Source organism: Terrapene carolina, unplaced genomic scaffold (genome assembly GCF_002925995.2).
Source record: "Terrapene carolina triunguis isolate 2854851 unplaced genomic scaffold, T_m_triunguis-2.0 Scaffold141, whole genome shotgun sequence".
NCBI classification, from domain to species: domain Eukaryota; kingdom Metazoa; phylum Chordata; order Testudines; family Emydidae; genus Terrapene; species Terrapene triunguis.
Window position 1 is genome coordinate 8,212,987 of NW_020664492.1, and position 72,089 is coordinate 8,285,075.

A 72,089-nucleotide genomic window follows, 5' to 3' on the forward strand; every position below is an offset into this window, starting at 1 on the left:
GAAATCCCCCATTATTATTGGGTTTTCTGTTTTTATAGCCTCTCTAATCTCCCTGAGCATTTCACAATCACTGTTATCCTCCTGGTCAGGTGGTCAGTAGTATATTCCTACAGCTATATTCATTATTCAAGCATGGAGTTTCTATCCATAGAGATTATATGGTCTTTTCCTATGTCTTCCTGATCATAGCAGCCCATATCAGATATGACAGCTTCACCAGCTTTTATCAATTCGATGAGTAGCTTCTCATTGTCAAGACACATCAAGAAGCCTATAAGTCAATTTCATTAGTGCTTCATCTCCTCTCTTCCCTAAGGATCATCGTAAACTTTGAAAAGTCTCACTCCAACTTCATCAGAGCAACCCTAAATTTAGTCACAGCAAGAGTTTTTCTACTGATGGAAAGATCCAAGCAATGGACAATAATAGATCAGTTCATGTACAACCCTAGAACACCAATCAGAACTTGTTTTCTTTCCTGGGATATATGGCCTCATGCACTTATGTTACACAATTTGCCAGACTCCACCTTCATTGCCAGCAGGCATGGCTTCAAACAGTGTACTCACCAACAAATGGTTCTTGAATATCATAGTAACAGTTCCCACCAAGGTAACATCATCTCTACTGTGGTGGAAAGATCCCCATCAAGTCTGTGTGGGCATTCCCTTCCTTTTCCCCTTACCAGACAGGACAATCATTACGGATGTCTCCCGCTCTGGCTGGGGAGCCCACATGGACAGGCACTTGCCACAGGGCACTTGGATACCCCAAGAGACCTGGATGCACATCAATATTTTGGAATTATGGGCAGTCTATTCATCTATGCGTACCCACAGTGGAATACAAATAGGGGCCACACATCTCGAAGAACCTCCAGTTATGTACTCTTCTGTGGCTTTTTCTTGTTTGGAGGACCTTCAAACATCAAGGCTACTTTTAGTTTACTTTAAAGAAAGAATATTTGGGGCAACGGAAAAGCATGATAATCTCAAATTCTGGAAAATGTGTTAGACGCACAGGTACTATGATGATGGGCATAGAAAGTAGAAGGGTATGCTAAACATGTAAAAATGTTTAATAAGTTGATCAGCTTTTTATTATTTCTGTTTTCAATTCTCCTTCAAACTTATATTTCATTAAGGATTTAAAAAGACACATGGCCAAGTTCCTCAGATAGGGTAAATGGGTGCACCTCTATTGACGTCAATGTACCTATGCTGATTTACACCAGTTGACGATCTGGCCAAGTTAATCATAAAAGACAAAATTAACTTTGCTGGGTATCTGTTACCAGGCCACAAAGTTAATACTGAAAAGAGTAATATCAACCAATCATTTTGTATGGCCAGGAATTGCACCTGTGAAAATTCATTTTAAGGGCATGTTCTATAGATGCTTAGTTAAGTCAATAAAAAAATCTCTTGTATTTCTTGGTACATAAAAGAGAGAAAAATCTTCTAGAAAAATCTTGATTCTTCGTTACCTCGACAGTAAGTGTGGCAATGATGAATCCAGGGCCGATGCAACACATTAGGCGACCTAGGCGGTCACCTAGGGCACTACAATTTGGGGGGCGGTGACCGCGGCAGTATTTCGGCGGCGGGACCTTCCGCTGCCTCTGTGGGGGGCGGCATTTTGGGGTGGGACCTTCCGCCGCCTAGGGCGGCAGAAAAGCTGGCGGCGCTCCTGAATGAATCCTTTCCCTATGTTCATCAAATGTATGAGTTTCTCTACACTGAGTAAATGCAATAAACTTCTTAAATTCAATAGACATCTTGATCTTGTATCCTATAATGCGAGTTTCATAAGGTCTGCTTTTCATCATGGTCCATCTTTCCTCTGTGGGTGTATTGTATCTATGTGAAAGTCTTTGTCCTCCAAGAGAAATATAACTTTTATTTTTTTCATTTAGGCTCAGATGAGCAATATCTACACTATAACTGTTAAAGGGTACCTTCTTCCATAAATCTGTGCAAATATAAAACTTAGTCATACAGAATGCAGTGCATTTTTCAAGCTAAATTTGTGCACAGATTATATTTTGGGCATATATAAAAGAGCATTATAAATCAAAGTTTGATACCTAGTAGGTGTTAGATTTAGGTGGTTTAGCCCAATGGTAGATGTGTTTACTGTAAGTCTGGAAATCTTGGAAAAATTTTAGAAAGTTTGTCTTGTCAAATATTAAACTGAGTATCTTAAATCTAGTACATGCATCCTTCTATTTTATCTCATTTTGAATGAAAGGTTTATTTATTTTTGTGGAAGTGTCCTCTTCTACCATGCTGCAGGATTTAAACAGCATCTTTGTCCAGTGTTGGCGAATATGTGTTGACAAGGAAATAAAACTGTTGCCCAAATCCCTCTCCCTGCTGATTTTAGCACCACAGTTGAACCTGCCCAGGACTGCAAGACACCTAATCCTCTGCTTGTGTTTTGAGACTAAGGGTGTACCAAATATGCCTCTACCAAAGACTTGTCATCACTTCCTTCAACCAAGATTTGGGTCTTCTCTCCCACCTATGGCAGAGGCAGACCAAATACACTGGTTTGCTCACAGGCATATGGATACCAAAGATTTCTAGACTTCACTGCTGAGTAAAGGGGACTAGTCAGATACGGGCAGGATGTTCATGAATTGTTAGAACATTACAGCCACCTGCTATCTACAGCCTTTGATGTAGTGATCCTCCACAGCCTCTCCCTGTCATCCCCACAATTCTCTATACTTCACAGACTTGCAACAGATGAAAGAAGAGGACAGATAATTGTAGCAATGATGGTGGAATATCAGATCTGAATGGGACTGATAGCAACAGAATGCATGAGGAGGACAGTCTTGCTAAGAGGTTCCTCTTCTGTTCTACCCTTGCTTTTGCAAGGTCTTGATCTACAGAATTATGCTGGATAGTAGCTACTTCATTCTGTTTCAGACTCAAATATAGTTTTTGATAATCAATCAAAATGGTTTAAAATATTTTGTGTAATACAAGAATTATATTTATTAGAAGGCACCATATGCGTACAGGCAATTGAATGCCTGACAAGATATAACGGAATATAATGATTTTATGTTTGTATGTGTAGCCATACAAATTCTCTGTACACGTATTAAGGTGCAGTGCATTATAGTTTGAAATGACATGCTTATGAAGTTTCAGCCCAATTGAATTTAAAATTATATAATTCCCTGAATGTAGTTGTTTCATTCAGAAGGAAAACGTGGATGGAACATTTACTGCAGCAATACACACAATGCTACTATACTTTAAAACCATACTTATTCCTGCTTAACCAAATCTTCCTTTCATAGTAAAAATGGACGAATATTTGCATGAGCTGTACTCAGCAAGAAACAAATACTTGACCTATGTTATCATTCAGCTAGCAGTTACTTGTCCTGCTGTGAAACTTCAGCAAGCGCAGTTCTCATCAATCTCCCTGCAGAAAGTGATCTGTAGACTGTTTGTTTGGACAGAATTTTACAGATATAAATTATATTGAAAACTCTACATTGCATTCATTTTAATAGTAACTAAAGTAAGACAACATTATCTATTCATTTAAGCCTTTGTGGATCTTACTCATCATAGTAGACATAGCATCTGGCCAGCAGTTTTGAAAGATTAGGACTGTCAACAGTGAATTGAAGTGTTTCAGGTATACCTGAACTAAGGATGCTGTTCTTATATGAAAGGTCACCTTAGGTACTTTTAGTGTGTTGTCACTTCTAAACTGAGCCAGCGGCACACAATCAAGCTTTTGTAGTATCATTTGAGAACCAAACCTAATTGGTTTCAAAATGCTGGTTTGCACACAACCTGAAATTAAAGGGGAGAATGGCAGAGTACAGTTTTCTCTGCTCTATTAAAAGCAGACTGAGAGCTCATTTCATTCTTCCTCTTACTGGGACTGTGTCCCACAGAATTTCCCATCCTCTTTGGTGAACTGAGGACTCTGAAGGAATATGAACTAGTAGTATCAGGAGGCGCTAGAACCTGGTGGAGAGCTTCTGAGGTCCTCAGCCTTCCTGCCAATAGATGGAATAGTAGCTGAACCTGACAGGAGAAGACAAGATGTCCGAGTCAGGAGTTCTCTACCAATCTTCTGTTCTCTAGAGGAAGATCTGTTCCTCTATTGACTTTCTCACCCATTCTGGGACAGAGCACAGGAAGGGGACACATCTTGATACTACCTTACCTTCTTCTCTGGAAGAAAAGAGAGACCTAGCTAGATCCTAGAGGCAATAAAACAGACCTGTCAGTTCTTTCATCCTATGTGGAGATGGAATCAAGGAGGAGTGACTGGGGGAAAATGTAAGAGATTGGAGCAAGAGACTTGAAGATGGAATTAGGATGTGGCCTGACAGAAGATAGGAACAGGGGGTGAGAGGAGAAGATGGGAAGCTAAGAATGGGAGGGTGATTGAGAGAACTATGTTCACTCAGAATATTCCATTCTCATACCCTGGTTGTAAGTGAGTCATGGGAAGGGGATGAGATGAACTGTGTGTGTGTGTGTGTGAATTGAGAGCATGGTGGGGAGGGGGAAATGAAAGAAATTAAGGTAAAAGAGGTGGAGGAAGAGAACTAGGGCACTAGAAAAAGTATGGGGGAAATAATAGTTAATCACAGAGAAAACTAAAGATTAATGAAAAGAGAAAGGCAGACAGGAGTAAGTGGGGGGCGGGGAATGAATGAATTAAAGGAAGGAAAAGAAAAGAGAAAATCTGGGAGACAATGTAAGATTTTTAAAAAGACACTGTTATATAGAAAGTCTTGTGTCAAAATATTACAATGAAATATGTAACCGTTAACTTAGTTTTTAGGGGACATGACCGAGAAGGAGGAAGGGGGGGGGTTAAGAGATCTAGTTGTGGATGGGAATGAGCCCAGTATTGTATGCACAGAATAGCAGGATAACCTTCCCTGTTTTTTTGTCTTTCTTCTTCATTTCTACTAACACCGGTCATGGTTTTAATTTTTAAGTGTGTATGACTGACAGGAGCCTTGATGTTAATGGTGCAAACTCACTGGTGTTTTTTTTACAGAATATATAGTTGTCATTGGCATAAAAGTGCTCTTGTGATACATCTTCAAAAATGTTGCATCAGATATTTAAAAATTCTCCAAGGGAAACACCTCCCCTCCCCCATTTGTATTTGTTTCTACATCAGTTCAGAGTCTCCTTCCTGGTTAAATTTATACAATGGGATTTATTGGAAAGGGAGTGGGGAGCTTCAGAGATCCACTATTGCACAGCTCCACACACTGCCCACACCTTTACCTAGATGGCTTTGGGCTTGTTTGGGCAAAGGAACTTACGGATACATTTCTTCTCTTCTCCGCATTCTCTTCTTCTTGCTGCATCCCATACCTCAAGATGGTCTGGTGTCATGACCAGAGACAACCACCACCAAAACACGTGAGTTCCCTTTCCTATTTTGATTTACTTTTACCACGGAGCACAGTTTAGTTATAAAGATGACTTACAAATCTTCTATTTAAGAAATGCAAAACTGTTTAAGTGGTAACACAGTGATGATGTGAGGATAAATAAATTAAAAACATTGTGAGGTGCTCAGATATCATGGTATGGGGTAAACTAGATAGATTTAAGAACCCAGATCAGTAGCAGAATGACCTTCATTCTACACTCATTACACAGTGAAGTCCATGGCAGTTCTGAGGTGCAAGTTCTTCAGAATAGGAACTGTTTCTTACCATGTGTTTGTACAGCACCCAGCACAAAGGGCCCAAGTATGACTGGAGCCTCTGGTCACTACCTTTAATATTAATAATAGTTATCATATGTTCCTCTTCCTTAACCAGTAAACTCATAGGAAAAAAAAAAAAAACAGAGAACAGCAACATGGCATGTTACACAAAAGAGCATGTTTAAAAGCAATGCAAAACTCACAGACCACCCAACAAACAAGGTATTTTCACTGTACAGTACCAGAAAAATTAAACCGCTCTTTGCACTGAAATGTTTTATTGGTGTCCAGTCCTAATTTACTGCTGGGGCAACTGATTAAACCTTTTAGGTGCTACTCAGCACAAACTCAGAAGTGTTTTGTATTGCCCCGTTTGAAACAAATTGTTATTTAATTGGACTGGAATAGAATGTATCCAGCTGATCAGATTGTATTGCTACTGTCTGGTTATCAGCCTGGAAATACACTCCTTGCAGCTGATTAACCACCATCACAGTATCAACCCCTACCTACACTCTTATTTGCTTCCATTTCATAAATTTCCTGCGCACAGCATTAATGGGTACAGTCTGCCCCTGTACAGCCATCAACTTAAAGCTCTAGCCATCTGACAGAAGAATCTCCATTCATTCTGATTAATTTAAAGTGGTATGATCCAGTATGGCAAATTTGGGTTCCTATATTTAAAAAACAAAGCAAACAAACCCTTTCAAGTCTAATCAGTGCCAAAAGGGAAAAAGATGGAACACTATGAAAAGCCAAGTAAAATGGTCTGTCGTGCTTGTGAAAGGTTAGAATCAACCTCAAAAATAGGTAAAACCTCCAGCTTCACTAGCAATTGCTGCTTGAGATACAATGAATTATAAGCAATTACCTGCCTTTTCCCCTCTGCAGACAATTATTTTTCTAAAAATAGTTAAATTATCATAATACTTTCATTCTTTGGTTAAATAATAACTTTATCTCCTGGGAACATCTATCTGTAGTTATCAGCCTCTCTAGCAGATGCATATTGCTTTTAGATGCCCCAACTGTTAGAGTTCAAATATTTGAATTTTAAATACTGGCCTTTTCAACTTTTTTTATTTGACTGCTCTAGTCGGATTTTTTTGGTTTAAATGAGATAAGAAGAGTAGCCATTTGAAACCTGACCTTTAGAAACAGTCCACATATCACATTCACACAAGCAATTAAAGGGAGTGACTAAAATCATTAAACTTAAATACACTGCTTGATGGATTTTGCCCTCTAAAGATCTGTGAGGCATTTCTAATTTCATGCAGCAAACAATCATATACCATACTCTTCACCTCCAGAAAGGAAAATAGGATTTTGCCTGTGCGTGGCTACCCAGAAACTAGTATATGCGTGGGTGAGAGAGTATAGAGTTCTTGGTCAATTAATTTTTTATTGCATAAATGGAATGATCGCAGCTGCGGTGACTTTTGATATTGTATCATGAAATAGATGCTGGATTGAAAAACATCGGATACATTTATTTTTAAAGTAATTTTCTATAGGATGTGGTTGGAGCCTCAGTGCCTCTGACATTTAAAACTGCTAGACAAAGTGCTGTATGTAACTGTACTGCAAGGGGGTTGTGACTCCAGGGCGTTATAAGTCCGTTCCATTTCTGTTGTCTGTGATTGTCGGTGTGATACTCACTTTGACTCGTTGCGATCACAAGTACAGCCTTCCAGTTAGCAGCATAAACCTAGTCTACTGAGCGCTTGAAAGCGCTAGTGTAGACAGGCTCGGAGCTAATCCCCTCGTGGAGGTGGATTACCAGGAGCACTGGGAGAGCTCTCTCCCAGCACTCGCGCGCGACCACACTCGCACTTCAAAGCGCTGCCCCGGGAGCGCTTTGAAGTTTCCAGTGTAGACATACATTTAGTTCCTCTGAGTCCTCACAGCCAGTTTTTCCACTGTTGGAGCTAAGATTACAGGACGGTTTTGTACTTTCCCCCTTTCTTTCCTAATTATCCATGAGCACAGGTGGAGAAATGACCGGGAAAGGCAATTTAATCATAAATTTGTCTCAAGAGCTCTGGAAGAGTTGACATTTAGACGCCTGTTAAAACGTTTCTTGAAGACTGTTTTATGTTGACTTTGGTACAGTTGCTGAAACGCTTACTCGTCACTTCTGTCCAATAAATCCATTCCGCACCAGTGCTTTGCACTTAAAAGTGTGGTCACCGTCACAGCCCAAGCCTGGGGCTGGCAATAAGTGTCTCCCCAGTCAGATTTGGGCTGCTGCACGGGGGTGCTGAGAGATTCCTTCCCCCATACAGTATGGCGGACTGCTCCTTAGGAGCCTCAGGTTATTTCTCACCTGCCTTTGTGCTCCATCAATCATTGATTTAATCGGTTCAAAGAAAACATCCCAAAGTGGTTTTAAATGGCTCCCTCCAGAGAAGGAAGCAGAGCAAGGCGGCAGCAGCAAAGGGCTCGTGTTCAAAGGCGTGTGCTTAAAGTTAGGCACCGCGGGCGTTTTAGGTACCCAGGCATCCCAGTGCCCCATTTCAATAACCACCTGCCGCCCTTTGCAATGGGTCCCGCAGGGTTTGTCTCTGGAGCGCTCATGTGTCTTTGCTCCAGGTGCAGGGGAGGGAAAGAGACAAACCGACGTGCTGCGTCTCGGGGACAAGAGTTGGAGCCTACAGGGCAGCTGCTCCCCGTTCCCTTCCCTATCCTGGCAGCGCGGGCCGTGCACCCCTAGGACCTTCCCCCCCCCCAGTCACGGCTAAGCCCGGCGCGCCCCTGGAGGACGCCCCGAGGATCCAGCTCGCCCCCTCCCCGGCCGAGGCTGCCGAAGGGCGCTGAGCACCTAGGTAATGATTAATGGCCGTGCCCACCCGGGGGGGCGGGGAGGGGATAAAGGGGGCTGCGGGGCGGGAGCCAGGCGCTCACACGCGTCCCCTCTCCGCCCTCCCAGCAGCATGACACCTGCGGCCCCGCTCCACCTGCTGCTGCTCTGCCTGCTGAGCTGCCGCCGGCTGCGCGGGGAGCCCGGGCAAGGCGCGGGCACCTGGGCTCGCTTCGCCCGCCTGCCCTACCCGGAGGACGAGCTCTTCCTCTACGACACCTTCCCCGCGGGCTTCCTGTGGGGGGCGGGCAGCGCCGCGTACCAGGCCGAGGGGGGCTGGCGCCAGGGCGGCAAGGGCGCCTCGGTGTGGGACACCTTCGCGCACCGGGCGGCGCCGGCCGGCGCCCGCCAGCCCCAGCCGCTGCCCTCGGCGCCCGCCGGCGGGGACGTGGCCAGCGACAGCTACAACAACCTCTTCCGCGACACGGAGGGGCTGCGGCGCCTGGGCGTCTCCCACTACCGCTTCTCGCTCTCCTGGGCGCGCCTGCTGCCCAACGGCACCGCGCCCCCCAGCCCCGCCGGCCTGGCGCACTACGGCCGCCTGCTGGCCCGCCTGCGGCAGCTGGGCGTGGAGCCCGTGGTGACCCTCTACCACTGGGACCTGCCGCAGCGCCTGCAGGACGCCTACGGGGGCTGGGCCAGCCGGACCCTGGCCGAGCTGTTCCGGGACTACGCCGGGCTCTGCTTCAAGCACTTCGGCGGCCAGGTCCGCTACTGGCTCACCATCGACAACCCCTACGTGGTGGCCTGGCACGGCTACGCCACCGGCAGGCTGCCCCCGGGCGTCAAGGGCGGCCCGCCGCTGGGCTACAGGGCGGCGCACAACCTCCTCCAGGTAAGGGCTGGGCGCCCCGCGGGCAGGGGATGGAGGGGAGGAAACGCCTAGGGATGGATGGATGGATGGGGGGTGATGCCCACTCCCAGCCGAGCTGGATGGCAGGCAGGCCGGCCAAGGAGTTTGCCCCACATGGAGGGAGAAGGCGAAAGCGCCTCAGTCTCCTCTCCCAGCCCGTCTCTGAGTTGGAGAGGAGATAAAATCCCTCCCCCAGCTGGGAAGGAGCGGTGGCTGGACAGGGGAGAGGAGATTGGCTTGGCTAGTGGAGGAGAGGGCAAGAGAGGAAAAGGGCTTTCTCGTTCACACGCCGAGGAAGCGGCTGAGGAGCTGGGATTTACAAAGTCAGTTTTGTTAGCGCAGATTTCCACTGGCAGTGATACGGGACTTGGCCAAGTTGGGAAATGCCTGGCAGGAGTTGCCGATCGTGGAAGGAAGGAGGTTCCCAGGAAGAGCATTGCAAACGATGTACGCCTACTCTAAGAACAGTTGGGGGAATCTGAAAATATGTCACACTGGGATTTACTGAGACAGACAGAGGATATTTTCTAGAGTAGATGAATGGGATTCAGAGGCAGGCAAAGGAGATGAAGTGGAGTTCTACATGTTTGTAGATTTCTTGCAGATAATATCCATCTCCCTAACGTCTATCCAACTTTTGTGTGGTGCGCAGACTTTGTGAATTCATTGCCATCCACCGGAGAAGATAAAATACATTTGGTATCCCTGCTAAAATTGCCACTATATTAAATCTGCAACTTCCGACTATGCCATCTGCAATATAAAAAAAAGTTTCAGCGCTGTACGTTTGCGTGGTGGAATGATGTAGTGTCTTCTCCACAAAAATAATGTTTAGGAAATGTGTAGCACCTGTTTACACTACAGGTGCTACAGCAGCATAGCTATGGTACCGTAGGGTAGACACAGGCTACGTCTACACTACCCGCCTGAATTGGCGGGTAGAAATCGATCTCTCAGGGATTGAATTATCATGTCTTGTCGGGACGCGACATTCAATCCCCGAATTGACGCTTGTACTCCACCAGCAGAGGTAGGAGTAAGCGCCGTCGACGGGGGAGCCGCGGAGGTCAATTTGCCGCCGTCCTCACAGTGGGGTAAGTTGGCTCCGATACGTCGAATTCAGCTATGCTATTTGCATAGCTGAATTTGCATATCTTAAATCGACCCCCACACCCCCGTAGTGAGGACGTAGCCACAGACTACAACGACAGAAGTGGTTTTTCCATCACCGAAGGAACTCCACCTCCCCGTGTTATAGTAGCTAGCGCGATGTCTACACTACAGCCTATACAAGCATAATTTATGTTGCTTAGGGTTGTGAATAAACCACCCCCCTGTTGCAATAGTTGGAAGGTGTGTGGTAGCACCATCCCATTCAGTGCACTGAATGAGGCAAAAGTCCTGTAGAAAATTATAGTATGTGATCTTTAAAAACGGTATCATAATGTTTATGCATAAGGGGACTGAATTAAAGTTGCACAGGCATTTCAAAACTTTTGAGTGCTTTATTTTGCAACCTTAATAGTGTTCTTTTAACACAGTTTGTGTGTGTGTAAAATTCTAGATTTTTTTTAAGCAAACTGAAACACTCCTGCTGCCCCCCAAACTCCATCGTGTGGCATCACATTGACACCCACATGTATCATCAAGCAGGGAATTTTTAGATCCACACACAGACCACTGCCACTCGAGCTAACAGAGTAACTGATTAACTGAGTAACATTGATAGGCTGTCATTCTCATTGTGGAACAGCACTAGATGAGGATGAGACATGCACTTCTTCAGCAGTTTTCATGGATATTTGCTGACAGCAGAGCAGTGGTGAGATTCAGGAATCTTGGGTTTCATTCCAGGCTTTGACTAGTGGCCAGTACTTAATTTGTAATGTAATTTGTGTCAGGGCTCAAGCAATTTTTTTTTACTTTCATAACTGATGCGGCAAGCCCAGAGTTGCTGAGGCTATGAAGTGCCAAGTTTAGAGGTGCCGTACCTCAGCCCTAGCAAGCCTCAGCATAAATTAATCACTGCTAATGGCACAGATTCTTTTGTCTGTTACCTTGAAATTTGACCCCTTCTGCCCCATCCAGTCCAATTTATCCCTGTGTCAGTCTTGTCTCTTCCCCTAACCCAGCTCCTCGTCCTAGTCCCAGTCTCCACTCCTCAGGCTTCTCATCCCAATCCAAGTCTCCTTGCCCAGCCCACGCTAGCCTCCCCTTTTGGTCTTCCTGTCCGAGTGCCAGGCTCCCCGCCTGCTTCCATTCCCAGTTACCCTGCTCCCAGTCCAATTCTTCTTGCCCAGCCATTCCCAGCTCTCTTCCTTGTTCCCAGTCTCTCTCCCCAACCAGTCCCAGTTCCTCTGATCCCACCTCATCATCTGATCTGTCTCCACCAACTGACCTTCTGAGTCTCTCCACTACACCTCTCCTTCGTTACTTGTCCCAGTGAAATCAAGCTTGCTGAATATCTTCAGAAAAACTCCTTTGTTCTCAACTGTTTGGCTATCAACAGATTAACACCCTATCTCTCTAATATACATGTCCTTTCACATTTATCCCCTAATTTACAATATGTACAGAGTTTCTAGCATCTTTTTTGCTTTTATTAAAACAAAGACCTTTATGTGCAAAAAGAAGCTCGTGCAAGTCTTTTTACTGATGCATTTTACAGAATGTTGATTACCATAAAGTATTAATTCATGTCCCTCGAATCCTTTAAATCTCACAGATACTAATGTGGATATTGGACTCTTTCTGAGGATAAGTTATTTATTATCTGAATAAGTAATCAGATAAGAATTAGAATGCGAGTCAAATTCAGGGTTGGTGTAAACAAGTTAGTGGAATTTCATGCATTTACCTGGGTCTGAATTTGGCTGGTTATGTGTTCATTTTACACTGTTATATGTACTACCTTTTCATTTTTTGAACTTTTTAATTTACATAGTCACTGTTTGTTCTGCTTTGTGGTTAACATTTTTCAATTTGTGAACTTTAGGGCAAAGGTGATAGTTTAAAAAAAAAACATTTTATAATGTTGAAAATCCAGTATATGGTTCCATACTTCAACATATAGGAATTGTGGAATGAAACATTATAAATAGAGAACTTCTAAAATACATCATGAATACTTGCAAGCATAAATACGTTGATTAAATTTAGGTGCCTAAATATGTGCCTAATCATGTTGCATAGTCACTTGAATGCTTATGGTCATAACCCCTGGCCAACCTACCACTTCTTGTGCTCTTTTAGGTGCACAGTAGCTCTCATGATTTAGACCCCAATCCTGCAAAATGCTGTGAGCTTCCTGTGAAGTGCTGAGTCAACTTCATCTCCTATAGAAGTCACCTTTGTAGGATTTGTCCAATAGCACCACCTGTTGAAAATGTTGAAGTGCTTGCTAGTGAAACTGCATGCCCAATTACTGCATGTGCACAGTGCTAATTTTGGAGAGAAATATAAGCATGCATGACCCAGGGACTTCTCAGTGCTAACTGCCAGAGGGCATAGGGGTTGCAAAGATTTTTACAGGGATTCCCTGAGTCAAATAGCTGCATAACCAAAGGGTTGGTATGTGAGGTCTCTACTGAGAGTCCGTAACCCACTGGTCATCTTTATCATTGTGAAATGTATGTATGGATAATATTTCAGAAATTATGTAGCTATACTAAAAAAGTATGTTCTTAATGTCTGGGAGTTAAGGCAGGTCACCGGGCAGTGACATACCTTGGACATGTTCCTTTCAGGCAGGAGGAAACAGATGCTTATCTCTCTGTCTGGCCACGTGTGTATTGTGCATTGTATGTCTCACAGCGGAGGCTTATTTGCACACTAAGCTAAAAGTCAGTCAAAAAAAATTGCAAAATCTACAAGAGAGAAAATCTACAGGAAGAAATAAAATAGCAGGGGGGTATCCTGTTTATGACAAAGATAAAAGGATTAGTCTGGTATGTCAGGGAAGGCACAAAAAACACAGGATCCTTCACTGAGGAGACAAGCTAACAGCGTGTTTGTCGTATGAAAGGAGGGTCCCAGCCAGACTGTCTGTAAAACACTGAAAAGACTTCGGGTGAACATTACTCTACAAGACATGAAAGTATCTAGTTAATTAAGTCTAGGTTCTAGAATGCATGTTAGGATTTTATTTTATATGTAACCATTTGTTTCCAATACTTCTTCTTGTTATTACTTCAGTCTCTGTGCTTTGTTAAATAAACTTATACTTAATTTCACTATTAACAAATCTAAGTGCGGTGAGTTGAGTGGAGCGGTGATCCTGAGGTGAATCTGGTAAGCAGGGGTGTACTGCTCCTTTCGGAACAGTGGATCTTGGGAATTCTGTGAGTGTCCGTCCAGTGGATCAGGGGCTGGGCCCTCCAGGGATATGCTCAGAAGGCTTGGGGGTTGCAGTGTACCTACTGCTAACATGTAGAGAGGCAGTGAGGCCTGCCTAGGCCTAGAGGGGCATGCTTGTGTTGCCTTTGCACATAGAGTTGGGGAGCTGACCAGCAGAAGGCACAGATAAGGCTTCCTCATGCGAAGGGAAGGTATTAGCAAGGTGCCTCACAACCCTGGGTACCACTTGAAAGCGTCACATGTTCTATAAATGTCCACTCACTAGTTATAAAGCTCTTTGCAGTAGTCTCATTTCAAATTCTGAATTGATAAAATAAGGCACATTTTATCTAACTAATAAATAATAAGGAAGATGTATAATGTAGGTGAGTATACTTTAGATTATTTTTGTTCTCCCAGAGTATGTAGGAAACAAACCACTGGATAGTTCTTCTGAAGTCAATGCAGCTATGCTGATTTACACCAGCTGAAGATCTGGCTCTTAGTTTTAGGGTACTGGGGAAAATGAATATTTTTCTTAAGCTAACGCTTTGTTTTTGACTTGTCTAAGACTCCAAAACTGGGTAAGAAATGGGTGCAATTATGTGCTTTTATTAACAAAAGAAGTTGAATAGAACAGGTTGACTCCATAGAGGTTGACACCCTCTCAAGTCTACAGCCAGAAAACAGAATGGTAGAAAGCTGACACATATAGGATCCATCCTATTTTTATGAGCTGGGTTAAACCTTGTTATGGGCCGAGTTAGAACCTTGTTAAAACTGATGTGTGAATGCACCCTTCACTTAAGATAGTTGTAAGAGACAGTTAAGGGGCCACACCTCACAAACCAGCACCATGTAGCTGGAAGTTTCCACTGTGTGTGTGTGAGAGAGAGAGAGATTAGAGGGAGAAACTGGGGTGCAGATACAGAAACTTAGACAGAACAGAGACAGACTCAGAGGTAAGAAGCAAGAAATCCAAGCAACAGCCTGTGAGCATGGTGTATGACCCTGGAAAAAAACTGGAGAGGGGTTTTGGGTCTAGTGTTGACTCAGGAGGCTTGGGACTGTAAGCTAAGGGCATATTTATACTTAAAATGCCACAGTGGCACAGCTGTGCCATTGTAGTGCTTCAGTGTAAACACTACCTAAGCTGACAGGCGAGATTATCCTGTCAGCGTAGGTAATCCACTTGCCCAAGAGGCATTAGCTAGGTTCATAGAAGAATTCTTCTGTTGATTTAGTGCTGTCTACATGAGGACTTAGGTCAGCTTAACAATGCCACTGAGGGGTGTGGATTTTTCACATCTCTGATCAGAGGTGGTGCTAGCCCATTGGAGGCCATAAGTGGGAAAACTCTGGGGGGGCTCCACACACAACACATAATAAAAAGCGAATAGGGGTCCCTTTGAGCTGCTTGCAGCCCTAAGCAATTACTTAGTCTGCTTATGCCTAGTGCCGGCTCTGTCTCTGGCTACGTCTTCACTACCCGCCGATCCGGCGGGTAGCAATCGGTTTATCGGGGATCGACTTACCGCGTCTCGTGAGGACGCGGTAAAATCGATCCCTGATGGCTCTACCGTCGACTCCGGAACTCCACCTCGACAAGAGGCGGTAGTGGAGTCGGCGGCAGCGCGGCAGCGGTCGACTTTCCCGCGTCCTCACCGCCAGGTAAGCCGACCTAAAATACGCAACTTCAGCTACGGTATTCACGTAGCTGAAGTTGCGTATCTTAGGTCGGAAGTCCGCTGTAGTGTAGACCTAGCCTCTGACTGCCATAGCTAAACCGACCTAATTTTCTAGTGTAGACTAGGCCTAAGAAGCTATTGTTTTGATTCTAGTTCCTCCTGCATTTGGAGAAGCAGGACCTTGTACATTCCTTGTAAATAAACAAGATTGCATCAAAGAAAACATGAGATTCCATAGTCAGTTTATACTTCCATTTGGAACACCTCCAAGGGCCCAAAGTTTGACTAGCCCCTCGGATTGAAAAGGGGCAACACTATCCTTCAGATAAGGAAGAGAAGAGTCAGTGTCCCCTTACCGAGTGACTAGAGTATTGGTGGCCAGTCCCCTTTCTCCTCAAAGAATCAGAGAAATGTTCTGTTTCTGCAAATACATTTTTTCTGTTTCTTGATCTAAGTGAATTGTTTGTGTATTGAACTTGGGCCAGTTTTCACAATGTAAACTGCATTTTCAGAAACCGAACAACACATTTATTTCTTCAAGAAGTGGAGAGGAGCTGCTGCCTAGAAACCAGTCACATTGCAGACAGGATGCTGACTCTCCTCTCCTTTTCCTGGATAAATACTGTTCTTAGGTGTTGACCTTTTGGGGTTTGACCATTGAACACTAAACCCTAAAAAGTGTGAACAATTATAAATCTAGGAACTTTCTCCTCAATGCATGCACACCACTTCCTTTATATTAAATAAGAATAATGCATAGTCAGTGCACCAAATTCTGTTCACTTGGAAATGCAGAGTAGGTCCATTGAAGTAAATTGATCTATTTATTCTGAAATAACTGAGAGCAGAACTTGGCCAGTTAGAGGTGAATACACCTGATAGTTATTGTAGAAATATATCTAACAGATTTTTTTTTTAACGAGGAGCAACGGTAAATAATCCTGTTTTGCCACATCATGCAGATTTTCCCCATTTTTTTTAATATTACCAGTTACAATGGAAATGGAAACAAATAAGAAAATATCTAATTTCTAGCTTTTAGTATCTGTCCTTTCCTCTTCTTTGATAGTATTTGTTTGCAAATATTTTATTTCAATAGAAATTAATCACTCATCTTTTGAGTCATGTGGCTTTAAAGCGTCAGAGATGACGAACAAGTATAATTAACCAGTAGAGAGGATTCAGACTAGACATCATGATTTCCTATAATGTAATCTTGATGTAGGTGGTTCTGATATAGTCACAATTCTACCATTTGTGAGGTGAGAGACTCTTTGAAGCTTTCATCACGAATGAAAAAAATTAAAAACAAAAAGTAAGAGTTCAGTTGTAAAGTATGCTACAACAGAAGGCAGGAATTCTTGGGTTGGCTGTACTTTTATAAAAATCAACTGTTAATACCTGTCAAGTATCAGAGGGGTAGCCGTGTTAGTCTGAATCTGTGAAAAGCAACAGAGGGTCCTGTGGCACCTTTAAGACTAACAGAAGTATTGGGAGCATAAGCTTTCGTGGGTAAGAACCTCACTTCTTCAGATGCAAGTCTGAAGAAGTGAGGTTCTTACCCACGAAAGCTTATGCTCCCAATACTTCTGTTAGTCTTAAAGGTGCCACAGGACCCTCTGTTGTTGTTAATACCTGGTGAAGAAAGGATGAAAGTAACCCCATTTTGTCCTCCAAGCATATGATTGCACACTACATTCACAGAATGAATTGTTTTCAAATAGTCTAAGTAAATAAAGTCCCAGTTGTACCACATTCCTAACATTGAGTGATATCTTACTCTGCAATTGGCTACTTAGGGCTACTTGTGAAGTAAGAGAGGGCTACTTGTGAAGTAAGATGCTATTCAAGGTGTGTAAGAGTGATAAGGTTAGGCTCTAAATGGATGTCCTTCAACGGTAGGCAGATTATGTCTTAATTAGAAGAGATAAAAGGAAAAGCTGAAGTTGATGTACTTAGATCTACTTACTGTGATGCCTTCACTACGGTGAGTTGACTGCTGCCGCTCCCCAGTCGACTCTGCCTGTGCCTCTCACCGAGCTGGAGTACAGGAACCGACTTGAGAGCGCTCAGGGATCGATTTATCGCATCTAGACTAGACACAATAAATCGATCCCCGCTGGATCGATCACTCCCTGCCGATCCAGCTGGTAGTGAAGACATGCCCTTTATGTGTAAGTTCTCTGTTGTTGCTTTCCTGTGTAAGCAGTGCCAATATTTTTATTTAAGATCAAAGTTCTAGTTTGACATTGGTACGTATTGGATAGGATATTTTCTGCTTGTTGCCAGGAAGATAGTGAGCTATTGGTTAACTGCAGTTTAATAAAGATAAAGGGCATTTGGATAGGCACCAAAATAATCCTTCCTAAAACTTTACTAGGCACTGAAGGACTGAAAGTCAAAAGGTTTTTGCTCTTTGTTGATACCCTTTTCTGTGTTAATCTAATAAAAGATGATAGAGTGGAAGGGACCTCTTGATACTTACACTTCAATCAAGCAGCTCAAAACCTTTGCTTCTTTATAATTGTACTTTTGAGGGCCTGATTCAAAACCCACTGGAGTCAATGGAAAGACTCCCACTAATTTCAGTGGGCTTTGATCAAGATCCAGTGCCCAATCCCACAGCCCTTATTCACAGGAATAGTCCCATTGGAAATAGTGGGGCTGTGGGCCCACTCTTATGATTAAGGGCTGCAGGAATGGCTGCTTTCTTGACTTGAATGCTTCTACAGAGCACTCCTTAAATACTTCATGAGGTGCACAGTTCTACTCTGTATTTGTACAAATTTTTATTTTTACATTTCTCCTTATTTTTACAAATTTTCCCTAGTATTCCAGGTAAAGGGTGGGAATAATCCCTACCCGTACTTAAACATTTTGTCTGGACATTTGGAATAAAAACCAACTTCAGTTTTTAAAGGGTGAAATTGTTAGCTTAATTTGAGATAGCATTTATAATTTTGTAATTCCTGCCTTTCCTTCTTGACTGAAGACAGCAAAGCTGTGTGAGCTATGACAAAGAGAAGAGCAATCTCTATTCAGAACGTCTTAGCAGAAAGCTATACGGGAACTCTGGGGTAAAAGACATTTGGTGTCCTTATCTCCTACTCAGGATTTGAACCTCTGGGGGCCTGATTCTGATCTCTTTTGCTTTGGTGGAAATGAAATCAGAATTGGGCCCAGAGACACTGATAGGTTCATAGGAATCATTCTGGATTTATATTGGTGTAACTTGCAGAATCTGGCCCTCAGTGTTCTTTACGACACTAACTCCTTCCGTAAAGTTATAAAGTTTTCACTTAGTTATAAAAGCTTCCTTCCACGGATCTACCTACAATAAGAAACAAAAGATGAATTTCCCCTGTCTTCAACTATTGCTTCACGCTAACCTGAAATATGACCAAAATAATACATGTGTGCAGGTAACCAGTGCTGAGATAGATTCTTGCAGGGATAGGGTTGGCTGGTGAGAGTTAGGGTACAATCAGTAGGAGTTGGATTCAATGAGCAAATTCAAAGATGATGTACATTAGTCATTGATTTAATTTGGCCATAAAACTGGATATGGGGACCAGATTTATGGGCATGCTCGAGGCATCTCACACTGCTTCAGCGGGGAAAGACAGTCGTAAGAATGGCTTAACTTGCTGTTTAAACCAGATTTATGGCTGCTTTGTGTTGCCTGAGCAGCTCAAAGCAGCCAGACTGTGCTGGTGAATCTCACCCATAATTGGTAATGTAGTATAACTTGCACTGATTCAGCATTCTGTGGGTGGGCAAAAGAATTGTAAATTAAATACTGTGGGTCAGATTCTGGAACTGATTCTCTTCCCACTTAACACCAGTTTTACACAGTATATCTGCATTGATGTCAATGGAGGTATTTTGAATTTTAACTGGTGTAACTTGGTCCAGCATCTGCCAGGTAACTAACTTCCAGAGTTTCTGAATTAGCCCAAATTAAAGTACATTGCCTCTCTGACATGCAAAACCCATGACTCTTCATTTCTGTGTGTATTACAGCTGAGCAGAGAATGGCAATTCAGTGTAATGGAAGATTTCAAAATCTGTTTTTGTTTCGATTCAGACAAAACCAAAAATTTAGAAATTCTCATTGCAAGAAAGATTATTAAAAAAATTTATTTGAAAAACCAAAATATGTTGTTTGATAATTTCAAAACAGGCAGGCAAATGGTGAGTTGGGAGCCTAGAAGCCATGGGAGCTGTGGACTGAGCCAGGAGTCCTGGAGGTTGGGAGCCTGGAAACCTCAGATCTGCAGCATGCCACCTGGCTGGGGCTCCTACAGCTTCCCACCTCCCATGCCAGCTGGGTCTGACTATCAGAGAGCTAGCTGGCTTGCGAGCTGGGGAGCCTGGGGGTTCTAGCTCTGTGGCAGCCTGCTAGGTGGGCTGCAGGGGAGGCCCACAAGCTGGCAGGTTTCTGATGGAGATTTGTCAAAATCAACAGGTTTCCTGAGTGTTTGTTTTGGTTTCAGTGAATTATGTTTTTCTGACGGAACGGTGTTGTGTTGGAAAAATTTCCACTCAGCTCTAGTGAACATAAATTAATTTTGAGACTCCCAGCAGTCCCTGAAATTGAGACAATCATTCCTCCAATTTTAAGGCTGTAATAGCCATTGATCTTGGACTTATGTTTTACTCCAGTTTACCACCATAACACAGAGCAATAGGACAGTTTAAAATCAGCCAGGCGAGATTATTTTATGATAATGCCTTGCTATTTTGTAAGTCCAAAAGTCAACCTAGAAATCTATTTACAGCTTAATGTCCTTAGCAAAGGTTAGGAAACTTTGGCACTACTAGAATCATTACATGTCCATCCCAATATAGAATGTTTGCTTTTACAGTTGGATAGATAAGAATATTCATTTGCTTCTAAAGAAAACAGCAAAAGGTAATCTGGTTTTTGTAGCTAGTAAATGGTACTATCTGATAAAAGTCCACGGTAATTATCAGAGCTATTTTTAATCAGCTCTTTTTTTCAGTTATTGCTCTGTGTATTTAGCAGCTCCATTAGATCAGTTGTTGTCCAGAGCTAAGGGCAAAGTTTACTTAATTTGTTTATTTAACTTTTAGCATTTTAAAAAATTCTCATTTTAAAAGCAGCCCCAGTAACTCTTGAACCTGATCACTGATTCATTATCCTGATTGTGTTGCCTTAAGCCACAAGTATTTGCAAACACTAGTCCCATGCCAATTATTGGTTCTCTTTTGAGAAAGTTAGTTTGAAATACATTGTGTAGTCAGATGAAGTGGTGTTAATTCACTTTATGGACTATAATTAATTATGTCCTCTTACTTAGATTTCAATTTAATTTTCTTTACAAAAAGGTCAATGCTAGAAACTCATTAACTTAAATGGACGTTGGATTGGGCGCTTTATTATGATAATGTACTTTACTGTATTGTTGGCATCATATTTTATATCTTATTCAACTATAAACATAGCCACAGGCTGCCCTCAGCAAAATGGTCCCCCTATCCATTTAACCTTTTGTAGGTGACAGTGAGACTGCCCTGAGCTAAAATGGCCAGCATCTCCCATTATTTCCAAAATGGTGGCCTCTTAGTGGCCATGTGAAAGCCAGGCAGGGGACAGAAGAATGCAGAGGTGCTGGTAGTGAGACTGTGAGGAAAATGGCATGAGTAATGTGTTAGGAAACAGGACCTGATCCTATGAGGAGTCAGGAGAAAGTGGGGAGCAGGAGGCAGACTTAGGGGTATGTGTTGGTAAGTGGACTCCCCTCTGAGTCGCAAACAAGGAGGCCTGCATTTGTGTGATGTGTTTTTAAAGCTTGACATTTGAACCTAAAATGGAATTCGGGGCAATTGGCCTTCCCCAAAGGCAAGAAAATATATGAGCACATAGATATTTGACCTTTGGGATTTTTCAAAGGAGCCTAAGGGCTTGTCTCTACTTCAAAGGCTGCAGTGGCACAGCTGCAGTGCTTCAGTGAAGATGCTACCTACACCAATGGGAGGGCTTCTACCACTGGAGATAATCCACCTTCCCCAGAGGTCCCTGCTCTTCTTCTGCTGTGTTGAGTGTGAAGGGAACTTTCTCTGGGGGTAAGTAGTGGGCCATGGGTGCCCTTTAGCACCACCTTCTGGTGGAACATGGCACTGCAGGCACTTCCTACTTCAAATTCTCCTCACGCAGGTGTTTTCTCTGAGATTCATATGGCTCAGTCCTCTTGTCTGGGTCACTCTCAGTCCCATTTCAGGGTAACAGTAGTCCCAAACAGACAAAAGGTTCTTTCCACCTTGCTTTGGACTCCACTGGAGTCCCTCTCACAGTCCAGGCTACCTTCCTGGCTCTGGGATAGAGCCCAGACTCCCATACTCTTTCAAGACCCTACTCTAAGGCCTTCTACAGAAATCCAGCTTGCTCCCTGAGGTTTCTCACTGCTCTGCCATAGAGCACTGGTTTCCCTGGGGTACCCACCTGACTGATAATGGCTCAGGGCCTTCCACAGAAGCCTGCTTACTCCTCAGACAGATCTCTCGCTGCTCTTCTGTAAGGCCCAGCTTTTCATTAAACTATCACTTGACCCCCCAGTTAGTCCTGGCCCCACAGACAGAGAAACAATTAATTAATTAAGGCACAGGTGAGGCTGGCTCCATCTCCTGGTCTGCTGGTCCCAATGCATCTGGAATGTTGCTGTTGGCCTCCCTGATGTTAATTAGTCTGGCAGGACCAATGACCTCTGTCCAATTAGCTGTGTTAACTGGATCCATGAGGGCTCAGTGTGCCCTCTATCAGATCAGCTACCCCTTGCTCAGATTCCTGACACTTTCTCTCCTTCCCAAATGACATACGAATTAGAGCTGGTTGAAAAAATTTTGATTGAATTTTTTATCAAAATTTGCTGATTCATTGAAATCAGAACATTTCACAGAGACATTTCAATTTTGACAAAAATTTGGAATAAAATGAAATTAAAAAACTGAGTTGTTTTGACTTTACCACTTCATTTTATTCCAAATTTAGAATTTCATTCTGAGTTTCCTGTTTCATTTCATCTTGTTGTTGAAAAATTCCATTACAATGTAGTGTGTCAGTCACTCTTGTCACATGTTGCCCTGTGTGTTCCTTCATTGGGTGAGTGCACATTGTTTAACATTTGTTCAGCTTACCCATGAGAAGTTTCAGTGTGAGTTGTTGCAGCAGGACTGTTTACTTTGTTTGCTTGAAGTTGCAGACTGATGCATCTGATTCTTTAGTGAAAGAAATGTAGAAGACTGAGGACTGTCAGGATAGAATTCCTCTGGCATAGTAGGTACTGTCTGACTTGCCCCTGTAGCTGCTGGCATGACTGTTGTGTGAGACAGTAATTATTCAATGATTTATTTCACCTCAGGAAGCCTGCCTGCCTTCATTCCTCCATCATCCTTTCCCCCGATCCTGCAAGATAAAAAGAGGAATTCATTCTATGAATCTATGAATAAAAAGCAGCAATAGTTTGAGGGACAAAAACATTTTCAGAAGCTGCTCGTAGGACAAGCAGTGGTGAACTTGTGCCATCCCTCTCAGAATGCCTGTCTCAAAACTTTTTCAGTGGAATTAATAGATTGTAGTGTGAGGCTGCTCAGAAGCAGCGTTCTTCCATGGAGCAGTTCAGGGTTAGGAAAAAGAAAGATGACTTCTGGCTTGCTCAGTGGAGAAAGGGTTGTGGAAGCTCTGCAGCATGAACCACAGGGAGTGAAGGGAGGGAAACTAGAATCTCATAAGGAACAGGAATTGGCAGAATCCACTTTGCCCCAGCCAGACAGCTTCTCTGAAAAGGAATATTTCCCTGAGGCACAATTGACCAGGGTGCTGGATGTGGCAATACTAGGAGGTGGAGGAGGTTAGTGTATCTCCAGTTAGTTTGGCCTGAGGTTGCAGGTTCTGATCTAGAGGCTGACCCCCAGCAAGCTATGATCAGAGACCCATTAGCTTCCTCTTAAGCTTAGCTCCACTGCTCCCATTCATTAATTTCTGGAAAGGATGTGGGTTTTAGTCACAGCTCCCAGATGAGAGGACAATCACTGACTCCATCTCTGCCGGCCGTGGTTTTTGGTGGGAACAGTAGAGGGGAAGGCACTGCGCCCACTCAGCATGTAACTTAGCAGCAACTGTCACCAGCTACAATCCCCCAAATCTCTCCTGAACAGACATCCTAAACAGACATCCTCTGCACTAAACAGACATCCTCCTGGGTTTGCAAACACTTCAAAGTTGATACTGGAGAAAGTATCAGTGCCATTTGCCAATTATGTAGACATAGGGTCAGGCGGGGCTGTCACCACAAAGGCTGGGCACATCAGGCATGCTGGCACACATGGAACTCAATCACAGAGCGCACATACTGAAACAGGTTGGCTTCAGAGAAAAACAGCCAGGCACTGGGTCTTCTACGGAGCAGAGGCTGGCACAGCCAGTGAATGCCGCGATTTTGACAGCTTAGCAGAGAGTGTTCAGAAGGGGCAAAAATATGATTGCAGCCACCCTAGGGTTGTGACACTGGCTACAGATGCGTGAGGATGTTGGCTGTGGACATATTTCCTTTCTCCCATGTGGAGGATGAGGGCTGCAGACACCTTATGGCTGCAGCTGTCTGCAGATGGCAGAACCTCAGGGCTGGCACAACCCATTAGGCAACCTAGGCAGTCGCCTAGGGCGCTGCGATTTGGGGGGCAGCGACCGCGGCGGTATTTCCGCGGTGGGACCTTCTGCCGCCTCTGTGGGGGAGCGGCATTTCGGGGCAGAACCTTCCGCCACCTAGGGCGGCGGAAAAGCTGGCGGCACTCCTGCAGAACCTTAGACACTCCTCTTTTCCTAAAAATGCAGTTCCAGGACTGTGTATTGCTGTGAGAAGTGCAGTAGGGCTGACTGGGTAACTGAAGGTAGAAGGGCGCATCTGTCCATGGACATGTGCACCAGTGGTCAGAGAATGACTGCATGACTGTTTATGATCATCTGGGTGAGCAGCAGCAGAGAGATTAGCAACAGCACTTGCAATATGTATACCCTCAGTCGACAGCCCACCATGCTTTGCATGTGGGGCTTGAAAAACAGCACACCTCTGGAAACATCTTAAATAAGCTGTGCTGTCACCAAGTGGCTAAAGCCCCTGGACCTGTCTGCTGGGTTTCTGGCAATGGACAATGCAGTAGACATCACAAAGGCAGAGTGTGATGGTTGCTTCCAGCTTGTCCCTTGTCTTGCTCACTGCCTCAGTCTCTCTGTGAGGAAATTCCTAGGAGGGGTGGGATACAGGGTTGCAGATGCTGCTGTCAATGGCCAGGAAGCTCTGTGGCCATTTCAGCTAGACCTGTGCAGTGCACCACAAACTTAGAGAGCTACAGGAGTCACTCAAACTGCCACTCCCAGGCCAGGAGCTCGGGGGCCGGGCAGGACGGTCCCACGGGCCGGATGTGGCCCGCGGGCCGTAGTTTGCCCACCCCTGTTTTACAGGATGGAAAGTCTGTATGAGCAGAGAAAAGCAATGATAGAATTCCACATCTGTGGGCCCAGGAAAGTACAGATGAACACCAGCCTCCAAACTTCACCCACCCACTGGCTCCTCATGAAGAAGTTAACCAACCTCCTTTGACATTTTGAGACCACAGGGATGCAGTGATCAACCAAGTAATTCCCTTGCTGTGCCTGCTGGAGAGAGAACTGAGACATATTCCAGAAACAGAGTAGGGAAACCCTGGTGGGAGTCATGCGGTCTTTTCTTCTGGGAAATCACCATCTCTTAGACATCTGGGAGAAGGAGCATAACTGGATAGCAACATATCTAGACTACTGATTCAAAGGACTATGGCTTCCTTCCTCTCATCAGAGAACAGGGAGGCAGGCATGCTTCAGGTGGAAAAACAGCTTCTGCTGCCACCTGTGCTGCCGTGGCATCACTGATAATTGTTGTGTTAGTTACCCAATGTAGCTTTTAACTATTCTACATGTGCTGCAGTCACACCTCTGACTGTAATGTAGTCACACCCTGAAAGACATGGTGGTTAATGTCATTGATGGGGTGATTCAAGACACTGTCACAACCAGGAGGCAACACTAGCAGTGGGCAGTACGACATGGATTCTGCCAAGGGAGAGAGCAAAAGGTCGTCGTCCTCCTTTTGGCAGAGGTTGGGGGACTTTGGAATGATCACATTGCTTCTTCCCACCTTAAGGAGCAGGAGCCCGATGCTGCTGCAGCAGAGATGATGGTGGAGGAATATTTACAAGATATGATGCTGGTACCCCTGACTCAGACTCTCTTCATTATTGGCAGCTAAGGAAGGATGTATGGCCAGCATTGCATTAGCTGGCTGTTGCCCACTTCTCCTGCCTACCATCAAATCTGTACTTGGAGCACCGCTTTAGTGCAGCAGGCCCTACAGTCTCCAACAGGTGCATGTGTCTCTTGATAGGGAATGTCATAGGCCTACTCAGAGTCATCGAGATTAAGGCCAGAAGGGACCACTGGATCATCTAAAGTCTCATCTGCACATCAGAGGCCCCTAGTGGTGTCCTTGGTGCCTCCACAGTACCTCTGGGTGCCTCCTTTGCAGGTGGGACCAGAGACACTGGTTCCAGAGTCTTTCCCCTGTGCACTTGGGAGCCCCTTTCACAGTGGTGGCAGTCAGCCACCTTTGATTGCCCTGTCACTACTGCAAAGTTCTCCCGTATACTTGAGCATCACCTCATGGAGTGGCAAGAGGCTCCCTCCTCTTCAGCTTCCCCCTCCCCACCACTCTTCCTTCCATCTCTGCTATAGGGAGGTTTTATTTATTTATTTATCTCGCTTTTATTTACATCTCTCAGTCACTAGTACTCCTATCCTCCTCTGGCCCCTCCCTGCCTGGACTAAGTGATGCAGTGAACATTCCAATCAAACTAGCTGCTACTGGATTTTTCTGTTCTGGGTTGAAAAAGGTTGAAATGTTTCATTTCAACATGAAACGTGGGGCTAAACAACAGGGATGGAGAAGAGCTATTTAAACTAAAAGACAGCTGCTGGCACAAGAATAAATGGGTATAAAGTGGCCATGAATAATTTTAAGATGGAAATTAGAAGGATGTATCTACCATCAAAGAAGTGAGTTTCTAGAACAACCTTTCAATAGAAGTAGTGGGGGCAAAGAACCTAATTGGTTTTAAAATGGAGCTTGATACATTTGAATGGGATTATATGATGGGGTTGCCTGGCCCCTCCAATCCCAACCCCCACCCCAGCACCAGTGGGGGTCCCAGCTGTGCGCCACCCCCTTTCCCCGCCCCCCAAGCAGCTAGGCTGCCCTCCCCCAGCACCTGGTATTTTTAGTAAAAGTCATGGACAGGGCACGGGTTGTGAATTTTTGTTTACTGCCTGTGACCTGTCCATGACTTTTACTAAAAATACCTGTCACTAAAACGTAGCCTTAATTATAAACCACATGTCTGATTTTTCAAAAGTGCTGAGCACCTCGATCTCTCATTGAGTTCAGTGGCTTGGGTGGATACTCAGCACCTCTAAACATCAGCCAATTATTCTAAGAATAGTTCCCATCTCCTAAAACAATATCAGCTTCCATTCAGAACCTATGAAACACTACTCAGGCTAAATAAACTGGCAACCTAAACAAGGCTTGGTGATGGAGGAATGGCTAACTAGCTTTTGGTTTTATTTGTATGTGATGGGAGTGTCTTCAAATCTGTATGCTTTGGAATCAAATCTAAAAAAAAAAAAAAAAATTGCAGTCATACAGCCAACAAATAATTTGTCCTGCCCTACTGTATGCACTTCTAGATTTGGATGAAAACTGTTCCAAAATAAGGTCAAACTTTACTACAGTTTCTTTTCTTGGCTGTTCAAGCTGTTATTGCAGTATAGTGGTGCAACACTAATATGCTTCTGCTGGATTAATAATTAAAAAAAACTGGAAAGTACTTGCACTTCAGGAAAACTAATAACTCTAGGAGCGACTCCTACACCCGCTCTTTGAAAACTTGGCTTCCTCGTATCAACTACATTAAAAAAGACACGGTAGTTTAATGATCACAACATTTCTACAAGTCCTTTGTATACAAACAGAAGAATCCATGTTGTCATCATACATATATACAATACAAACATCAGCGTTTACAAAGTAGGGACTGTATGATCTTTATTTTTTGCTGTTTAACCATAGTCAATAAAGACAATGTAAAGTACTTTGCTTAGGAAGTAAAAATCAAATGCACAACTATAAAATGGGGAATAACTTGCTAGGCAGTAATATTACAGAAAAGGTTCTGGGGATCATTGTGGATCACATATTGCATATGAGCCAACAATGTGATTCAGGTTCAGAAAAGGCAAATACCATTCTGAGTTGTATTTATGGGAGTGGTGTATCTAAGACATGGGAGATAATTGTTTCACTCTACTTGGCACTGGTGAGGCCTCAGCTGGAGTACTGGGTCTGGTTTTGAGCGGTCCACACTTCAAGAAAACTTTGGACAAATTGGAGACCAGTGGAGAGCAAAAAAATGATACAAGGTTTAGAAAACAAGATCTATGAGGGCATGTTAAAAAAACAACAACTGGGCATGTTTAGTCATGAGAAAAGAAAACTGAGAGGGTATCTGATAAGTCTTCAGATATGGTAAGGGCTCTTATAAAGAAGACGGTGATCAGCTCTCCATGTCTAATGAAGGTAGGGCAAAAAGTAATGGGCTTAGTCTGCAGTTAGGGATAGGTTAAATATTAGGAAAACATTTCTAAGGCTAGTGAAGTGTTGGAATAAGTTACCAAGGGAGGTTGTGGAATCTCGGTCATTGGGGGTTTATAAAAACAGGTGCTGAGTTCTTCAGGGACTAGAACTCTGATCTGTGTAGTGGGAAGAGCCAACACCTCCATGCTTCAGCCCTGGGGTGGTTGGGAGATAGGCTCCAGGCAGCCCCGGTTTTTGGCCATGAGGTTTTAGTTCATGCTCCAACCCCTGGCCACGTGGCGGCAGACTCCAGTCCCAGTCTCTAGCCCAACCCCGGTGGCAGCTGCTGGCCCCAGGCACTGATCCCTGACCCCAGCAGCAGCCACTGGCCCTGGGCACCAACCCCCTGCCATGTGCTCTGACCCCCAGTCCTGGCCGCTGACCCCGGGTGCCGACTTGTAGTCCCAGCCACGCGGCAGCAGGCGCTGGCTCCTGGCGCTGATCCCCACCTCTCCATTGCCCCCAGCCCCCACTGCCTCCCCCAGCCCACATCTATCCCACCATGTCCCCCACTGCCTTTGTCTCCAACTCCCCACCCCGTCCAGGGCTTAATTTGTCCTGGGATTTGCTGAAAAAAGTGATATTAACAAACATACAAATATCACTTTTCACGGTAATATTTTTACTGAGTCTGCAAAAAAACCCAAACCCCCGCATAAAGAAATTACAATGATTTGGATGTGTACATGTGCTATTTATTTGTTTTTCCTAAAGTTAATCAAGTATTTTAGGAAACAGGGTCAGTGTGACCACCAGCAAGAGTTGTTGACTGCACTCTGAGGCCACTAAAAAATGTGTTGCGAGAACCCTGTCATGGGCTGAAATATGTTCACATAAAACACTCATCAAATACCAAACATACTTGTAAATATCTAATTCTGGTCTCCAATATTTGAAATTAGAAGAAGGGGCTACATTTTGTTTGGTAATTGTTTGTTACAAAGTAGTTCACCTTGTTCTAATAAAGAAGTAGACCAAGAGATATTTATGGGAAGTAATAGGAGAGAGAGGAAAAATAAAAATCTTAAATGCCTCATATGTTGTCCATAACAAGGGCTCACAAATTGGTACTAAACTTTACATATAGAATACTTTATGTTAGCAGTTTCCAAATATGAAGAAATAGCTTAGCTTTCTAACAGCCATATCTGTCTCTTATACTATGCTAGGGCTGTCATCTTCTCCTGGGAGGAAATGTTGTGTCAGCTCAGAGATTGTATAGATAAAACCTACTTCACTCTGGGTCTAAAGATGGCACATGGTATGAGATGTGACACATTATGTTGTAACTTTTGATTCACATCCTTCCTTTTGATGGTAAGGAAAAATACAGATTACATTTTTCTTCTTCTTGCTACAAGGTATTTTCTGACTAATCATATACCAATATTTTCCAAGCCATAGTGATAATGATATGCATTTCAAAAGGGCTTCTGATCTAGGATTGGATAATGAATTTTTTTTGGAGCTATATCTAATGTACTTACAGTAATCAAAATCCTTTTCATGTCTTTTCCAGTTATCTTTTTTCTTTGTATTGCTAAATGAATTTTGGTAACACTTTACTATGCAGAGTTTCATTAACATGCAAATAGAGAGCTAATACAGATACAGTAACTCCTCACTTAACGTCCTCCTGCTTAATGTTGCTTCGAAGTTACGTCACTGCTCCATTAGGGAACATATTCGTTTAAAGTTGTTCAATGCTCCCTTATAACATCATTTGGCTGACTTTACAAGGGAGCATAGCACAAGTTCCACTTCTCCGCCTCCTCCCCTTCCCTTCCTCCCTCCCTCCCAGCACTTCCTCTGCCGCCAAACAGCTGTTTGGCGGTGCTTAGGACTTTCTGGGAGGGAGGGAGTGAGCGAGCGGGGAAGCTGCCCCCCACCCCCTTCCCGCAGCAGGCAGGGCCATCCAGAACACAGACTTTAGGGGCTGCAGGGCCCTGGGCTAAGGGGGCCTGGGGGCCCTGGCCTGCAGCTCTAAAGCCCCTTTCGGAATGCAGCCCTGCGAGCACGGGCCGGAGGACTCAGGAGGAGCAGGGGCAGCCGCGCAGCCAGCGGCCGGAGAGAAGCGGCGCTTTCCCCTTCAAAGCGCGACTTCTCTCAGGCCAGTTTTGAAGGGGAAAGCACCGCTTCTCTTCGGCCGCTGGCTGCACGGCTGCCCGGGGCCCCCTTAGCCAGGGCCCTGCAGCCCCTAAAGCCCCTGCCTTCCGGGTGGCACTGCCTGCCCAGGGGGGCAGCTCCCAGAATCGCGGCCATGGGGACGGTGCTGCACTGCGCAGAGCCACCTGCTCATCCCCTGCACCAAACAGGAGCTGCCCCAGGTAAGTGCTCTGCACCTCCTGCCTGCCCCAGCCCTGAGCCTCCTCCAGCACCCCACCCTGAGTGCCCTCCCGCACCCTAACTCCTTCCCAGATCCTGCACCCCGAGCCCTGAGCCCCAGGGGTAAGCCAGGGGCATCTCCCCACTCAGTACAGTACTGTACAGTATATAATGCCTTTTGTCTGCGCCAGAAAAATTTCCTTGGAACCTAACCCCCCGCATTTACATTAAATCTTATGGGAAAATTGGATTAGTTTAACATCGTTTCACTTAAAGTTGCATTTTTCAGGAACATAACTACAACGTTAAGTGAGGAGTTACTGTAGGTCACTTGGGCATGGGAAGCAGTTTATTTGTGAAATGAATAGCGCACAGTTCTTGGTTCAGAAAACACCATTAAAATTGATACAACATGGCGTTTCTCAACCTTTTTGTGCTGGTGACCCCCTTTGGACTTCAAAAAAAATCATGGACCCCCCCCCCAATAGAAAAAATTGCAACCCCATCTCCCCTTAAGTTCGGGATTCTGGGCTTCAGCCCTCTCTGGTGCTCAGCTAAAACATGTAAATTAGCTTCCTGGGGCCCCTGTGGCACGGGGACCCAGGGAATTGCCCTGCTTCCTACCCCCTAATGCTGGCCCTGCTTGTGACTCCCCTAAACCTGTCCCACGTCCTCCCTGGGGGTTACTTTCCCCAGGTTGAGAAACACTGGTCTAGAATAAGCATGGTCCTGGGAGTCAAGAGGCCCTAAACTCTTATTCTGGATTTGCCACTAGTAAAAACATAAGGATAATCATAGAGATTGACACCAAAATTGCACAGAATGATATGTATTGCCAATGCCAAACCTTAGGAGGTCTCGGTTATTTGGGGCAGGAATCCTGGGGAATAGGCAGGCTGGTATATACTCAAAATTAATTTAAGAATATATATCTCATAACTCTGCTGAACTCTGTGATGGAGTGTGATATGGCTGTATAAAATTCTGACGTATGTTTTATACCCATGTTGAAATATTGGCACCGTGCTGCATTAGTTTGGATTTGCCCAGGGACACCCTGTTATGCTGCATTCCAGACAGATGCTCTGCTGGGGAAAGGGAGTTGACACCTCATTGAAAGGCCATCATTGAGAGCCATCAAAGCTCAAGCTGGGGGTATTGATTTTCAACAACTGGCCTACCCATGGAACAATGGGCTTTCTACACAGGGGCCCACAGAGGGGTTGTGAGGCAAACATGAGAGGTGGATATGGAATTTCAAAGTTTGAGCATGTAGTTCAGAGACAGGTGTCAATTTAAGAGTCATGTCCTGTTTTGTGCCGGGGGTCTGACCATCACTATGTGTAACTAGGAGAGTGTGTCTAGTGCAGTCCTACAGGGGTCAGTCCTGAGTCCAGTACTGCTCAATATTTTCATTAATGACTTGGATAATGGAATAGAGAGTATGCTTATAAAATTTGCAGATGATACCAAGGTATGGGGAGTTTTGCAAGGCCTTTGGAAGATGGGATTAAAATTCAAAACAACCTCGACAAATTGGAGAATTGGTCTGAATTCAACCAGATGAAATTCAAGAAAGACAAGTGCAGAGTACTTCACTTAGGACAGAAAAATCAAATGCACAACTACAAAATGGGAAATAACTAGCTAGGTGGTAGTACTGCTGAAAAAGATATAGGGGTTATAGTGGGTCACAAATTGAATGAGTCAACAGTGTGATGCAGTTGCAAAAACGTCTAATATCATTCTGGAATATATTAACAGGGGTGTTGTATGTAAGACAAGGGAGATAATTATCCCACTGTATTCGGCATTAGTGAGGCCTCAGCTGGAGTACAGTGTTCAGTTCTCGGCACCACAGATGTGGATAAGATTGGAGAGAGTCCACAAGAAAGCAACCAAAATGATAAAACATTTAGAAAACCTGACCTATGAGGAAAGGTTAATAAAATTGGGCATGTTTAGTCTTGAGAAAAGAAGACTGGGGCGGGGGGACCTGACAAGTCTTCAAATATGTTAAGGGCTGTTATAAAGAAGACTATGATCAATTGTTCTCTATGTCCACTGAAGGTAGGATAAGAAGTAATGGGCTGAATCTGCAGCAGGGAGATTTAGATTAAATATTAGGAAAAACTGGCAGGAGAGGGAGAGAGAGGACAGGAGGGGCTCTTCCATACCTGAAACACTATGAACCACAGGTGCACAAGAAGGGGTGAGCTCAGATTAAGGGAGGGTGTGTCTCAGGGCTTTTGTTATTTTCAAAGAGCTGCAACTCTCAGCTACTTTAAGAGTAAAGTGACTGTGGTTAAGAAATTCCCCTGCTAACTCCATATTCCTTGCTGCCCTGCCATGTTATCCCTGAAGGAATTAAACTACTAAGCTCAGAGTGCCCTCAGCATAGGTGGGGTGCTGAGGGAGTGTTTGAAAGTAACTGGAGGTTTCAGGGTCTAGGGTGGCTGGATGGAATGTTTCACATCCCCCAAAAAGGTATCAGACTAGAGGCTTGAACCTAGGAGCGAGCCTTAGCGTCCAAGAGCAAGAAATGGTGACTAGACTACATCCAGACTCAGGTAGCTTGAAAGCATGTGGAACCCAGCGATTGGGTCCACTTGCAACAGACTAGTGACTGTATAGTGGGTCAGGGGGCCAGTTTGTAACAAGTCCATTTTAGTGAGGTACCTCCTTTCAAAATATAAAAGGTATGATCACTGCACATTCCAGATCAGCCCAAGCTCATGCCAAGTTGAGCAACCAGCTCAAAAATTCCTAGGCAAACCTGGCTCAGTAGAAGTATCAGTTAATACAAGTAAATAGTGGATTTTGGTGGTCTTAATTGCATTCAACCATGAACTGAATTGCATGAACCATAGGTTAGTTTTTGCTTGCCATTGCTACACTATCAGGAGTTGAGATGTCAAATAAGGACAAAGGAACAGATAGACATTTACTACCAGCTGTCTCTGCTCTGTCACTGGCCTCCTGGAGCTTTATCTCCAGAAGCCTTTAATTACAGAAATTCCCAAGTTCCGTACACCAAACTATACCCAAATACCCCAGTAATGTTGGTTGGCACTCCGTCCATTATCATTAGAATGAATGTATGGTATGTTATTTTCTGTGTTAGGATTTTTTGCCACAAAAGCAGTCTCATTCCTTTTATCCAGGCAAACTGCGGAAGGCAGGCATTTGTTGTATAAATGCGACCTTTTTCAAAATTTTACTGGCTGGCCATTGTTGTACTTTCTTTTTCACCACTGGTGAACTGTACAGTGCCTCTTTCTCCTCTTTACTACGAAGAAAGGATTGAGCTGTGAGAAGTCCCCTTGTCTTTGGCTTTGTTTTGGGATAGGTGGATATGAAGATGCAGGACCACAGGCGCGGACTTTTGTTTTTGCTGGTACCTCCTCTCTGCCCCATTTCTCCCCCCCCCCCCATGAAGGTGGTGGGCTGGGCCTGGGAGGGAAGAGGCTGAGCGAGGCTGGAGGCTGGGCCTCGGAGTGGAGTGTGGGCGGGGCCTGGAGGAGAAGAGGCTGAGTGGGGACTGGGCCTCGGGGAGAAGAAGCCAAGCAGGGATGGCGCCTCAGGGTGGGGGCAGGGCCTCGGGGGGAAGAGGCCAAATGGAGGTGGAGCCTTGGGGCAGAACACAAGTGGAGTTGGGGGCGAGGCCACAGTCCAGATGCTGGGGCCCACAAAAGATTAATCTGACCCTGTGGGTTCAGAGCACCCCCTATTTTTTTCCTGTGAGTGCTTGAGCCCCGGAGCACCCGTGGAGTTGGCACCTATCTGAAGGAGGCATCTGTTTTGCTCCCCTAGAGGGAAAGGATCAGGACATATTGGGCCAATCCCTGTATAACCTTGGAGGGGACAGTGTTCCACAGGAGGACAGCATGTATAGGGATACAGGTGTTTTGAACATGGATCGTGAAATGGGTCTCGGTTGACATAGAGAAATCATGTATCTTTGGGAGCATGGATGGTGAGTGTCTCTAGGTAACAGGTCAGGGATATGGGGTGGGAGGCATGAGTCACATGGGGAGAATAGATACCACTATTATGAGGAAACATAGGGGGATTTATGGAGGAGACAGTACAAAGGGAAGGTGTCTGCGACAGAGTGGGTTACCTGACCAGGGGCTTCCTTGCTCAGATGCTGGTGTCTTCAGGTGGGGAGGGAGGGTGACTTTGAAGCTGGCTGTCAGCAGCATACATTCAAACATTCCATAGAGTAGCACCTAATGATGCATATCTGCTACCTCACAGTATTTTATAAATCATATTTACAGTCATCGTCACAAGAAGATATTCATGCTGTGCATGATGCTGGTAAGTTAAGTGCCAGCTCTGGCCAAGGCCGCAGTTGCTAGCTTAAGAACTGACAAACTCACAGCTGTAAGCCAGGCCAGCTTGTTTGTGTGTTAGTATAATTCAAAGTAGATGTTAAAATGTATAAGAATGTGTTTAGAGTTTAAACTTCATGAAAAACTGGGGGAATGTTGCGTGCCTTGTTTTCGCTTATCTGTACCCTGTTACAATGTAATAGCAAACATTTGCATTGTATATACCCCTGTAACTAAGTAACCCATCAAATGAGAAAGAAACCTTGTGTAATGCAAATGAAGAACTTTAACAGGAAAGTGCTAATTCCTGTGCATGGAAAGCATATGATCATTGTGTGTGAGGTCAAAGTCTCTAAGTACATTCCTCTCTCCCCATCATGAAAGAAAGGACACATGTGGGGGCTGTTCTGTCAGCTTAGTTTCTGTGAAAAGAAACTATAAATATGGACACATGAAAAAATCTTTTGTTTGGATTCTAACAGGCAAAATAACAGAAAAGAAGATGGAGATCCCTGGAGTTACTCTGGGTAGCCCTAAAAGACTTTTGGGAAACTGGCAGATTACATCTCTGCTACCTTTTGAAATTATAGACTAGTGGTTCTTAACCTATTTAAATTGTGGGCTGCCTATGCAGCTCTCTGTGTTATGTGGGCTGCATCTACACAATACATATACTATCTGTATGGCTCTGAGGATGTCACATGGGCCGCAGCTGTGTGCTCATTGGGCCACGAGCGGCCCGGGGGCTACAGGTTGAGAACCACTGTTATAGACTGTGATTCACATGTACATATATTTTTACCTGCTTTAACCTCTCAATAACTCTCATTTGTTTTTCTTAGCTAATAAACCTTTAGTTAGTTTACTGTAGAATTGGCTCCCAGCATTATCTTTGGTGTGAGATCTAGAATGCAAATCAACCCGGGTGAGTGACTGGTCCATTTGGGACTGGGTGTAACCTGAATATTGCCGTCTGATGAAGTGGGCATTCACCCAGGAAAGCTTATGCTCCAATACTTCTATTAGTCTTAAAGGTGCCACAGGACCCTCTGTTGCTGAATATTTTGTGATTTTTGGTGTAAGTGACCATTTATCACATAGTCTATCTTGCCTGGGTGGCAAAATAGACTGGAGAGCCCAAAGGAACTGTGTGGAACTCCGTGGTAAGACTGTTATAGTGATCCAGGAGTTCACATTTGTTACTGGGTTGGGGAAATCTAATTATAGAACATACCACTAGTTTGGGGTGTCTACCCAGTTTTTGATAGTCTTCCCTGAGGTAGGCACTCATGGTAGTTAGCAACTCCAGACAGCGTGACACCATGATATTTTCTTCTTTTGTCGGCAGGATGGGGTTACAATATATGGCAAAATTGTCTTTTGTCTCTGCAATTCAGATATCATGTCTGTACTGTGAGGTTTTGAAGTAGAATTACTATTTCTCAATTTTCACTTCTCTCACAGTCCATTGTACTTATATAAACAGTATAACTATATCTTTGCTATTTTTAATTATCGGTACAATACTAATAACTGAAAACACACATGAAGTCAGTTATTATCTATAACTTTAACTGTCCTTTTAGTTCTAATTGCTTTTTTGCTTAGCAGTGAGAATTAAGATTTTGTAAGAACTGTAAAAGTAAACCCTAAACCTAACCCTAACCCTCAGTAGTTAATCATGTTTTTTAAATTTATCTTTTATGGCAATAGAGATGACAATCTGACATTTAAACAATTAGTTCTTAATAAAACTGGCATTTCATTGCAACTGGAAGCTGTGAATGATAATTCTGTATTAAAATGAAACTGTGAGAAGCAATTATCAATGCATCAGTGATACATTTATCAGGATGGAGGTGCAAGGCCTTCTGTATCATTTAACTCCTGAGGAAGGGCTGGAAACAGTGGCTATACATGGATGTCTCTGCATTTCCCGCATATTGTAGAATGGGGCTCCTACTTGGCTCTGAATAGGTTGGTGCAGAGAGAGAGTGTGTATGGGTGTGTCTCTGTGTGTGTTTGGGAGCTGGGGCAGAGTTGAGATGTGTGGGTTATGTTGGGGTTATGAGATTCCTGACCATCTGGATTTAGTAGCCTTAAGCCCATTTATAATGGGTGTGAAGGAGCACTTGCTTCTCTTCCTGCCCATGTCTATCCTTTTTCCAAATCCTCTTGATTCTATGCATAGTGTTAAATCAGATGATTCAGAATCTGTTTGAAAACTCCAGTTTATTTTGAACAAGAAAAGTCAGATTTAATTTATTCATTCATTTATAAATTAAAGAAATAAAAGATTTTAAAGGATTGTATATAGGACAGAGATGGCAGAGTTTTGAAGTCATCTCTTGACTACCAGTCCCAGCTCTAATCGCTAAATGTATGACCTCCAGATTTTTTCCACATTTCCAGATAAGAAGTGTCCATAGCTTTTTTTCTAGTTTTGCCTTACTTTGTAACTGTCTAAAAATGTAATAATGTAATTTTTGACAATTTCTACACACCCAATCTAAAACAGTAATAAACAAGCTAAGACTCCTGTAATGTAAAATATAATCTGAAACATGTTTTTTCAAATACATTTTAAAATGTGCTCTTACTTTTTCACTATTTGAGATCTCATGATGCCAATAATACTGTAAGATGTAATTTGTTACCAATTTAATAAAATTTAAAACCAGCAAAACTTTAAAAAGTAATGATATCAGACAAAATGGCCTTTCTCTTTTATATATGTGTTCAAACCAAAGCCTAAGTTTCACTCATACCAGTAGGTAAGTACAAAGCCAGGTTTCCTTGTAAAATTAAAACACTATTTTTCAAAAGATCAGAAAAACCAGCATTATATTCAGTGCATGGAATATACACCATATTAAGCAGATCTTGCTGCTTTTCCAAAACAAGCTCTTCTTGGATCAATGTAATATTATCTACTCTGATTAGGATAATAGAAGTTAGCAATCATAAATCACTGAGAAGGGAATAAGACTTAGCGTAGGGATGTGAGGATAAAGCATTGCTAGTCAAATCTGAACATTAGTGGTTGAATATGCTATTGCATTTCTGTTATTCAAGACAGAATTTCAGATGCATTCATTATAATCTTTCTTCTCAACAGGCCCACGCCAAAGTCTGGCATCTCTACAATGATCATTTTCGTCCAACTCAAGGAGGCCAAGTGTCCATTGCCCTCAGCTCCCACTGGATAAAACCTCAAGCTATGACTGAACAAGACATACAAGAATGTCAAAAATCCCTTGACTTTGTGTTGGGCTGGTTTGCTAAACCCATATTTATTGATGGTGACTACCCTCAGAGCATGAAGAGTAACCTCTCATCTCTGCTGCCTGAATTCAGTGATGCAGAGAAGAAGTACATCAAGGGAACAGCTGACTTTTTTGCTCTTTCTTTTGGAGCAACACTGAGTTTCCAGCTCTTGGACTCTCAGATGAAATTCCATCAGTTGGAATCACTAAGCCTGAGGCAGCTCCTTTATTGGATAAGCCATGAATATAACAAGCCCAAAATATTCATTGTGGAGAACAGCTGGTTTGTCTCTGGTAGCACCAAGCGAGATGATGCCAAGTATATTTATTATCTCAAGAAGTTCATTATGGAAACTTTAAAAGGTAGCTTAGTTGACAAATTAATATTATTCTCCTGACAAAACTTATGGAAAATATCCGACTAAAGCTCATTAAACAAATGCTCCAAAACTTAATTTTGGTCTTTAACATTTATCTAGACTTTCACTATGAAATGAGACTTCAAATCAGTTAGTTAGGTTCATTTTTATCAGTTGTTGACAAGTGCCTTTTAATGAGTGTGGTATGGATGGGATTTTGTTGGTCTGGTCCTGCTCTCCTTGAAGCCAATGGCAAAACTTCAATTGATTTCAGTAAGAGCAAGTGCACACCCTGTGTGAACATTGCTGTTTTTATAGTTATCAATGGGATTTGCTTGGAATCATTACAGGAAAACTCCAGTGATGAGTTTTAATATGTTAGCTGAATTATATATGTGTGTGTGTGTATACACACACACACAGAGATCGGATAATCAAAAATTTGGATAATCCAGAGAATGGGCAAAGAGCTTTCTAACCATTATTTTAAGATGCAGAGTTGCTTTTAAACTAGCTGACCCTTCCTGGAAAAGCATTAAAACATACCGTCCTTCTTTATTTACAGCGAACACGAACTGTTACTTCTAGTAAAGAGATCCAGTTTCTAAAAATGCCAAAATGATAGTTTTAAGTTGCAACAACAGCAATACTATACTTTTTTTGAGTTGCTTGAGTTTATTATTTCTGCATTTTTAAAAACTGGTACTGTATTCTTTACTAGAAGTAACCGTTTGTGTACGCTGTAAATAAATAAGGAGGCTACATTTTAATGCTTTGTAATGATCCTGTGTGTGTGTGCTGGTTGTTTGCTTAATATGGAGAGCCAGATAATGGAGGCTCGGATAAATGGGGTTCTCCTGTAGTTTTGGAGCCTGATTCTGTTCTTACAGCAGTGTAATTCTGTGGACTTCAGTGGATCTAAACCTGATTTACACTGGTCTGAGAATCAGGCCTTTGAAGTTTTAAATAAAATTATTTTAACTAATTTTTTTTTTTTACCAATTGTTAACCTAGATTTAAAAAAATGACACCCCCCCCCCCACCCAACTTACTTTATAACATTGACACATCCCATTTCTAATACTTCTTTAATGGCAAAGTACTGTAGATTCTTTCAGTCCGGCTTGTCAACAACAACTTATTGGGATGACTGTTCCCTGTTTCCTCCTTAATAATTATTTTTATTATACTGTACTTTTTATTACTACAAAACATGTTATAATTGGTTTATTTCTCTGTTATCTGCTTCAAGGGTTTTTAAAATATTAGTAGCTGAATTAAACTATTCATTCAGTTTAAATAGCTTTCATGTTACAATGGAATTTTCCTTTAATGGTTTAGTGAAGATGATTTCCATTTGCCTCTCAACTGGGATAAAAGATCCTGGAATTGCTACATTTGTTTCAGCTGCTGTTCCAAACACCTCACTATTACAGCTAAACTAAAAGTTGAATTAACATGCAAACCAATGTTGTATCTGAAGTCTGGGGGATAGTATATACTAGAGTTATTAATTATTGCATATACAATGTGTTAGAGGTGTGTGTGGAGTTATATGGAAACTACATAGTCATATTCTTGTTAACAAAAAGGTGTTATTTATTCAATTTAATAAAATTATTGATATATATATACATAGATCTGCACTCTGAGTGTGACTAGGGCTTACTGGCAACATATTAAATTATAGACTATATTTTCCCTTTCAATTTGCCACTCGGTCACCAAGAAGTTCATAATAAATAACAAGAACTACTATTATTTTGGAATGCCAAAAATTTGCTAAGCCCTTTACAGAAACAAGTAAAGATATGGTTCCTGTCCTGAAGATGGGGAGAAGAATGAAGGAAGATAAAAGTAATATCAATAAGTCATGTGGTTACTTGATAAGGCATGTGCACTACTTGATGGTTACATTGTATTTGAGACTTTTTTCCTGCTTCCAAATTTTTTTAACTCACTTCTCAGAGAGAGCATGGCACAAGTCAGTAAACTTTTAAGGAGGGATTTTAGGAGAATTTTTGGTGAGTCCGAAAAGCAATGTGGAAGCTCTCCCAGCTGATTTGCAGCAGGAGTGTAATGCTAGTCTAAGAGAAATTTTTGCTGATGCTAGTTAACAATGTGAATCCATCCTGACTTTTACTCTCTCAGAACAGCAAGTGTTGTGTGAATGTGGAGGGCTTTTTTTTTAAAAAAATCAATGTTTGCCAAACAGAAAAGAACTAATCTTTAGGGAAAGAAATATTCCAGTTTCTTTGCGAGTTTATCATGGCAAATTAAAGAGACGGCCGAATTCAGCTCTTTTATAATTCCATTTGTTTAATTGGTTCAAACGGTGCTACATCAAGAATCAGTTTGGCCCCTCATATCTGATTGTAATGAGATACATTAATAAAACTAGGAAATATGAACACTTTGACATTTGATTGTGTAAAATGTTGGCTTGTGTAACTAGGCTGGGTAATGTTAAGTTCAATAGATATCCAATTTGTGTTTACATACGGTGGTGAGTGATAAAGCTAAATTGTGCTGGATACTGATACAGGCCCCAGTTTAACAAAGCATTTTAAAATGTGCTTAAATGCTTTGCTAAATAGGAATGGATTTAAGTATGCGCTTAAAATTAAACACACACTTAAGGGCTTTGTTGAATCGGGACCCTCTCTAAGAACATTTTGCTGATTCTAAGTGTTTAATATCTATAGAAATGCAAACCATTTGTAAACCTCAGATTAAATCACAGAGTGGAACTTGTCACAACAATAATAATGCTGGTACGACCCTTACATCTGTAACAGGCCTTTAACCTACTTTAGGATTAATAAACTCCAGATATTTATTCCAGAAAATGGTATTCTCAGAACAGATGTGAGGGGGTCTGTAAAATCAAATGAGTAAAGTCTCATCAGCATTATCACTACCACCCGCATTGCCTGGATAGTTAATGCAAATCCCTAAGAACACCAAAAAGTTGTGTTAAATTTTTCATGATAATTTCTTCAGGGTAACTTTTTTGTTTCTATATAACTTCTTGGATGTAAACTGTAAGAGTTGGATCCAAAGCCCATTGAAGTCAATTGAAGGACTTCCACTGAATGGAATTTGAATCAAGCCTTAAGACATTTATTTATCCTACTACATTGTTCTAATGCTCAAATACTAGAATCGTTTTTTAAATGGTATACTCTATCTGGAAAAAATGAGCAATATGAGGTCATCTTGCTTTTTTTCCTCTCAGCCATCAGATATGATGAAGTTGATGTCTTTGGGTACACCGTTTGGTCCCTCATGGATGGCTTTGAATGGCATAGAGGATACAGCATTAGACGTGGATTATTTTATGTTGATTTTCAAAGCCATGACAAGAAGTTTTTGCCAAAGTCTTCAGCTTTGTTCTACCAAAAGCTAATCGAGAGAAATGGCTTCCCGCCTTTGCCTGAGAATCAACCCATAGATGGGAAGTTTCCCTGCGACTTTGCTTGGGGAATTGTTGATAACTACGTTCAGGTAAGTCTGATGACAAAGTCAATAGATGCTCCAACCAATTTGTTCTTTAAGTATATAATAATTGTATTGTGCAAGTATATAATCATTTTTACTTGGGTGATATAAGATCTGTTACCATAATGATGTAGTGGGAGCACCAATTTAGTAAAGCTGCACATTTTACAGAATATCTTCCCAGCTTTCACCAGGCATCCTAAATGTGACCATGAAAGCGGATCCAAATTTAAATATCATAAATAACAGATTTTCTAAAAACAAACACCACATAAACAAAAAACAGAAAATGTGATCTAATGTCCATCTTCCTAGAACACTTATTATGTGTTCAGTTAACAAAAATACATCCTTTTTCAAATGCGTTTTGGAAGATAATTATCTACTAAGTTCATCACTTCCACACAAAGATACTAATATATGAAAATGGCAAATATTGCAAGTGGCATTTTTATCTCCATAGTTTTAACAGCAGCATATTTGGTTGTTATGATCCAAATCTATTCCTTTTAATGGCAAGAAATTTGTTTAAATATACCCTTGTATTTGGAAATGTTAAAAGTCATGAAACCATCATTACTCATGTTTTCTAAAAGCCATTCCTAATTAGAGCTGGGTGAATTTTTTTTTTTTTTTTGCCATTAGGAATTTTACAGAAAAATGCATTTTTCAGGGCTGTGAAACTATTTGCAAATCTGGGTCAAATCTGGTGAATAGTTTGCCCCCCATCTCCCCACCCCAAAAATGAAAAAAAATTCAAAAAAGTTAAAATATTTTGGTTTAATCATATTGAATCATATCATTTAATTTTTTGTTTCAAAACGGAGTCTTGTTTTCAAATTTGCCCAATTAAAAAACCACACCTGAAAATGACCAAAACAAATTGAAAAAACAAAAATAAATTGCTTAAAGTCAACCTAAGAGGTTTTTGTGGGGGGTATCAGGGGGTTGGATTTTTTTTTTTTAAATTTTGAAAAAATTTGTTTTGCTCTGAATTGAACCAGGCTCCATAGTAGGTTTTTTTTTTTTTTTTTTGGTTAGCCCCCAAACTGAAAACTCTGTTATTTGCTCGGTTCTGTTCCTAATGTGTTCATGTTTTCTGCATGTGCACTACAGCATCATTGTTAGTGGTATTCTGTGCTTAAAAAAAAAGAAGCAGAAAGTGTATAGGAAAGTACCTCTGTATCAGGAATGGACAATTCTGCTGTGCTCCTCATTTGCCAGCAGTGCAGTGTTGTCTCTGCCTCTGCTGCATCACTGCCCCCTTGTAGCAACCAACCTCTCTGAGACCCTCTTCTTAGTTTTCAGTTTTTTTCTCCAGCTAGATCTGTTACCTCTGACAACCCTTCACGATTAAAGCCTTCATTTCACATGCAAAAATTATAGACAGGTTGTGGTCTCTTTGAAAATATGACTGTATAATTCTCAGATACTGTTTGGTCTGTAGGGCTCCTGTAGCCACAATAAAGATGTAATGTAAAATTCAGCTCTCAGATTGGATCCAAGAGCAAAATTTTTAATTTAGATTTTCCACAAAGACAGAAATATTCTGAAGGCTGGAGCAGGGATGCTGGAACAATTTTTATCGTGGGAGTGCTGAGAGCCATTGAACCAACTGTAAACCCTGTATATAATGGAAACCCCTTCAAGCCAGGGGGTGCAGCACCCCTAGTTCCAGCACCTATGAGCTGGAGCATAGGTTTGGGGGTTTTTTTAGGTTTTGTTTCATACCCTAAAAGTAAGCTCTAACTTCACACTATTGAGAAACATTGCAACCTCCTTATCTGATGCATTGATTTTTAAGAAAATTCAGCAATCATTGTCCTTCTGGTCCCAAATAAGTTGAGACTGGAAATGGCACTACTACCTTTGGGATCAATAACAGTTGTAAAGTTACTGAGTCTGTTAGTTCAAGACACTTAAAAGAACCCTTAAAACTCTGGATATTTTCACTTCAAAAGGATATTCAAACATTTTGTGCTGTAAGGCTGAGGTAGAATGATTTGTAGATGCATCATAGTGGAAAAACATTTCTGACAGCATTCCCACAGTATTAGTGGAAATTCATGCTTTAGTAATCTACAAGGGACAATTCTCCAGAAAAGCAATTTCCCTCTGACATGCTGTTTTTTATTGCTTTCCTCTGTAAGCACAACACTGACCTCTCCAGAGAAAAGAGCAAGTGATCTGCAGCTGCTCTGCACAATTCTACAGTCTCAGTTACAGGCTCAACAGTGGGTTTAGGTTGACCCTGCTTTTGAAACAAAAGGTCCTACAGGGAAACTTATGCTCAGAGGGTTAATTTAAGAAGAAAAATAGTGGACATAGGTAGATGTGTATATATAGCAACTGTGTCTTATAGTTTGGGTCTTTCCTTTGAAAGGTAAACTGGACTAGGAAGGAGAAAAAAATAGTACAAATAATAAAACCTTCTAAGTAACTCTTTCGCTTCCTTTAGAGTCCTTTTTATGATCATGGTATTTATTAAAAAATGAAAATGTGATGTTGTAAGACTCTCATTGATTTCAGTGGGTAATGCAGGTGTTCCTCTCAGGCCCAAAAGATTTGTGGAAAATTTGCTTATTGTTGGAGTGATGCACATTGGCATAACTCTGATATCAGAGCAAAAATATGACTCAGAAATCAACAGCATGCTATTTTAACCAATTTAATGTTGTAAAAGTGAAGGAACTTTTTAGTTCAATATGCTAGTGCAGTTAAAGGACATTTCTTTAGCAAGAAGCAAAATTCTTACCCGTCAATTGTATTCATGCTGAAAATCAAGCTCAGAGACATATTTCTCTTTTAGCACAGGTTCAAATAAGGAAACTGTTTAATTCTTCTTCATGTTTCATTTATTATTTATTTTGTTCCACCTTACAGGAAAAAGGAAGGCTTATTTATGGTAATGTATAGTGTACAAATAGCCCTAAAATATAGCCTTTTAAACTTTAAAGAAATTATTTTGAAAATTAGTACAGACTTTACTGTATTAGCCTTCTCTGGATTTGCTTTTTTGTCCCTGAGCAGCCCCTGATTTCCCTCACAGAACTGAGCATTGTGGGGAGAGTGTAAACAGAAGGCATACGCTAGTACATTGCTTTTTATAAAAGTCGGGTGAAGGTGCTACATATATTTGGCATTTTCTGGACCTCACAATATTAAGATGCATTCATTCATATGAGTCAGAGATGGCATCAGAGATGTATGAGGGAGATGCTAAAAGGGAAAATGTGTTCATCTTAGGAGGCAGCATCAATTAAAAGAAATATTCTAGTTGTGATTATCTTTTAATAAACCTTGTCTGATGGTTATGAATTTTCTATGTAATCAGAACTAACAAATTGAATCTTGTGTGTTTCTTTTCCCTTCTTAGGTAGACACAACCCCCACCCAATTCCTTGACACTAATGTATACGTGTGGGATGTTCACCACACTAAGAAGCTTATTAAAGTTGATGGAGTTGCTACCCCAAAACGTAAGCATCACTGTGTTGACTTTGCTGCCATCAGGCTCCAGATCTCGCTGCTGCAGGAAATGCATGTCACACATTTTCATTTTTCACTGAAATGGTCTTTGATTCTCCCTTTGGGTAACCTGTCTCAGATCAACCACACATTCTTGCACTATTATCAGTGTTTTGTTAGTGAACTTCTCAGAGTTAATATAACTCCTGTTGTAGCTTTATGGCAACCTATGGCTGAGAACCAAGGGCTTCCTGTTGTGCTAGCCAAATATGGAGCCTGGGAGAACCCAGAGACTGTTCAAGCCTTTGTTGAGTATGCCAAGCTCTGCTTCAAAAGTTTGGGTCACCATGTCAAATTTTGGATTACAATGAACGAACCCTATGTGAGGAACCTGACATACTCTGCAGGGCATAATCTGTTGAAAGCCCATGCTAAAGCCTGGCACATGTATGACAAAGAATTTAGAAGATCTCAGAAAGGTCAAATATCTATAGCTCTGCAAGCTGATTGGGTAGAGCCAGCCTGTCCTTTTTCCAAAAATGACCAAGAAGTTGCTGATAGAGTTCTAGAATTTGACATTGGCTGGCTTGCTGAGCCCATCTTTGGGAACGGTGACTATCCACATGTGATGAGAGAATGGCTTCACCAAAGAAACAGCATTGATTTATACAATTTCCACTTGCCTTATTTCTCTGAAGAAGAAAAGAAATTAATCCAAGGCTCATTTGATTTTTTTGCCTTAAGTCATTACACCACTATTCTTGTGGACTGGGAAAAAGAAGATGCACTGAAGTATGATCACTATCTTCAAGTTCAAATGATAAAAGACATCACATGGCTGAACTCCCCAAGCAGAGCCGCTGTGGTGCCCTGGGGACTGCGCAAAATGCTCAAGTGGGTTAAATCCAAGTATGGGGATGTCCCAGTTTATATTACAGCCAATGGAATTGATGATGATCAGAATATGGTTCAAGATAAACTGAGAGTATATTACATACAAAATTATATCAATGAAGCTTTAAAAGGTAAGGAATCCATGCAAAGTTTATACACTGAAAGTACTAGCATAAATTTTGGCATAGTGTACGATTGAAAAAAAATTAGCATCTAACAGCACCTAACATGTAGTTATGCTATACTTTATAATGGATAACTTATTCTATGGTTCATAAATCAGTTGTTGTTAAGCAGTAGGAAGTCAGATCTACTTCCACATGTTCTTAATAAAGCAGAAGAGGAAAAATCTATCTTTAAGTAACTGGTGTGAATAGCTTCAAAATCTGCTCATGAGATTCCTCCCCTCCTCCTCTCCCCTGGACTGCTCCTTTCATCATCTCTTTTGGTGCTTCTTTCTCTTCCCCCTCTCTGTTCGAGTACCACAGGCCTCAGTCCACAGTCCCTTCCTTTTCTCCCTACACCTTATTCATGGGTGATGTCCTCTCCTCACACCAATTCACCAGTCTACCTCTGCGTACTATTTCTGACCAGTGCTACATATCTGACCATCTCTCCAGCACATCATCTTGGGTGGCCTGTCTCCAATTCAAGATAAGCATGACCAAAACCAAACTCTTAATACTTTCTCTGTGGTTGCTGACAACACCATCATCCTGCCTGTCATTCATGCTTCCAACCTGGGGGTCACTTTTAATTCCTCCTCCTTCTCCCTGCCCATTTAGGCCATCACCAAGTCTTGCCACTACGTCTTCACAATTTATAAAAATTCAGTCCGTCCTGTCTTTTCTGCTGGCTAAAACACTTGCGCATTCCCTTATCTCTTCACATGATTGTGTGATGTAGGGTATCACTCCCACTGTCCATCCAGAACACACATTATCTTTCCAGTCACAACACGCAAGCCCCATTTTCACATCTCTGCACTAGCTCCCCTTGCTCTCTGTATCAAGTTAAAACTTGCCCTTGCCATCAAGACTTTACACTTGCTTTCATACATCTACCCTAAGAGACAAGTGGAGGCAGAAAACCTAACTGGCTTCAAGATTGAGCTTAAGTTTATGGAGGAGATGGTATGATGGGACTGCCTACAATAGCATGTGGCCCATCAATGACTGCCAGTAGCAAAAATCCTCAACGGACGGAGATGGGACACTAGATTGGGAGGGCTCTGAGTTACTGCAGATATTGCTTTCCCAGGTATCTGCTTGGTGGGTCTTGCCCACATTCTCAGGGTCTTAATTGATTGCCATATTTGGTGTTGGGAAGGAATTTCCTCCCCCTCCCGCCCCCTCAGTCAGATTGGCAGAGATCCTGGGGGGGTTTCGCCTTCCTCTGCAGTATGGGGTATGGGTCATGTGCAGGTTTAAACTAGTGTAAATGGTGAATTCTCTGTAGCTTGAAGTCTTTAAACCATGATTTGAGGACTTCAGTCACTAAGTCAGAGGTTAGAGGGTCTATTTCAGGAGTGAGTGGGTGAGGTTCTGTGGCCTGCAATGTGCAGGAGATCAGACTAGATGACCATGATGGTCCCTTCTGACCTTAAAGTCTGTGAGTCTCATGTTTTCTTCCACACTGTCCATACACTTGAAATGAGCTCTTGGGGTATGTTTGCACTACAGTAGGAGGTGTGATTGCACCATGTTTAGACATACCTGAGTTAGCTTTTAATGTAGCTAGTGTGTGTACTAGCTGAAGTGAATCCACAGCATCATGGGCTTCAGCATGGGCTGTAGGAGCCTACCTGGGACCCTGGGTACTTAATTGGACAGCTAGACCGCACTGAAGTCCATGCTGATTGCAGTGTAGACATTCCCTTACTTTTCCCTCATTCAGATCCCTCCAAAACTCTTGGTGCTTCCACGAGGTAGGGACCAGATTTTTAAAGGTATTTAGGTGCCTACTGGGATTTTTAAAAGCATCTACGCACCTAATACATTTACAGGGCTAAATTTAGCATGATTGAATGGGCTTGATGATAGAAATCAATCCAGAAACTAGTCATCTATCTACTAAGCATTTTTTAGCTAAATTACTGCCTCTGTATCTCAGGGTGGATAAGATACATCTCATGATCCAAATTCAGCCCATAGATTTCTAATAGGCAGTCTGTGGCTAACCTCATTTTAAATAAGGAGGTGTGGTCTGTGAAGAAGCATGACTCAAAATAGATTGCATAAGGGGATTTGTAGGGTCTGTTGGCCATTCCTACGTATCAATAGTGAGGGAGACTGCATTTTCTCCCTTTCTATGCACCATGGGTTCTGGTTCTTAGGAAGCTGCCAAATTGGCCTTTGGTTTGATCTTGCTGTATCAACTAGAAAAGAATATTATTGCTGTTGATCTGAGTAAAAAGCAAAATATTTTTTATTTCAGATACAGTATTCTAAAATATCTGCTATAGGTAAAGTAACCAAATTAATCAGACAATCGCAGTTTTCAGGAATAGCTTTTTCCTCTCTCAGCTAAATTAAATACTGCTCCATTTGTCCTGCTCTTTTATATGTTGTTCAAAGTTGCCCCACCACAACTAAACCTTCACTATTTCCAGTGGATTCCTTGACCCCTGCCAGCCTCCTATGTCAGAGGCTTGCCACTGTAAATGGGCAAGCACCTCCTGGTGATCACTGAAGGACACGGCTGTGTTTGTGTTTGGAAGGAGTGACACAGTGCAGCCTGTGAACAGCACATCAGGATGGAGAATACTCTCATACAGGCAGCACAAAACATAACAAATATTGCACCAGATCATGCCTCCAAGAACTACATGCCTGGGGTATTTCCAGTGATTTTATTTCCCTTAGACAAATGAGATGTGGTGGTGTGGTTGCTGCATTATATGGGTTTCTAGGTTGTATGTTCCCCCTTGCAGAGTTATGTGGAGATACAGCAAGCATCACATGAGGCATGAGAGGTTTGTACTCAAGTTCCACCTTCTCTGGAAGTAGGATCTCAAAGGTGGGGAAGCAGCGGTGTGCAGGTCATAGCCTATGTGACTCATAGGTTATGAGCTGCAGCCAGCTGCTTCCCTGCCTTTGAGATCCATCACCATTGGGATGCAAAATGCAGAGTGGGAGCCACACGCTGGGTATAGGGAAGCTGCCAAGCAAATTCCCCATTGGATGGTAGGAGGTCAGGGGTGCTGGAACCAGGGACAAGGGGGCCAGAGGCAGATTAGGGGTTTATGGGGCCTGCAGTCTGCAATACCCCCCCTACTACCAGGGAGCAGGCTCAAGGCGCGGGCACTTGCCCCACTCCGCCCGCCAGGCCCCATCATTTTAAAAGCCCTAAGGGCCCGCGACCGGGGAGGGAGAGTCACGCGGGTAGAGATGAGCAAGTGGGGTGGGGCAGGGGGGCAAGAGATGGCGGGAGGGCAGAGACTGAGGGTAAGGGGCGGCATGGGGGGCTCGGGGTAAGAGGCGTAGCATCGCATGCTGCTCAGGGGGCTTGAGCGGTGGCAGCAGCAGCACGCATTGGTAGAGCCCTTTTGTATCCGCATCCGATCCAATATCTGCAAAAAATGGTCCATGGATATGAAGCGGATATCCGTGGATTTGCAGAGCTCTACTTACTTATATCCAAGAGTGGGAATACATCAACCCAATTCTCAGTAATCTTTCTTGGCTTTCTTTCCGTTTCAGAATTCAGGACAAGGTTTCCTCATCAATATTTATCCACAGTCTTCTTTCACTTATTATTTGAATATTAGCCTCTTTGTTTTCTCCACCCATCCCCTGCTTTTCTTATATAGTAGAATGTTTGTGATTTCCCTCGCACCCCTTAGCTCTTTGTATTGAACAGTAAATTCTGTCCTACACTGTTTCCACCATCTAGAACAGATTTCTGCCTTTTTGTGGCTCTGATTTCAAATCCCAAATCTTCCCCCTGGCCAATTTACACCTAACTAGTTGGGAATTGGTCCTGCTTTGAGCAGGGGGTTGGACTAGATGACCTCCTGAGGTCCCTTCCAACCCTGATATTCTATGATTCTATGAACTAGGGTGCAGAAAAGTTGCACCTAGATCCCAAAGTTTGTGGGGTGTTGGGATTTGCATGTTTGATATGGCCCATTATAGGGATAGAATGCAGGTGCAAAATATGAGTCTGGAATCAAATTTAGATCCAGACTGAATTTTTCTCAAAGTACTGGAGTATTTAAATCAAGGATTTTGGTTTGGGTCCATACCTACTTCTAGCCCTCTGAAATAATTAAGACAAATCCTGCTTTCTGCACAGTGCCGTAACAAGGGCGAGGCGAGTGTGTGTGTGGGGGAAACGGAGCAGAGAGTCCCTGTCTCTCCCCTGCAGCAACTGCTGCCGCAGGGTCCTAGCACCCCCCGTCTCTACTGCCAGGGCAGACTGACTCTGAGCCTGCCCTTTCATTTTCCAATGGGACCCTCCAGCAGCACAGTCCGCCCCCCAACCTGCAGTCACCACTCCTGCCCCATATTGGGCAAGGAGGCAGCCCCATCCCTCACCCCCAGTGAGGCTACAGTCAGGGGCAACAGCAGGGGAGGAGGCACAGGCAGCACCCCCTGGCACCCACCATGGGGGAGGCGAGGAAGATTCCTGGACCTGAGAGGGACCCTAGGAGCACATGCAGTAACAGTGGTGGGGGTGAGTGTGCTGCTGGGGGAGCAGAAAAGGGGGACTCCTCCCCCAGAGCTTGCTGCTGCCAGCAGGGAAGGGGGCTGGGGGGCGTCCTCCTCTCTGGCCCCTGTCCCGGAGCAGCCTGCCTGCACCCCAAATTCATCTCCAGCCCTGCCCCACCCCAGAGCCCACACCCCCAGTCAGAGCTTTCACCCCCCCCACTGCACCCTTAACCCTCTGCCCAAGCCCTGAGCCCCTCCAGCACCCCAAACACCTTATCCCCAGTCCCAGCCAGAACCCTCACCCCCCCACACCCTAACCCTCTGCCCCAGCCCTGAGCCCCTCCCACACCCCAAATCTCCCATTCCCAGCCCCAGACAGAGCCCTCACCCCCCACACTCCTACTCTCGCCCTGAGCCCCTCCGACACCCCAAATCTCCCATTCCCAGCCCCAGACAGAGCCCTCACCCCATCTCTCGCCCTGAGCCCCTCCCACACTCCAAACCCCTCTTCTGCAGCCACAACCCACAGCCCTCACCCCTGCACCCCATCCCTCTGCACCCCTCCTATCCCCAAATTCCCTCCCAGAACCTGCACCCCCTCCCTCACCCAAACTCCCTCCCAGAGCCTTGGGCGGGTGGGCAGAGTTTGGGTGGGGGCGGATTCTGGGCACCACCAAAATTTCTACAAACCTGCCACCCCTGATCCTGCCCTGCAAACCTGAACTCCCAGCATTCTCAGGACACATGCTGATCCCTAGTGGCCACTGCTGATATCCAGCACCTCCCTCCTCTCTTAACCTGTGAGTCCCTCTCTGGATTGGAACTGGACTGGAACCAAAGACCATCTTGGAAGCAACATTACGAGCCCAAGCAGTCAAAAATTATGAGTTAGACCCCCCAAAATCACAGGCTCTACCGCTGCTGCTTCATTCATTCTTCGGCTGCAGGCCCTTCCCTCCGAGAGGGACTGAAGGACCCGCCGTCGAATTGCCACCGAAGAGCCGGCCCTGGGGGAGGGGCACAATTTTATATTCTTGCCTCGGGCGCAAAAATACCTAGTTACGGCTCTGTTTCTGCATCACTCAGAAAATCCACTCTCAGATGTCCATTAGATGTAATAGAGCACATTTATGTCTGGTGTCAATGTAGTCAACAGAGATAGGTTCTTCTTTGAGTGATGGTCCCTATGTTTATTCCACAAGTGGATATGCATGCACAGTCTGTGCCTGAGTCTGGACTTTTTTTGCAAGCAGTGTCCATTGGTCCGCACATGCACTGTAGCTCTCCTCATACGCCGAACTGAGGGCATAATGGGTGGTGCAGGCTGATGCCTCTTCACTTCCTTCTTACTGCTGCATAGTCTGAGTCAGAATCCTTGGTGTCCTCAGTGCCTTTCTGCTGCATCATTGCTGTAAATATATCGTAAGTAGTTTGTTTTAGTATTTTTCTGGTATCGTGTAGTTAGATTGTTGTTTTCCCCTTTCTTGTTCCCACCTTGGGGTAATTTTTCTCCCCGGAGAAGGCTGAGATTATGCCCAAGGGTCAAGAACTGTGTTTCCTGCCCTCACTCCTTTGCTGTGAGTGATGAAGATCAACACTGCTTCTACTGCCAGGGTGAGACTCACATCTAAGCCAAGAGCTGTATCTGCCACTCCTTTCCCCCAGAAGTTATAAGATTCAGGGACTGAGGTTTGATGGAGAAAACAGTGAGATTCCAATCAGATTTGGCCGGAGACCACCCCCCAAGTATATCAACCTTATCAAGCTGGCAGCACCCCTCTGAGCTTGAGCTCAGGAATGGAAGCTAAGTCTTTTAAGCCTAAAGAGAAGGCTTCCCATGACAGTAAGGGGCACTCTCATAAGCATAGGGACAAACCATCTTCATTGAAGCCTGCCCTGAAGAGAAAGGATCCTTCTCCAACCCCATCAAAGTTGGGAGAGCCTGCACACACAGCTGCTAAGAACTTAGGCCTGAATAAATTTCCTCAGCAAGAGAAAGTGATGTGCAAGACTACAGACCCTCCGGTTCTGGCACCAGTTCTGATGGCTAAGGCTAAAGACAAACAGCCTCTGGTGCTCCCATCCATATCTAGAGCTGACATGGTGCCTATAACAACACAGCCCCTGATGGATCTGACTTCCACTGTGACCAGGGAAGCTTTGGATCCGACGGCTCCACCAATGGACTCTCCCCACACCCAGGGTGATCTGAGACCTACATCTCCCTGGAGGATATTTTTGCTCTCCCCATCCTCATTCACCTCTCCTAACAGGACCATTTCTGTTCCTGGACATTCTTCCTCCAGAGGAAGAGGCTACCCCAAGGATGCAGAGTCGTTCTCCCATCCTGCTTGCCAGCCTAGTTATGTAGCCATCAGTACTGTCGGTTCTGCCAGTAGTCCAGGATCCAGCCTTTTTTTCTGATGAGTTTGAAGCTCCTCAGGAGTCTCTGTGGTACCAGGTAGAGGTGGCCCTGAGCAGCAGTTGTAGAAGATCAGGGTCCTGGCCAGATATGACTGGCTATGGGACCAGTGGTACCTTATGCCATGGGGTCCTACCCTGCCAGTTGATCCCATCTACTGGCACTATTGGGGGCCCTAGGACACCTACCGTAGACACATGGGATTCGGTACATGAGCCATATTTACCATTGCCCCGCCAACACCAACCGGCCCCATCGCAGTATTTGGTAGAAGGCCAGATCCACTGGTTCTGACAATTCCAGGGGTGATTTCATAGTCTTCACTGGATGAGGCAGTGACTTCATTTTCTCCATCTCTGCCTGATGACTTCAGGCAACATCAGTAGCTCATGCACAGGATGGCTTCCAAGCTGCAGATAAAGCTTGAGGCAGTTCAGTGGCCTCACACAGATTGCTGGACATTTTGCAGCCTTCTGGTCCCATTTGGGTGGCCCTCCCAATCAACGAGGCCATTATAGACCCAAGAAAGATGGCATGGCACCCTCCTACCTCTTGTTCTCCCATCCCAGAAAGGACTTTGTTCAGTCCAAAAGGGGAGAGTTTTTATTCTCACACCCATTGCCTAAGCTACCAAGTGGCTACCAAGAGATCCAGGCAGCAGGGACCAATGGCTACTCCCTCTGATAAGATACAGAAGTAGCTCGATCTTCTGGGAAGAAAAATCCTCTCTTCCACCTCCCTCCAGTTCAAGATCTCAAACTATCAGGCCCTCATAGCCAAATATGATTTTACCAATTATGCTGGTTCTAAATTTCAAGGACAAGGTGCCGGAAAAGGATAGAGCCCACTTTCAGGCCTTACTTGACGAGGGCAAATTGGTGGCTAGAACTTCCCTCCAGGTCATGGTGAATGCTGCGGACATTGCCTCCAGAGGTTGTTATGGGGAGAGACTTATGGTTTTCCTAACGAGATGCGGAGTATCATCCAGGATCTGCCCTTTGATAGGATCAGTCTGTTCCACAAGAAGACCAATGAATCTCTCCACTCCCTCAAGGACTTTAGAACAATTCTTTGCTCGCTAGGATCTATACCCCAACCCACAAGAGAAAACATCACAGACAGGGTATAGGGTGAGACTGCCTCCTCAGCTCTGTTCGCATCAATGTCCTCAGGAACCACCATGTAAAAGACAGAAGATTTATCATCCCAGGAATGCAGCCCCTGCAGCATCTACCACTGCATCTTACTCTGACTCTCAGCCAAAGAGCTTCTTTGAATAGGACTGTCAAGACCTCCTTCCCTTTATTGATGCCACATCATTGCCCTCTTCAGATTTTTGGAGGCTGCCTTACTCAATTTGTCTGCAACCGGAAGGCCCTAACTGCCGACAAATGGGTACTGGAAGTTATTCACAGCAGCTACCTGATTGAGTTTCTGGCAACTCCTATCCACAGACCTCCTCCTGCTTCCTTTTCAGGGGGAACGAGATCCCTCCCTCTTGGTATAGAGGCAGCCAACCTCTGGAATAGGTGCATCAGCCATCATAAACCCTTTCAGCAGTACACTTACCGGGGTGCAGAACTCACCAGTTCTCACCTAGTGAACAGTCTCACCAGACATTTTTCCATGAACCACAAATGAAAGTTTCACAATTCAGTTCTCAACAAGGTCTTCACTCAATGGGAAATGCTGTCCTGCAATCTTTTTGTCTCACAGGTGATGGAGAAACTTCCCCTAGGCAAGTGCTCGATGGGAGACAATGAGCTGCTATCACAGAAGGATCACCTGAGATATGCCTTACCTCCCGTTCCTTTAATACCACAGGTTCTATAGAAAATCCATCAAGACAGGGCTCAAGTCATCCTTATAGTGCCCAACTGGCTGAGACAGTTGTGGTTTATGCAGGGGCATGCGCAGTAATTTAAATTTGACCGTTTTTGGAGGAACACGTTCTGTGCTGCCTTTTATGCCCTTGGTTCGGTGCATGCGGAGAGCTACGGTGCAGGTGCAGACCAACAGACACTGCTTGGTCCACACATCTCGAGATACCACCAGTTACAGGTAAGTAACCTCCATTTGCACCAGCCATGAATCTAAGCAAGCATACTTTCTTTTCAGTTTTTTTCCTTAGGACTGAAACTGGGTTAGATGTCAGTTTTGTGCCTGCAATGTTTATAGCAGGTTCTGAATGATGTATGCAATTTTGCATAGCTTACATCTTCAACTTCAGTGAAATAACACACAGGTGTATGAGCCAGAAAAAATAGCACAGGAAAATATTTTCCCTTCACATTTTGTGTGTATGGGGATAAAAATAAACATTGCCTTTGGAGAGCAGTATGATCTAGTGGACTGAGCACAGGACTTGTAGCCAGGAATTCCTGACTCCTTATCACAGTTCTCATACTCTGTGCGACTTGGGCAAGTCCTTCAACCTCTCTGTCTTAGTATCACCATTTTACTGATGGAGAAACTGAAACAAAAAAGCTTACTTCTGTCCCTCACAAGGATTTGGAGGGAGGAGCTTAGTTATTTATTTAGATTTATTTACAAAATTAATAAGCACTTGTCTTCCACTCTAACTGTGTAATGTTGCGCACACACAGTTAAATTAGTTATCCAAAAAGACCAGTTTTAAATAATGCCTCACATCTCCCAATATAATGTTTTTACATCACCTTGAAATAAAAATAATTTGCACAGTGCTGTAAGAATAAGCCATACTGTGCAGTGGGAGACATCTGCCAAAAAGCTGCATGTTGCCGACCTTTAAAAGCTTTGGTGTAGATCTTCAAAGGTATTAAGGTGCCTAACTCCTTTTGAATCCAACGGGAGTTAGGTGCCTAAATACTTTTGAGGCTCTCGGCCTTCCAACCTACAGGTACTTGGATAGTACAGAACTTTACAACAAAGAAAAAGAGTAGCTTTTGGTCATTGTAGTGTAATGTGTGAAGGAACCACCAGTTGTGGCAGATATCTTTGAATGCCCGTAAATAAAGTGATATATAAAAATACACTCTCAGATCACAATATTTGCTGTCGGATATTCCCTACCTGTGCTAAGGGGCAATTTACCGCCAGCGTTACACACCAGCCTTACTAATTGCCTCACCTCAGTCTGACTCTCCTTGCCAACTGCACGGCCTGCTGCCAAGAAGCCTGTACCTTTCAGTAAGAGCCTTCTCCTGCAAACACTTGTGCACATGCATAACTTTACTTATGTGAGTTGAAGATACACTGTGAGATGATGTCAGCTGAATAGTCCATGTTTGACAGGTCCTGATTCAGCAAGGTACTTAAGCACATGCCTAACTTGACTTCAGTGGGTCTGCTCATGTGTTTAAAGCTAGACTTATGCTTAAGTACCTTTCTGACTCAGTTAATGACTCAGGTCACCTCAGTCCAAAATCACAGGGCAATTTGAGGAGATGGGGTTGATACACATAGCATGTCCTGGAATGATTTCTGATGTGATGGAGCAGGATTTACCAACTGAGGAAGGTTACATTGACTATTCCAACTCCACCCTTCCCCCCATGTTGGTGTGTATGTTCTCCTGGTGCCACGGGCAGGAATGGTTCATGTGACTCTCCCCTTTTGCCATTTGGAAGCACTGTGTAAAGAGCTTGGTTGTGTTCACCATATTTATCTTCACTGCTGGGGGCATGGGTAAGCAGAGAAAATTTAAAAAATCCCAACCCCCCAAACAACATATCGTAGAAAATTCTGAAAACTGCTTTTGTCATGACTTTAAAAAGATAATTTCACTGGCTGCATTCTGTGATAGATTCCATGCCCCTAGGTTTCACTCCCTTGAATGAAGATGTATTCATTGACCACACAAGTTATATGTTATACTATAAGTTTATGTCTGTGCATGGGTATACTACTGTTTGTTTGTTTTATACAAACAGATCTATACCTGCATTAATAGGCCAACCATTACCCCGGAGTTACCATATATATTTTAATTAAAAGGAAAAACTGTGTGGTAATCACAGATCACGCTATATGGTAATTGTCATCCAATGCTCACTTTTTAATGATAACCTCGTAATGTATGTATGCATATCTATCTTCTCTCTGTGTGGAGATGAGTTCACATCTGGGTTTGACTCTGACCTTCCTCAGCAACATACAGTAGCACACAGCATTGTTCTTAAATAAATTAATAACTGATTTATTTTCATTTCCCCTCCCCTTTGTTTTCTTTTGCAGCATACACCCTGGATAATGTCAATCTACGGGGATATTTTGTCTATTCTTTTAATGACAGGACTGCTCCCAAATACGGCCTCTATCGTTACATTGCTAATCAGTATGAGCCGAAGCCTTCCATGAAACATTACAGAGGAATAATTGACAATAATGGTTTTCCCAGTTCAGAAACTCCTGATAGACTGTGCCCAGAAATGCTTGTCTTGTGCCCTGAATGCAACCTTTTCCAAACCAGAAAATCTTTATTAGCTTTTATATCTTTTATATTTTTTGCTTTTATTGTTACTGTATTCTTCATTATTTACTACTCTAGGAGGGTTGAAAGAAGGTATAAATAGTGCTGCCCCTTCGCATCCAGCACTCGCTACTCCTTCATCTGCATTCCTTTGGGAATTCTGAAATAATGGCACACAAGGTTGTAATCACTTCAATACTAGGGAACCATTTGCATTTTATAATACTGTGAAGCACTGAAGTTGAAAATGGGTTGTGAACATAGGGCCCTGAAATCCTTCTCTGTGTTTTAATACTTCTGGTTTATGACAGATCCTTGATTGTTGTCATCAAATTTATCTCAGAACTTTGATTGAGGCCCTTTATTTGGGCAGGTTTTTTTCCACTCGGGTAAGGGTATTTTTAAAAAAGGCCTACAATTAGCCTGATGGTGGAGACACAAACAAAGATATTAACTTAGATGTAAATTGGGTTTGGTTTTATTTTAAGACATATAGTAGTGGAAAACTACAGATGTGGAGTTCTCAGGGTGAAAGATTGATGAGAAACAAAAGAAACCATCTCCCCAAACCAGGTGTTATGGCACCTGATACAAAACAAACACATGATTTAAATGATCAGGAAAGTAGAGACTCAACAACTGTATGTACCAAAAGAGAAAGGAGAGTCTTCTTGCTAAAGCAGAGGACAGGGAGTGAAGAGATTGGGAATTTTTTCCCTGCTGTGCTGGTGACTTTGGGTAAATCACTTAACTGCAAAGCAGGCTGCTGGTTCCACACTCCCTACCTGCTCTGTCTCTATTGGTGCTGTCACCCTGCCAGTCTACTGCCCTGGCTCCATGCTGTGGAGCGTGACCCAGCTCCACCTTGCTGTGTCTAACCTGACAAATCCATCGGGAAACAGCAGCAAGGGGAATTGACTCATGTTTGGAGGGCAGTAAAGGTGGTTCCTGGCAAAGGGGCAGGCAGTGTTTAATTTATGCCAGGGCAGAGCCCCAGCACCTCTAGGCTTGGCAGTTCATAGCCCCGGCACCTCGGGGCTTGCTGCGTCAGTTATGAAAATAAAAAAATTGCTTGAACCCTGGCACCTAATTGCTTGAGCTCCGGCACCTCTTCCATTACAAATTAAGCACTCGGGGGTAGGGTCCAGGCCTTGGAGATGTGGGAGAGTTAAAGAGGATTAAAGGGTCTTATTTTGTTTGGTGAGGGGGGAGAGTAGTAATTGTGAAGGATCTGGGGTGCTCCCAGTTGACAAATGGGAGAACTGCACTGACCTTTGCCGTGCTTGATAGCAGGAAACTGTATGTCTTATGGAGGTGCAGGGGGCAAATACAGCGTGGACCCATACCACCACCTAGTAACCAGAACCTTTTCCTCCTACTTGTGCACCTTCCCCCAACAATTAAAAAACAAAACTGGTAATTAACCATTTCCCAGGTTCCCATTGGTTAGCAAACTGTGGAATGATTTGAGGAAGGGCTTTGTTTGAGTTTGAATTATGTTGGGTCTGGAGGCTTTAAGCGTATAAATTTCACACCTCTACCCTGGCCACCTGCTGCCTTGTTTGCCAAGGATTTAAGTCTTGCACCCCTTGCTTTTGAAACTCACTTATTTATTCTCTAAGAGCTTGACCCAACTCCCATTGGAGTCTTTTCCATGGATTGTAATGGGAATTGGATCAGGCCTTGATAGCACTCAGATCCAGAAATACCATTGAAAGTCTGAGCGACTTTCCCTTCTCTCTCAATGGAATAAATTACCAAAAAAAAGCAACACTGTTTATTAATAGAATCCGTATATTAGGAGCCCATTCTGCATAATGCAGAACAGTGATTGTTTTCTCTATCTCCGTGCTTGCATTGTCGTCAGATGCATTTATGCTTCTATTTCCATATTGCCACGTGAGTTATGTTCATCACTGGAGAGGATTTTTTAATCTAATATGCTCTGTGTCAATTATAAGTAGTTTATCTAGCAGAAGCTGATGTTGCTGTATTGAATGTGAATGTTTATCTACTGTAAATTGAAATTTATATGTGAAACATGCCTACTTTCATTTGCAAACTAGATTACATTTCTTTCCTATTTAGGTTATGTAGCGAAATAGAAAATAATTATTGTTCAGTGATAGTGATTAATATGTTTGTATTTTAGTTTCAGACTTACAAGAGTCTCCATTTGCACTAATATATATATATATATTTTGCTATGAGGATTCAGGTGACAAATTCTGGGTAGGTGATAACGTATAGAAAATGTATATTAGCCTGGAAAGGTTTGCTGAAGGAGAATATATTTTCAAACTTTACTGTGTGTCATTTCTACGTTTACCTGCTGCCATATGGTGCTGCATGGACTGTAATACAAAAAGATGGTTCTTAATGAATACATGGAGAGCTATATAGATTTCTCCATGTCATTGTAAAGAGTCACCTATTTACATATTTAATGTATAGCTTACTTCATGGTGTCAGGTGGAAAACTCAACGGATGGTGAAAAGGACAATATTTAATATATACATGGCCAAATATATCTACGTGCTAGTTTTCCTTGCTATAACTATGCTAGAATCATAAATACTGGGCCTGATTTTTTAGAGTAGGTGAGCATGTGCAGCTCTCACTGACTGCATTGTGTGTGTGTGTGTGTATGTGCTGAGGACCTCTGAAAATCCTAACCCAAACCAAGTATTTTATATTCCTACTCTCTTCCCCACTGGTTGGCTATTTAAAATGTGTATTTAACATGCGGCTATTTCACTACCTAGGAATGATCAATGCATTACTATCTTGAGCTAGTCATTTGTAAAGCCACATTTTGAAATGTTGGGGGGAGTGGGAGGCCTGAAGCGAGAATGCATGAAACCTGCATTCACATCGAGGGGGACGTAAATAGAGCAGCAAAAAGATGGCAGAGGACATGTCTGTTCCATTTATCTGCATCAGTGATTGCACCTATGGTGCAATAACTGCAACAACTTGAAATAACACCTGCACCATAAAAAAACAACAACCTATTTCTTAAACTGCATTTATACAGAGCAAGACACGTAGGATGGACCAGACATAGTAAGAATGTATAAAGTCTTCTCACAAGTAGTAATAGGATAAATGTGTTTGGTGTGGACTGGACTAAGTATAGGATTGTTTAGAGTTCCATGGTTAGGTTGGCATTTTGCCAGATGATCATGCTGTGCCATTTTAAAAATCACCATAGTGAAAATTTCCACCTCTGAAATCAGTAGAGGCCGAGCACCATTAAAACAAATTAACCGATCAAGTATCTGCAACCATTGCAGGTTCTTCCGATACTTAGATTAGGTGATACTGTAGTCAGTGAGCGGCAAATGTTGAGTTTTCAAATGGTGCTTACTGACTATCTAGTGTAAGTAAATCAGGGATTCATTACAGTGACGCAAGAGAAACATTATCCCATACAATAATGCTGCCGGCACCTGTAGAAATAATACAGCCTTTTGTGCTCTTACTTTCAAAACTGACTTTAAATATCACTGAAAAACACTGACCTCATGGATTCAATATAAATATATGCAGAAATATTTCCCACAATATCCTATCTACTTCAGTACCATGTGCAGGCTGTTTTAAAACTGAACAATCTCTTTTTAAATAAGACAGGAGTGTCCAAAGGAAAGTTTTTGGCCAAATAACACCTTGCGCTTATAAAGTGCTTTACCTTTTCAGAACACTGTACAAATCTGAGTGAATTAATTCCGCACCTTTAACATGGCGCGGTGGCCCAAGCAAACTACAGGTTGATTTGCTAGAGCACATGCCAGGGTATAGACTCAGCAGTCTCCTTCATTTTATGGACATTAGGAGCAGTTCTCAGACTCCTTGAAAATTGCCAAACTGGCCCTTCAATGGTCCAAGATTGGACACCACTCCCCTAAGGCTTGCGTAACATTTGCACTGTGCTCCTGCAGACTGATTCAGCTCCTCCTCAGTAATCAGGGTGTGGTACAGATGGCATTTTTTCACTTTCAATATTTATTTGTAAATGGTGATTTAACACTCTTCTGTGAAGAGAACATCGATAGTAGCTTGTGCCATGACTGGACAGCAACCAGATTTTAATTTTTAAACAACAGAACACTATTATAAAAATATAGTGAGATCTAAACATAGCATAATTTAGTTTTGAAAATTAACAAGCTTTTGCATCTGAGATAGTTGGTGTTAATAGGCTGTGTGAAATGCATATGCTCATGTTGTTTTTAACTGTGCTAATGGAATGTACATTATTGCCAATTTACTGAAAGTTACAGCTCTAACACTGTTGTAAAATATGAAATTATATTTTGATTCAAAATATTTTTGTGATACAGGTGGAAATCTGCTGTTTTTATTTCCTGGGGCAGGCTGTAAAGAATGAATGCTAATAGAAAGTATTTGCAAAACGTATGCAGTATATGTTGTATTTATGTTGTTGCTATTATTGGAGTTTCTCAACACCCTAGGGTGACAGTAGCATTCCCAGTGTACCACATCTTAGAGGCAAGCACTGTAGGTGCTTCAGCAGCGAGGCCTTGTAGGGAAGTAGACCTGGTGAGTCCCAGTAACCACTCAAACTCATGGCTAAGGGAAAGGTTTTTACTAAGGATGCCAGGAAACGGACAGGTTGCAGATACCCTAGGTACAGAGCCTTCAACAATTGCAGTTCAAAGTGAGCAATAGCAGTTCTTCTTTGGGTGCCGGGGGCAGTCCAATCCGGAGTCAAGGCTCTTCAGCCCTAGTGCCTGGGGTGCCATCTCCAGCCCAGTCTTTATTTCTAGTATATAAGTGCTTGCAGGTTTCCAGGCCAGGCTCATTTATTGTCTCCCACTGGGGCCTCTGGGCACTGGTTCCCTGCCCAGTGGTTGCTGGTCCCCCGTAAGTCCCACACAGACCTGCCCAGCTGTAACGTCCGGCAGTCACAGCCTGTTCCACATGATGCTCTGCATCTATTCCTGTTTCCAGTTTCTTTCCAGTTCTCTGCTTGGCATGTGGCTGCTGTTTAAACTTCCAAAGAGGCCCTGGCCACCTCCTGGTTCAGGAGGATCTTTCCCCTTCTTACCTGACCAGGGGAAAGGAAAGTGCAGTGGGGAAGGGCCTGATGGCAGTTGTAGTCCCCTGCTTTGCAGCTCCAGGAGGGACATAATGCCCTCTCTTAGAAATGGAATCAAACTTACTGTACATCACACACTGCAAACTTTATTTTAATTGTACAACTGCCAGTTTCCTGTTCACAACAAAAAGGGTATGGGCCTTTTAGTGCCCTATGTAAAGCTTTAGTGGCAGGATTTTTAGGATAATTTTTAATTAATCTGTTTGTTAGTTTTCTACTACCACAACATTAACAGTAATGTGTATTTGGGGGGTTATTGCCAATGACTAAGACCAGATCTAACCTTACATTTTGCTGGCATAGCTATGTCAGATGCATTATAATGCCGTTGGTTGGTTGGTTGGTTGGTTGGTTGGTTTTTTTTGCTACATAGCTCTGGCAGCAAAAGCCCTACTGTAGATACAGTTATACCAACATATAAGTGCTTTTGCTTATATAGCTTATTTTGCTTGTCAGACTGGAATAATCTATATTGGCAAAAGCACTTTTTTGCCAGAATAGCTGCATCTACACTCGGTCTCGTCTACACTTAAAACTTATACCAGCATAGCTCTGCCGATTAGGGCTGTGATTTCCCCACCCCCCCCCCCAAAATGCTGTCAAACTGGGAGGGATGTACCTAGTGGGGTCCTGCATGAATCTGTCCTGGGTCCGGTACTATACAATATTTTCAATATGAGTTGGAGAATTGGTCTGAAATCAACGAGAGGAAATTAAATAAAAACAAGAGCAAAGTGCTACACTCAGGAAGGAAAAAACAAATGCACAACTCCAAAATGGGGAATAACTGCCTAGGCAGTAGTACTGCTGAAAAGGATCCAGGGGTTATAGTGGATCACAAAGTGAATATGTGTCAACAATGTGATGCAGTTGCAAAAAAGGCTAATGTAATTCTGGGGTGTATAAACAGGAATGTTGTATTTAGGACAAGGGAGGTAATTGGCCTCCTATACTCAGCACTGGAGAGGCTTCAGCTGAAGTACAGTATTCAGTTCTGAGCACCACATTTTAGGAAGGTTGTGGACAACTGGAGAGAGTCCAGAGGAGAGCAACCAAAACGATAAAAGGTTTAGAAAACCTGACGTATGAGGAAATGTAAAAAAACAAAACAAAAACTGGGACATGTGTAGTCTTGAGAAAAGAAGACAGAGAGGGGACCCGATAAGTCTTCAAATATGTTAAGGGCTGTTATAAAGAGGATGATGGTCAATTGTTCTCCATGTTCATGGAAGGTAGGACTAGAAGTCATTGGTCTAATATACAGAAAGGGTGATTTAGGTTAGATATTAGGAAAAACCTTCCAACGATACGGGTATTTAAGCTCTGGAATAGGTTTCCAAGGGAGGTTGTGGAATTCCCATCATTGGAGATTAAGAACACGCTGGACAAACACCTAGCAGGGATGGTCTAGGTTTACTTGGTCCTGCCTCAGTGCAAGGGCCTGGACTAATTGACCTCTCGAGATCCCTTCCAGCCCTACCTTTCTATGACATATCTATGTTGGTATAAGCCTTAAAGTAACTGTAGATGTTATCCACATAAAAGTGCTTTTGGCACTACAGTTTCTCTGTGTGTATGTATGTGTATATCTATATAGATAGACAGATATAAAAAACATTCCCAAGCAGCTAAGAATAAGGAGGGAAGCAGGACGGTTAGGAAATGGAGACAGTGGCAGTGGAAGAGTGAAAATATTTAAAACAAAAAAAGTAATAAATCTTAATTTTACCAAACTACCATATTCTTCTCTTTAGAGGCACGGAATCGTTCAAAGTGGATCCATTTGGGCTGAAGTCTCTTAAGTGACAAATGCCTTTCCCAAGGAGAAGGAAATGTCAGTTTTAGGTGATAGTGCTCAGCTTCATCTGAGACAGTTCTATCTGGTTTCTTCAGGCACACAAAGCTGAGGTGTAGCATGGAGGAGAAGAAGAGGGGAAGAAAGGGAAAAGTTGCTTCTGTCTTTGATATGTGTAGTTGGTAAACTGTTGGCAACTCACAGGCACAACACACTGCAAACCTATTAGTTTGCCAGCCTGGACATAGCAAAGCATTGCAAGTCTAGATTTGTGCCAACTGGCTTAGGATGAAAAGAAAAAGGAGTAATAAGGTGAAAGGAAATGGACATATTAGAATATATCAGAAACCTTAGTTTCATATCTCAGGAATTGCTCAGAACCCAGCCACAGCAGTGATGGCATCATCTAGTCTCAAATCCCCATTTGGTCCTGTCAAAAAGTCTTTCAGGACAAAGGAGGCCAACAGTGTAATAGTAAATACCTGTGTGCTAGCATGTTGGTGTGGTGACAGCCATGATGGTGATGCTGGTTGATATGGTGGTAATAAAGCTGCCCAAAGTTTTTTTGCTGCATTAAGTAAGCCACCCAGGGTTGGATGGAGCCATCTGGGAATGTGGTGAAATTTAGGCTGGAAATACATTTCTTGAATTAGTTTGGTTTGGCTTCTGAAATGTGAATTCTTGCTGTGGACAACTATAGGGTTACTATTGTGGAGTATGTCAGACTGCTGCATCACTTTCCTGGGACCGTCCCCACCTAGCCTCTAAAAACAGGGATGTTTTAAGTGATTCTTGACTAGCAAATTCACACCATTTCAGCTTAGAATCTATTTCCAGTCTAGTACTAAAATCTAGTGCTGCCTTTAAAAAAGTGGAAGGGAAAGATCACTCTAAACATATTTGTGGTGTTATGATGGGGGTTGGGTGAAACCATATTGAAGCGAGTGGGCACAAGAGCCAACCATCATTCAGGATAATGTAAAAAGCAGCAAAGCTCCTTTTATGGAATAGTCTAGAGAGCTGAAACAATAGGAGCCATCACCCAAAACACAGACCACATGTAAGGCTAGTTAGGAATCTGAGCTATGTAAGTGGAAGGGATAAAGTGGGGGTTGAATGCACATGCGTGAGGCTGGTTATTGTTTGGTTGAGTGTGTTTGTGCGCATGTACATAGGAGAGCGAGACAAACACCACAGAAACACACAGAGAAATTCTCTCCTGTTGTTTGATACCTACTGTGGTCAGGGAAACAGGATTTTATGTACATTTTTAGGTATTTCTTTGGGGCAATCAGACTCCATCATAATTTTCTCCTCCTAACAGAAACAACCCCCAAGACCTTGAACATTGTCTAACAGCATGTGTCAAAAGGGGGAACAGTAGGAACTGAGCTTTAAAGTTTTGTTATAGACTAACAAAATTCTGTTCTCTAACAGTGGAAGAGTCAAATGCTTATTGGAGGCACCTTAAATCCTGCCAAAGCTCAGTGAATTCTGGCAAAATGATCGGGTTCTCCCAAACTGCAGAGTGTTGTGAATGATCAAGAACAAAATTCTGTCTTCTGGAATGGGCTTAGTGCTCTACCATTCACAGGCAGTGCACGTCTCCTGGAGATCCCTCTTAAATTCATAAAGCTTAAGGCCTGAAGAGACGATGAGATCATCTAGTTTGACGCTCTGTATAATACAGGTCGTTAAATTTTACCCAGTTTTACCCCTATACTGAGCCAACAACTTGTCTGACTAAAGCCTTTTTTCCAGAAAAGCACATCCAAACTGGATTTGAAGACTCCACGAAATGGCGAATCCACCCCTTCTCTTGGTAGTTTGTTCCAGTTAGTTAATCACTCACTATTAATAATTCATGCCTCCTTTCTCATTTAAATGTGTCTGGCTTTATGTTCAAGCCATTGGTTCTTGCTACGCCTTTCTCCACTGGATTGAAGGGGCCTTTAATACCTAGTATTTGCTCCCTGTGGAGGTATTTATACGCTGCAATCAAGTGACATCTCAATATTCTTTTGATTCATAGATTCTAGGACTGGAAGGGACCTCGAGAGGTCATAGAGTCCAGTCCCCTGTCCTCATGGCAGGACCAAATACTGTCTAGACCATCCCTGATAGACATTTATCTAACCTACTCTTAAATATCTCCAGAGATGGAGATTCCACAACCTCCCTAGGCAATTTATTCCAGTGTTTAACCACCCTGACAGTTAGGAACTTTTTCCTAATATCCAACCTAAACCTCCCTTGCTGCAGTTTAATCAATTGTTGATAAACTAAACAGATTGAGCTCTTTTAGTCTCTTACTGCAAGGCATTTTTCCTAGCCCTTGAGTCATTTTGGTGGCTCTCTTCTGCACCGGCTCCAGTTTTTCAAAACCCTTTGGGTGAGGTGTAGTCTAGTGGTCTGAGCTGTGAATGAGGAATGCTGGAGTTCTAATTCCAACCTAACACTGACTCCTATTTCCTCTTTTGCCTTTGGGCAAGTCTTCAGCTTCCCCAGCTATGAAACGGGGATAATAATCCCTACCCATCTTGCAGGAATGTCACGAGGGTTAATTTAGAAGTTAAAGTGCTAGCTACAGAAAGTGTGAGTAGTTGTTGATAGTTAATCTCTCAGGGTATCCTCTCTCCCTTTCTCCTCCCTCCCCTACAATAATTCTCCCAGTTGGGAGTGAATGTTTCTTATTTCTGAAAGCTAAGAAACTAAATATCTATGAAGTAAACTGCCAGTGTTGTGATCCCCTACAGGACCAACTGAGCCTTTAAATCTATTCCTAATAGAGGTTTGTGAATTTTTTACACACTTGTAACTCATTTATCGGTCACATTGCTGCAGGATATGTGACCGGATATTGCCTTCCCTTGATTTTAATACAGTAAGCTAGATGGATCTTGCACTGCTCAGCATACATTTGATTCTGTTTGCTATTCACATGCACATTCCTCTGTCGACATATTATTATGGGATAGGAAGAAAAAACACAACCTAGCTTTTATTATTTTCTCCTTGTATCTGCTTGCTCATATTAATGCTGCATAATCATTATATAAATGCACAGGTGACACTGTCAAGGACACGCTTAGTTTAAAAGTACTACAGTGCTCCTGCACCTCTGCTATTCATCTCCTATCTCTAATTACACGGACCAATTTATGAGGCACTGAAAAGATTAAATTGCATTTGTTTTTCAAAAAATTGAGTAATCTCTGTATTTCTATTCTGATCAATGGAGCAATTGCTGAAAAAGATTCAGGCAAAACTTACAGTGATGGCAGGAGGAGGTATTTTAAAGTTTATGTTTATTTTATCCCAGTGTTGTCTGTTTAATTTTCTTTTAGTTATAAGAATGTAAGAATGGCCATACGGAGTCAGACCAATAGTCCATCTAACCCAATGTCTTCTGATAGTGGCCGGTGCCAGATGCTTCAGAGGGAATGAATAGAACAGGGCAATTATTGAGTGATTCCTTCCCTATTGTCTAGTCCCAGCTTCTGGCAGTCAGAGGTTTAAGGACACCCAGATCATGGGATTTCACCCCTGACTATCTTGGCTAATAGTCCTTGATGGACCTATCCTCCATGAACTTATCTAATACTTTTTTGAACTCAGTAATACTTTTGGCCTTCACAATATCCCCTGGCAACAAGTTCCACGGTTGACTGTGCACTGTGTGAAGAAATACTTCCTCATCTTTGTTTTAAACCTGCTGCCTATTTGCAATAATTATTTACATTGGTAACAGCAGTGAACACTTGCAATAGCGCTTTTCAGCTGTAGATATCAAAATGATCTAACAAGTAGGACGTGTCATTTATCCAACCTGTTACAGATGGAATAAATACAGTGCAGAAAGTCTGTGACTTGTCCAAGGGTCTCCATACATGGAGAACCAAGGATGGAGCTGAGAACAGCACCTATGGCTGCTGACTGCTCTCCCTGTTCCCTAGCCATGGCATAATCTTGTCCCCAGACAGCCCATGTTCCCCTGCCAAAGTGCTCAGGCAGCCATACACTACACTAGAATAACATGAATCCCAAAACATAAAATCATTACAAATAAATATAGGACCACAAGCTGTGCAATTCCTCAGGCACCAAAGTGGCCATGGAAAAAACTCTTTGCAGCTTTCCTGTTCAGGGCGATGGGGAGGGACTGATTAAAACAAAACACCGGTGGTGGCTCATTCCACCCTCTTGTGGCCACCACTGTAAATACAGGCTTGTCCAAGGGAAGCTGATTGTATCTCCAAGGAGTACCAGCAGATCAGTCCAGAGCAGGCCCCTGAGGTAGCTAGGTCTCCGTCTGTTTAAGGCTCAGGGACCACATTTTCAAAAGGGGCCTCTACACTTGTGCTCTTGTTGTTTTCATACGAATCTAAAAGCTTTTTCTGGTCTCTGTGGAAATACTGCACTGGCAGAGGGAATCTGGCCTTACTTCTTTAGAAGCTACTGCAGAGGAAGCAGATCCCAGTTCTGTCGTCTGACTGAAGAGCTAGCACCTTTGTGACTATACGCTGAGATTTAGCGCTGCTGTGGATTAACCTTGGTGGCAATTGTGTAGTTTGTGTAGAGCTTTCTGTGAGGATTTGTTCCATGTGCCATGAATTGATACGAATTCTGTTGCAGCGGATGCTGCTGGAGGCAATAATTTACCTCAGTTATCTCAGGCAGCAGCAATCTCTTCTGAAGTCTTTGAGTAGCTGTTTTCCAAACAGTAAACCTGGTCATTATATGAGCGACCTTTTCCATCTGGCTATGTTATTGTTTCTCTGTCTTCTGATGCCTTAACATTCCAGACATTTAGCAAACAAGATTCTTCATTCTGTTTCATGGTGATGGGATTTCCATACTAGACAAATTTAGCTGTTGTCATTCTCTAGGAACAGCTCTGATTCAGTTATATTTGTGTGCCCGGGACTCTAGGCGGGAAGAAAGTATCATACACATTTCTTCATTTTCCTAGGTAGCCAGTCTGCTGCTTTCAGCCACTTCAAGCTAGGGCTTTTTAGGAGTGAAGCTCATGTTCCTGAAACAAAAGGGTAAACCTCCTACTGCTAACACCAACCATACTTAGCCTTCTGGCTACAGCTAGATTATTAATAGAACAAACACACTCTCCTGAGCAGGCTTTGTCTCCGTATCTCAGAGAGAATGGTGAGCATGCAGCTCCACCCCAGCAGCTATCGCTAACAGGAAATTGCTCTGGGTTCCATGACAGTTTTTGCTAGTCACTGTTGCTAAGCAAGCTGCCTGCTTCCTGGGATGTGATTTGGAAACACAGGGAGGTGGCTCACAGTGAGAGCAAACCAGGGAAAGGGAGGGCAGGTGGGGACTCACTTTGGGCTGTGAAACACAATGGCTGTGCTGTGGACATTGCATGTGGTATAGAGACACTCAGGTACCACCAGTCTGAGCGTGAGATAAGGGCCAGCGTAGATGAGTGGCTCACTCCCTGCTGAGCTGGGAAGCTGCGGTGCAGTCAGAGCAGCAGAATAAGGTCCCGGTTGCTGGTCCATGGGTAGGGTTGCCAACTTCCTAATCGCAGAAAACCAAACATCCTTGTCCTGCTCCCCACTCACTCCATTTCCCCGCTCCCTCCATCGCTGGCTCGCCCCCACCATCACTCACTTTCACCAGGCTGGGGCAGAGGGTTGGGGTGTGGGAGGGGGTGAGGGCTCCAGCTAGGGGTGGGGCCAGGAATGAGGGGTTCAGGGTGTGGGAGGGGTGTGGGGTGTGGGCTGGGGCTCAGGGCTGGGGCAGGGGGGTTGAAGGGTGTGGAAGGGGATAAGGGCTGCAGGCTCTGGGCGGCGCTTACCTCAGGCGGCTACCAGGAAGTGGTGACACATCCCTCTGGCTCTAAGGCAGAGGGGCGGCCAGGGAGCTCTGCGTGCTGCCCCCGCCCACAGGCACCGCCCCCACAGCTCCCATAGGCCTCCACGTGGCTTGCCAAAGGGCAGTGTGGCTACTGGAGAAAAGGAAGGAGCTATTGGAACTGCAAATTTTCCTCTTCTCTGCCCAAGTTTGGCTCCCACCTGGAGCAGCAGCTTAGGTGTAATGAGCAGAATGATTTTGGTTCAGTTCCTGGGCCAGGCCAGGGACCAGTTGTGCTGTTGGTGGGCAGTGGCCCAGGGAAGGGGTCTGACCAGACTGTTCTATTTCCCTGTACCTGGGAAGCTGATCCTTAAGGAGTCAGGGAAGCCGGAAAGCCATGCTAAAGGGACAAAAAAACCTTCTACTTTGGTTATGGACCAATGCTGCAGTGATATTGCAGGTGGAGCAGCTGCGGAACTGGGGTCCTTAACGAGTAAGAGGATAGTGCAGCAAGCAATACAGGTAGGGTGACCAGACAGCAAGTGTGAAAAATTGGGACAGGGGGTGGGGGGTAATAGGAGCCTATATAAGAAAAAGCCCCCAAAATCGGGACTGTCCCTATAAAATCGGGACATCTGGTCACCCTAAGTACAGGGCAGAGAGGGTCTGGGGGCCCAGACTTGTGCATTGTTCCAGTGGCTGGCTGGCTTTGCATATTCATACTGTTACGGTGACATACTAACAGTGTAAGATGGGCATATTCTGTTTTATATAAAAACCGACTTTCAGCTCCTCCCCATTGGCAAAAAAAGGTCCCTTCAGGCCCTGATTTTTAGTTTTTGGCAAGCCAGCCAAACTTTGGTGTGTACGTTTCTGAGTTACACCAGTGCAATAATGAAGCCTAGCTGAAGGCTGGGGAAGGGCAGCTACTCAGAGCTGCTCCAAGTTCTGCATGCTCTCCTGGTCCCTTAGCACAAGGAGCAGCTAATGCACTCACCACAGCCCCCTGATCATGAGCTGGAAGCTCTTCTTGGTGGCGCAGCTGGCTGAGGGGCAGCTGTTTTTGCTGGGTCTGAAGCTCCTGGTTTGGCTCCCAGCAGGGCCCTCGCTCTCAGCCTGAGGGGTGAAGGAAGAGGCTGCCCCTGCTGGCTCGCTGCTTCTTCAAATCTGAAGAGTGCAGTGAAGATTTGGGCACTGGACTGGGGAAGAAAAGCCACTACCAGAAACCACCCAGCCCTGCAAGGAGGCGAGTAGGAGCCTTCTAAGTGGGTGTGAGTCTGAGAATTAACGCAAGGGGCATGAGGTGTGGCAAATGAAATGCTAGGGAAGGGTCAGGATGAGAAATGGTGGCAGAGGATGGGAACATGGAAGAGGACGAGAAAGGGGAAGGTTTGGAAGAAGGGCAAGCTGAAAACTAAATTGTCTGAGCTGGAATGGGGTGAGGGGCAAGAACTGATGAAGTGGCGGG

At 43.4% G+C, this 72,089-nt stretch overlaps 1 protein-coding gene across 1 annotated transcript; it reads left to right on the forward strand.

The window, feature by feature from the left end:
• Positions 1 to 8,657: 8,657 nt before the first annotated feature.
• On the forward strand, positions 8,658 to 58,511 carry LOC113406799 (klotho-like). The gene is made up of 5 exons (XM_026653543.1): positions 8,658 to 9,419; positions 37,984 to 38,494; positions 41,729 to 41,997; positions 45,368 to 46,484; positions 57,646 to 58,511. The coding sequence occupies exons 1-5, from the start codon at positions 8,658 to 8,660 to the stop codon at positions 57,981 to 57,983; spliced, it is 2,997 nt and encodes a 998-aa protein (XP_026509328.1). The 3' UTR covers positions 57,984 to 58,511.
• The last annotated feature ends 13,578 nt before the right edge of the window (positions 58,512 to 72,089 follow it).

Bases quoted from the DNA above. Each gene is read 5' to 3' on its own strand.
- LOC113406799 (XM_026653543.1), top strand. From the start codon at position 8,658: ATGACACCTGCGGCCCCGCTCCACCTGCTGCTGCTCTGCCTGCTGAGC. The intron at 38,495-41,728 runs GTAGCTTAGTTG...TTTTCCTCTCAG, and splicing joins CATTATGGAAACTTTAAAAG to CCATCAGATATGATGAAGTT. The intron at 41,998-45,367 runs GTAAGTCTGATG...TTCCCTTCTTAG, and splicing joins TTGTTGATAACTACGTTCAG to GTAGACACAACCCCCACCCA.